The 72089-nt window shown below is 47.0% G+C and overlaps 1 protein-coding gene across 1 annotated transcript; it reads left to right on the top strand.

Moving 5' to 3' along the window:
* The first annotated feature begins 31489 nt into the window (after positions 1–31489).
* On the top strand, positions 31490–53768 carry LOC147725121 (uncharacterized). The gene is made up of 2 exons (XM_086918178.1): positions 31490–31769; positions 52192–53768. Exons 1-2 carry the CDS (start codon positions 31490–31492, stop codon positions 53766–53768), a joined length of 1857 nt encoding a protein of 618 aa, XP_086774304.1.
* The last annotated feature ends 18321 nt before the right edge of the window (positions 53769–72089 follow it).

Here is a 72089-nt window from a genome sequence, read left to right as displayed (position 1 = left end):
AATAAGGACATGTTCACTAAGCATGGACTAGTCGCTATAGCTTATAGTAAGTTATGGCATAAATATACAAATAAGGACCCTGAAAGGCAGTGGCCACTGATAGGTTCCTTTGGTGATCATAAAATAGAAACATTAGAAGCAGCTCTTCGGAAAAATAAGACAACGCCCACCATGCTCGATAGTGTCGGCATGTGGCGCAAAGAAGCAGAGCAACGAAAGAAAAGAGAAGAAGCAAAAATAGGGAAAGAGTTACGAAAGGCAGCCCACCTGGCCGCTAAAAAACTAGATGAAGAAATAAAAGGGAAAGAGGAAGTTAGACAAACGCAAGAATCAGGGTCGGCAGGCCAATGCCCTGTTAGGACCCCCTCTACGCTCTACCCTGAGATGCCCTCCAAACAACGGGCAAACGACGAGTTACTGCTAGGTCCTCCGATTATCTACATGCCCCCTCCTTATGCCCCCTGCCAGCCTCTAGTACAGCACCTGCCAGTTCTGAGTGCGGGCGAGGGTGACCTTAGCGCTAGTGCCCCGGCTCTCGCGGCCTTCGCACCAGCCACATTGGTAACAACATCAGATGAACTCGAGACTAGCAAGCAACCACCAGCCAGACCAAATAGGTTGAGCAAAGATGAGCGGGATGGGATTGACAAGATAGCAAAGACACTGGTAGAACGGAAGGAGAGCGAAGAATATACGATGGATATGCACAATTCACATGCCGGTAGCCACAGGCGGCTTTTCATTTTATGATTCAGCTACCACACCCTGAATGCATATGAGGATAGGTATCAGAACAAGGGTCCTGCTAAACTGACAGCTCTATATAGAAAGGTCGATGTTGGAGATGGGACTGAGCACGATGTGACGGACCTCTTCATGCAAACGCTTGAAGTCTTCCGCCACCTCACGGAACAGAAACCAGAGGTTAAGATTACAGTCCCCGAAACGGCTGGGTCCTCATCAGAAGTAGCCAACACTATGATGCCTATCAGAGAAGCTGCCCCCTACTGGGTTCCCCCAAGAGGTCAGGGAACAAACGACGATATCAATCACGCAGATGCAAAAGGGAGGGTTGTGTACAATTGGGTTTATCAACCATGGGATCGACAGGACATTTTAACTTTTAGGCAAACCCTGCCTGATTTAAGGAAGAACCCGACAGCATTTTACACTGAATTAGGCACAGCCTTGGGTTCAACGATAATGACTCTAGCAGACATTGACTTGTTTTTTGGGTTATGTCTGCCGGCTGACGTGTGGAAGCAAATCCGGAAAGCCGATCGCACAGATCTGTTCAGACATACCTGGAATCAACTCAGTGAGCTAGATAGATGGCGTGAGCCCGGAAAGAAGCCGGTAAAAGACATACTGGAACTTCCGGACAAAATAGTTCAGAAGCTAAAGATGTTGATCCCAGAGAAAAAGGTAGATTGGTCGATAGTCACGGCTTGCCGTCAGAAACCCCAGGAAGACATATCAGAATATTTCTCCCGATTTGAAACAGTGTTCTCCGACTACAGTGACCAAGACATGACCACCGCAACCGGACAACACCTATTCGTGCAAAACTACGTAAAGGGTCTGTCACAAGAGGTCTCCCAAAAGTTACAAACAAGCGAGAGTAGTTGGGGGCCTCCAAACCCGCAGCTATCCTTCAAATGGCTCAGTACTACGAGCACCAAAAGAATGAGAATGATAGGGCAACCGAGAGAAAGAAAAAGGATTTGAAAGAAAGGGTGATGATAGCCCAGATACAAGGGGTGGCGGTCGGGAAAGAACCCCACAGGGGGAACTACCAATCAACCGCCCCTAGAAACCCCCCCCAAAGGACCGCACACCCACTCCCTACTCTGGACGTAGGGACATAGAGGATAATCAGTGTGCATTTTGCAAAGGATTCGGGCATTGGAAGTCTCAATGTCCGGTTCTTCTGGAACTAATTAAAAATAAAGAGACGAGGGATATGACGAATGGCCCCAGGACTAGAGGGCAGGGGAGAGGGTACACAAATGACACCAACAGCGACAGACCAGGAAGATCGAACACGTTTGACCGTCCCCGACAGAACCAGTACGAACTATCTGACAGTGAGAACACCCCCGACTTTGCATAGGACTGCCAGGGGCAAGGGAGGGATCCAGTCGAGCTCTGTGTTGACCAGCAAGGTCCTTACGTCACCACTAAGGTCCTGGGTACAAAGTCTCCATTCTTGGTAGACACTGGAGTGACACGTAGTGTGTTATCAAAACGACTGATTCCAAGGGCACCCTTGTCTGGCTCACACAGTACATCGATAGGTTTCGATGGAACGCCCTCCACTAATCCCCTGTCCGTACCTATCTCCTTTGACCTGGGAAACAACTCCACTGACACAACATTTCTGCTCTCCTCCAACTCCCCTGATGCCATCATGGGTATTGACTTACTAAAACATTTCCGAGCTACCATTAGGTGTTCCCCAGATGGAGTCCGAGTCATCCTGTACGACAACCCGAGCATGTCCAGATCCTGCCCCGCACGACATATGTACTCTATAACTGATGCTGACCTGTCCTTGCTTGACACCCTGCCCCTGTACCTATGGGCCAAAAACAACTCTGATGTAGGACGAATGATGATTGACCCTGTGCACATAACTGTTCGACAAGACGCAACGCTCCCGAAACTACCACAGTACCGGATATCACCCGAAGGCGAGAAGGCATTGGTAGCGATTATTCAGTCCCTGGTAGATGCAGGAGTGGTAGAGGAAGTAGTTAGCAATGTCTGCAACAGCCCTATCCTACCCATTGTTAAGAAGCAAGGTGAGGGAGATGAGAAAGCGTATCGCTTCATCATTGACCTGCGGGAGGTTAACAAAGTGGTTGTGCCCCAGTACCCCGTAGTCTCAGACATCACCACCATTCTGACCCTCATCCCATACACTGCCACCACCTTCACTGTTATAGATCTTAAGAATGTATTTTTCTCTATCCCCATCCACCCAGACAGTCGTTATCTCTTCGGCCTCACCCTAAGAAATCGTTCGTACCGATTTTGTAGAGCTCCCCAGGGCTACACTGAAAGTCCCAGCATTTACAGCCAGGCCCTCAAAAGACAGCTGGACGCCGTCCAGCTACCAGATGGAGTGGTGTTGATCCAATATGTCGATGATATCCTTTTGGCGGCCGACACCACTCCACTTGCAATCACGGCCACTATCCAACTCTTGCACTTTCTTGCGGAGAATGGCCACAAAATCTCCAAAAAGAAACTGCAGTTCTGCCAGCCTCAAGTGACATACCTAGGCCATCTTCTGTCCAAAGAAGGAAGGAAACTTACGCCCGTCCGAATCCAAACCATCCTAGACACCCCCATCCCAAAAACACAGAAGCAAGTCCGCTCTTTGGTGGGTCTTACCTCTTTCTGCAGACAATGGTTACCAAATTTCAGCCTCATTATAAAACCTCTACTTTCCCTGTTGGCCAAAGATGTCCCCTTCCCACTCCCTTGGACCCCCGAATGTCAAGCGTCCTTTAAAGAGTTGCGAGATGCCCTTTGTTCAGCACCTGTCCTGGGAACACCGGATTACTCCAAACCCTTCTCCCTCTTCACTCACAAAAGGGAGGGATGCGCGTTGTCTGTTCTAACTCAACCCATTGCTGCCAAACAGCGCCCTTGTGCCTACTTCTCTGCCACTCTTGACCCCGTAGCCAGAGCTTTGCCTGCCTGCCTTCGAGCAGTAGCCGCCGCTGCTGTCTCTATCAGTCAGAGCGAGGGAATTGTACTTTCGAACTCCCTCACTGTGTTAGTACCCCATGCGGTCGACACCCTTTTGAACCAGACCAAGACTCAACACCTGACTAGTGCACGACTGACGGGGTACGAATTGACACTACTTGCACCCCACATCACTCTGAAGAGATGCACGACTTTGAATCCTGCCACACTGTTGCCCTTGCCTGAAAATGACCCCGATGTGTCTCCCATACACGACTGTGTGACCCTCACGGACGAACAAACTAGGAGTAGAGTTGACCTCCGAGACACTGCTTTTACAGACCCTGATGGAGAGCTATGGGTAGACGGCTCTTGCATCAAACTCCCAGACGGCACCACTTCAGCTGCCTATGCGGTAACGACAGCCCGAACAGTAGTTGAGACAGCCCGCATCACACAACGATCCGCACAGGCGGCAGAGCTAATTGCCCTCACCCGAGCATGTATCATAGCGGCAGGAACCACGGCAAACATTTACACGGACAACCAGTATGCCTTCGGGGTGGTTCACCATTTTGGGCTCTTGTGGAGGGAAAGGGGATTCCTGACGTCTCACGGCACGCCCATCCTTCACGGAGATCTAGTCTCCGCCCTGAGTGAAGCAGTTCTCCTACCAAAACAATTAGCGGTGATTAAATGCCAGGCACACAAGAAGGTGACGGACTTAGTCGGACAGGGAAACGTGCTGGCCGACATCACTGCCCGAACCACAGCTGAGAATAGGACAATGACACGCATGTATGCGACCAGGTCGCAGGCAGAAAAGTGGACTAACGCTAGGGAAACGATTAGGGACATCCAGTCGGCCAGCACCCCTCACGAACTGACCGAGTGGGCACGGGTGGGTTTAAAGGACGATGAAGGCTGCTGGCGGACAAAAGATGCAAACAAATGGTTGCTGCCTGACTCATACCTGATTCCCATACTGACTATGGCACACTCCCCTGTACACATAGGATCTGCCCCCATGACTAAACTCATTTCCAAAGTCTGGCACAACGACAAAATCCCCGACTCAGCCAAACGCCTGGTCCAGCAGTGCCTTATCTGCCTGCAACACAACCCCGGGAAAGGAACTGTGGTACCCCGGGGAGGGTTTGGGATCCCTGACCGCCCCTTTGAGGTCCTCCAGATGGATTACATCCAGCTAGAGAGATGCCAAAGCTTGAAGTATGTATTAGTCATTGTATGTGCCTTCAGCAAATGGGTAGAAGCCTATCCAACCCGTGATAGCACTGCCATGACTACTGCCAAAGTACTACTGAAAGAGTTTTTCCCTCGCTACGGCCTTTGTCGAATTTTATGGAGCGACAACGGCCCCCACTTCATAGCTGAGGTTATCCAACTAATCTTGAAGGGGTTGGGTGTGAAGCAGAGGTTTCATGCCGTCTTCCACCCCCAATCCGCTGGCTTAGTTGAGCGACACAACGCTACATTGAAACTAAAACTGTCAAAAATAGTGGCCACCACAGGACTTAAATGGCCAGATGCTCTCCCACTGGCATTGCTATCGATGCGCTCCACTCCCACTAAGCACCATTTGACCCCCTACGAGGTTGTATTTGGGCGACCGATGAACCTCTGGACTGCCCCCAAACCGACCTCCATTCATGACGTCCCCGACGTCCTGCTGTCAGATTACTTGTGCAAATTAACTAAAACGTTGTCTGTCATTCATCAGCAGGTGCAGCAGGCCATCCCCGATGCTTCCAGGGGTCCAGGTCACGACATCCAACCGGGAGATTATGTGCTAGTCCGGAATTTTCAACGGGCAAAGAATTCTGGAACCCCGGTGGACGGGCCACTGGCAAGTACTGATCACCACCCGGACGGCTCTTCGAGTGGAGGGGAAACGGCACTGGCTACACGCACACCACTGCAAGAAGGTCTCCTCGACCCTGGCCACGACAGAAAACGTCAACACCCAAGAAGAGCTCCTGAACAAAGACCGGCCATCACTGAACTGCTATCCTGATCCCGAGGCACTTGAACTTGCAAAATTCTCTGATCCCACTGTGCCATCCCGGAAGGGTATTTCCTGCATCGAAAGGAGGGAGCTTCGGCTAAGTAGACCACGGACTAAGTTAAAATCTCAGAACGGTGGCCTAAAAACAACCAAGGGTTACCCGGAGAGAAGCTAAACAAAGTCTGTGGTTCTGCCCATTACCGAGCACCTTGAAGATGATGGAAGCGCCAGATAAGAAGATGATGGAAGCGCCAGATAAGAAGATGATGGAAGCAACCGGAAATACCCACTACAGGAACCCAAACACTGACAATATGCACAAATCAAAGAAAATCGCCTTCTTCATTGTCTTCCTCCTTTGCCTCCTCCTCATGACTTCCATCTGGATTTTGGAGGAAAGCACACCTGCTCATCAGATATTGCTGACCACTGCACAGCCAACCACCATGAAAGAGCACCACCTGATCTCCCTTTTGCCTCAGCTCCGAGAAAGGCGTAAGGAGTTCTGGAACAATTCCTTCGTGCAACTGTTGCACCAGCACAACCTTGCTGCAAACGCTACCAACTGCTGGATCTGCGGGTTGCTCCCGCATGCCACCGGACACTCCATCCCCTTCATCCCTTCTCCTTTCTCAGTTCACGGCTCCTGCCTTGCCTGGTTGATCCTCTTGCAAGAAAGCCACAAGGACAACGCCACTTCTGGTCAAACAGTGTCACACTTCTACTATGGGTTCTGGCTGAACAAAACGGGAAGGACATCTGCCCCCTTTTGTCCTGTGGCCTCTGGTTCCACCTTCCATATGGACATCCCTGCCAAAGAACGAGTGGAAATGCAAGTGCTCCATAATCCAGCTAGACCCACCTTCTCCTACCTGCGGAAGCGAGCGGCTGCCACTCTGACTGAGGCTCTGTCTGTTATCAATGTCACGGGACTTGTGTGCATCGAAGGCCTGGGGACACAGCTGGTGGGTCACAGTGCCTGCCACATCACCAGGTCATTGGACTCAATTGATCCTCCCTCTTTTGTCGCCTCTCTGAATATGTACTTTGTTTGCGGCACCAAAGTTTACACTTGGCTCCCGAAAGGTTGGAGGGGTACGTGCTACATCGCCTTCATTCTCCCCCCCACGTATGTGGCCCCAGCCAACCATCACCGGCAGAAGCGCGCCGGAGACATTGGACAAGCCGACTCCACCGGGGCACAGTTCCTGGATGCAGTGAAGGGACTTGTTCCTCTGTGGGGCCCGATTTGCAAACAGCTGCGCTATCCGACACCTGACCCAGGCAGTAGAAATGACCATTAACATCACGGCTGGCATCCTCGCTAACAACACGGCTGAGCTTCAGGCAGTCCGCCTGGTGGCTCTTCAAAACTGCCTTGTTCTAGATGTGGTTCTAGCCGACCGTGGAGGAGCATGCCGCATCATCGGATCCAGCTGTTGCACCTACGTGCCAGATAACTCGCCTTCAGTCTACAAAGCAATTGAACACCTCCACAGACTATCCTCAGAAGTTCACCAGGAGCAAGAAGGATGGTCGCTTGGAAGCTGGTTTTGGGATACTTTGAAGGATTGGGGATGGAGGTTGTTCACATTTATATTGATACCGGTTATGGTACTGTGTGGGTGTTGCCTAGGAATTCAATGCTTGCCACCTTTGTGTTCACTCATTTCTAACTGCATGTGCCCTAAGACTTTGGACTTCAGAACTGAGCACATGAGTCCCCTCTATGAGATAGAAATACGTGGTCTTATGGGGATAGATCCGAATTGACAAGCTGGCAAGACATGTTAAAAGGGAGGACTGTGGAATTTTAGTTTGCGCACTGAACATCATCCGTGCCATCTTGCCCATTCCTCAGACTCACGTACGAATATGCACGGCAGCCATTTTAGGTACCATGGTCTCCCTGTTCACGATCGATCGTTAGCGCACTTCCCTGACCCTGCAAGCATCCCCCACGCACCCTGGCTGCTCCCGCTCTCACATGCACAAGTCATGAACCCTCTCCTTCCGCATGACTCTGTCCCTGGGAGTCACACCCCGCGCCTGACCAACACCTCCTTTCCTTCCATGAATACCCCTCTTTTGATAAACCCTTCCTCTACGCTCGATTGTCCACACCAACCCTTCCTTTCATGAATATCTCTCCTTTGATGACCCCTTCCTCTGAGCCCGATTGTCTGCACGGGTCCCAGACCATCACCTAGCCGGAGGATACAGTTTATTGCCCCCTACCGTATGAAGTCGCCCCTCTTCAAAGGAGCTACTATTGATCGTAGCCACCCCACCCCCTGAGATCCGATCAGGCGCACACATTCCAAAGGAATTGGCAGAACACCCAGCTGCGTGATAGCCCCCTCCTATTGTATGTGGAAGTGAGAACCTCTACTGTAGCCACGTGTTGGAATGAGCCGGAGATGGGGTGGGGGGTTCCGGGGATGTCTTTTTCCTTATTTCACAATGTCTTTATTGTAATAAAGAATGGTCACATGCCATAAACCAGTGTATAAGAGGCCAGGCCTCAGAGAGGCTGTGAGAGAGCACCTCGAAACGATACCTTGTTGTCCGATCTGATGTGTTCTGCTCCGTCGGAATAAAACTTGTTTCCTGTCTTCCTGCCTCCAGCGCCTGCCTCTTTTTTTGATAACCCTTGTATGGTATTAGAGGCGTTTAACGCCGGGCAAAAATTACTTGAGAAGCATCGACTCAATCGGTACACAGACAAAATATTGATTTTTAAATATCGATATGCAAAAATATCGAAGTTTAAATATCGATATACAAAAATATCGAAGGTAAGTAATATCGACAGTCTAAATATCGATATTGGTATAATATCAGTAATATCGAAGTTGTGTAATATCGATGTTAATAATATCGAAATTAATAACTTTGATGTTACTAATATCAATTTTTAAATAAATTTAGTGTATATTATATTGTATTTATTATGTTTTATTATTTATTTTTAATGTTATTTTATTAAATATTGTCTTTTACTACTGTAGCGGGTTGTGGGTTTATAGGGGAATAGGGTGGGAAGTAATTTACTTATGTTAAATTAATTATTATTAGTAGGAATTATTAATTAATTAATTGAGAATTAATTTTTAATTATTTTTAATTAATTTATTAATTGATAAATATGTTCTGTAGCGGGTTATGGGTTTATAGGGGAATAGGGTGGGAAGTAATTTAATAATAATTAATTAATTGATGTCTTTTTCCTTATTTCACAATGTCTTTATTGTAATAAAGAATGGTCACATGCCATAAACCAGTGTATAAGAGGCCAGGCCTCAGAGAGGCTTTGAGAGAGCACCTCGAAACGATACCTTGTTGTCCGATCTGATGTGCTCTGCTCCGTCGGAATAAAACTTGTTTCCTGTCTTCCTGTCTCCAGTGCCTGCCTCTTTGTTTGATTACCCTTGTATGGTATTAGAGGCGTTTATCGCCGGGCAAAAATTACTTGAGAAGCATCGACTCAATCGCCTGACCATTTTTCATTTTCTTCAATTGGCGTCCCAAGCGTGGGGCCCATCAGCGACACATGGATCCAGTGGGAGAGGTCCCGACGACAGAGTGAACGACTGCAACGATCGGAAGTGCACCTGCCCGATAGACCCTCGTCTGGCAGCCGGTCATCTGAACTTCATTGATTCCGAGCAGACCTCTCCCGAGTGATCTACGGTCCTGACTGGGAACCATCAGGAGTGCCGCAGTAACAGCAGAAAATAGAGGACGATCGGGCGCTGGAGACGGAAGACGAGAAACTGTCCATGCGGTCCTGGTAAGGTCGTGAAACACGACAAATTACGAATTGATTGATTGTTTGCTTAATTGAAATACTAGTATTTTGTTTCGGCGCTCATTGAGATATTCGCTACCTTCAAACGGGGAGGAATAGAAATATTCTGTCTCCCTTTGCAGAAAGCGAAGGATAGGTGACGCAGACTTTTGTCCCCTGTTGTAACCTGTCGTGCCTATTTTTCTCCCCACTGATTGATTGTTCGAACATAGATTGTTCGCAGTATAGTGCTTTTGAGATATTCTCTGCTTGCAAATAACGGAGAATAGAAATATTCTGTCTAGTCTTTGCAAGTAGTGAAGGATAGGTAGTGCGGACCTTTGTCCCCTGTTGTAATCTGTCATGCCTGTCTTCTCCCCACTGATTGGTAGTTGGTACAGCCCGGACCGCTTATTAGAGATGAACCATCCAGCTCCACTGGAAGGCACCCCTAATAAGGACATGTTCACTAAGCATGGACTAGTCGCTATAACTTATAGTAAGTTATGGCATAAATATACAAATAAGGACCCCGAAAGGCAGTGGCCACTGATAGGTTCCTTTGATGATCATAAAATAGAAACATTAGAAGCAGCTCTTCGGAAAAATAAGACAACGCCCACCATGCTCGATAGTGTCGGCATGTGGCGCAAAGAAGCAGAGCAACGAAAGAAAAGAGAAGAAGCAAAAATAGGGAAAGAGTTACGAAAGGCAGCCCACCTGGCCGCTAAAAAACTAGATGAAGAAATAAAAGGGAAAGAGGAAGTTAGACAAACGCAAGAATCAGGGTCGGCAGGCCAATGCCCTGTTAGGACCCCCTCTACGCTCTACCCTGAGATGCCCTCCAAACAACGGGCAAACGACGAGTTACTGCTAGGTCCTCCGATTATCTACATGCCCCCTCCTTATGCCCCCTGCCAGCCTCTAGTACAGCACCTGCCAGTTCTGAGTGCGGGCGAGGGTGACCTTAGCGCTAGTGCCCCGGCTCTCGCGGCCTTCGCACCAGCCACATTGGTAACAACATCAGATGAACTCGAGACTAGCAACCAACCACCAGCCAGACCAAATAGGTTGAGCAAAGATGAGCGGGATGGGATTGACAAGATAGCAAAGACACTGGTAGAACGGAAGGAGAGCGAAGAATATACGATGGATATGCACAATTCACATGCCGGTAGCCACAGGCGGCATTTCATTTTACGATTCAGCTACCACACCCTGAATGCATATGAGGATAGGTATCAGAACAAGGGTCCTGCTAAACTGACAGCTCTATATAGAAAGGTCGATGTTGGAGATGGGACTGAGCACGATGTGACGGACCTCTTCATGCAAACGCTTGAAGTCTTCCGCCACCTCACGGAACAGAAACCAGAGGTTAAGATTACAGTCCCCGAAACGGCTGGGTCCTCATCAGAAGTAGCCAACACTATGATGCCTATCAGAGAAGCCGCCCCCTACTGGGTTCCCCCAAGAGGTCAGGGAACAAACGACGATATCAATCACGCAGATGCAAAAGGGAGGGTTGTGTACAATTGGGTTTATCAACCATGGGATCGACAGGACATTTTAACTTTTAGGCAAACCCTGCCTGATTTAAGGAAGAACCCGACAGCATTTTACACCGAATTAGGCACATCCTTGGGTTCAACGATAATGACTCTAGCAGACATTGACTTGTTTTTTGGGTTATGTCTGCCGGCTGACGTGTGGAAGCAAATCCGGAAAGCCGATCGCACAGATCTGTTCGGACATACCTGGAATCAACTCAGTGAGCTAGATAGATGGCGTGAGCCCGGAAAGAAGCCGGTAAAAGACATACTGGAACTTCCGGACAAAATAGTTCAGAAGCTAAATACGTTGATCCCAGAGAAAAAGGTAGATTGGTCGATAGTCACGGCTTGCCGTCAGAAACCCCAGGAAGACATATCAGAATATTTCTCCCGATTTGAAACAGTGTTCTCCGACTACAGTGACCAAGACATGACCACCGCAACCGGACAACACCTATTCGTGCAAAACTACGTAAAGGGTCTGTCACAAGAGGTCTCCCAAAAGTTACAAACGAGCTAGAGTAGTTGGGGGCCTCCAAACCCGCAGCTATCCTTCAAATGGCTCAGTACTACGAGCACCAAAAGAATGAGAATGATAGGGCAACCGAGAGAAAGAAAAAAGATTTGAAAGAAAGGGTGATGATAGCCCAGATACAAGGGGTGGCGGTCGGGAAAGAACCCCACAGGGGGAACTACCAATCAACCGCCCCTAGAAACCCCCCCCAAAGGACCGCACACCCACTCCCTACTCTGGACGTAGGGACATAGAGGATAATCAGTGTGCATTTTGCAAAGGATTCGGGCATTGGAAGTCTCAATGTCCGGTTCTTCTGGAACTAATTAAAAATAAAGAGACGAGGGATATGACGAATGGCCCCGGGACTAGAGGGCAGGGGAGAGGGTACACAAATGACACCAACAGCGACAGACCAGGAAGATCGAACACGTTTGACCGTCCCCGACAGAACCAGTACGAACTATCTGACAGTGAGAACACCCCCGACTTTGCATAGGACTGCCAGGGGCAAGGGAGGGATCCAGTCGAGCTCTCTGTTGACCAGCAAGGTCCTTACGTCACCGCTAAGGTCCTGGGTACAAAGTCTCCATTCTTGGTAGACACTGGAGCGACACGTAGTGTGTTATCAAAACGACTGATTCCAAGGGCACCCTTGTCTGGCTCACACATTACATCGATAGGTTTCGATGGAATGCCCTCCACTAATCCCCTGTCCGTACCTATCTCCTTTGACCTGGGAAACAACTCCACTGACACAACATTTCTGCTCTCCTCCAACTCCCCTGACGCCATCATGGGTATTGACTTACTAAAACATTTCCGAGCTACCATTAGGTGTTCCCCAGATGGAGTCCGAGTCATCCTGTACGACAACCCGAGCATGTCCAGATCCTGCCCCGCACGACATATGTACTCTATAACTGATGCTGACCTGTCCTTGCTTGACACCCTGCCCCTGTACCTATGGGCCAAAAACAACTCTGATGTAGGACGAATGATGATTGACCCTGTGCACATAACTGTTCGACAAGACGCAACGCTCCCGAAACTACCACAGTACCGGATATCACCCGAAGGCGAGAAGGCATTGGTAGCGATTATTCAGTCCCTGGTAGATGCAGGAGTGGTAGAGGAAGTAGTTAGCAATGTCTGCAACAGCCCTATCCTACCCATTGTTAAGAAGCAAGGTGAGGGAGATGAGAAAGCGTATCGCTTCATCATCGACCTGCGGGAGCTTAACAAAGTGGTTGTGCCCCAGTACCCCGTAGTCTCAGACATCACCACCATTCTGACCCTCATCCCGTCCACTGCCACCACCTTCACTGTTATAGATCTTAAGAATGCATTTTTCTCTATCCCCATCCACCCAGACAGTCGTTATCTCTTCGGCCTCACCCTAAGAAATTGTTCGTACCGATTTTGTAGAGCTCCCCAGGGCTACACTGAAAGTCCCAGCATTTACAGCCAGGCCCTCAAAAGACAGCTGGACGCCGTCCAGCTACCAGATGGAGTAGTGTTGATCCAATATGTCGATGATATCCTTTTGGCGGCCGACACCACTCCACTTGCAATCACGGCCACTATCCAACTCTTGCACTTTCTTGCGGAGAATGGCCACAAAATCTCCAAAAAGAAACTGCAGTTCTGCCAGCCTCAAGTGACATACCTAGGCCATCTTCTGTCCAAAGAAGGAAGGAAACTTACGCCCGTCTGAATCCAAACCATCCTAGACACCCCCATCCCAAAAACACAGAAGCAAGTCCGCTCTTTGGTGGGTCTTACCTCTTTCTGCAGACAATGGTTACCAAATTTCAGCCTCATTATAAAACCCCTACTTTCCCTGTTGGCCAAAGATGTCCCCTTCCCACTCCCTTGGACCCCCGAATGTCAAGCGTCCTTTAAAGAGTTGCGAGATGCCCTTTGTTCAGCACCTGTCCTGGGAACACCGGATTACTCCAAACCCTTTTCCCTCTTCACTCACGAAAGGGAGGGATGCGCGTTGTCTGTTCTAACTCAACCCATTGCTGCCAAACAGCGCCCTTGTGCCTACTTCTCTGCCACTCTTGACCCCGTAGCCAGAGCTTTGCCTGCCTGCCTTCGAGCAGTAGCCGCCGCTGCTGTCTCTATCAGTCAGAGCGAGGGAATTGTACTTTCGAACTCCCTCACTGTGTTAGTACCCCATGCGGTCGACACCCTTTTGAACCAGACCAAGACTCAACACCTGACTGACGGGGTACGAATTGACACTACTTGCACCCCACATCACTCTGAAGAGATGCACGACTTTGAATCCTGCCACACTGTTGCCCTTGCCTGAAAATAACCCCGATGTGTCTCCCATACACGACTGTGTGACCCTCACGGACGAACAAACTAGGAGTAGAGTTGACCTCCGAGACACTGCTTTTACAGACCCTGATGGAGAGCTATGGGTAGACGGCTCTTGCATCAAACTCCCAGACGGCACCACTTCAGCTGCCTATGCGGTAACGACAGCCCGAACAGTAGTTGAGACAGCCCGCATCACACAACGATCCGCACAGGCGGCAGAGCTAATTGCCCTCACCCGAGCATGTATCATAGCGGCAGGAACCACGGCAAACATTTACACGGACAACCAGTATGCCTTCGGGGTGGTTCACCATTTTGGGCTCTTGTGGAGGGAAAGGGGATTCCTGACGTCTCACGGCACGCCCATCCTTCACGGAGATCAAGTCTCCGCCCTGATTGAAGCAGTTCTCCTACCAAAACGATTAGCGGTGATTAAATGCCAGGCACACAAGAAGGTGACGGGCTTAGTCGGACAGGGAAACGTGCTGGCCGACATCACTGCCCGAACCACAGCTGAGAATAGGACAATGACACGCATGTATGCGACCAGGTCGCAGGCAGAAAAGTGGACTAACGCTAGGGAAATGATTAGGGACATCCAGTCGGCCAGCACCCCTCACGAACTGACCGAGTGGGCACGGGTGGGTTTAAAGGACGATGAAGGCTGCTGGCGGACAAAAGATGCAAACAAATGGTTGCTGCCTGACTCATACCTGATTCCCATACTGACAATGGCACACTCCCCTGCACACATAGTATCTGCCCCCATGACTGAACTAATTTCCAAAGTCTGGCACAACGACAAAATCCCCGACTCAGCCAAACGCCTGGTCCAGCAGTGCCTTATCTGCCTGCAACACAACCCCGGGAAAGGAACTGTGGTACCCCGGGGAGGGTTTGGGATCCCTGACCACCCCTTTGAGGGCCTTTGTCGAATTTTATGGAGCGACAACGGCCCCCACTTCATAGCTGAGGTTATAAAACTAATCTTGAAGGGGTTGGGTGTGAAGCAGAGGTTTCATGCCGTCTTCCACCCCCAATCCGCTGGCTTAGTTGAGCGACACAACGCTACATTGAAACTAAAACTGTCAAAAATAGTGGCCACCACAGGACTTAAATGGCCAGATGCTCTCCCACTGGCATTGCTATCGATGCGCTCCACTCCCACTAAGCACCATTTGACCCCCTACGAGGTTGTATTTGGGCGACCGATGAACCTCTGGACTGCCCCCAAACCGACCTCCATTCATGACGTCCCCGACGTCCTGCTGTCAGATTACTTGTGCAAATTAACTAAAACGTTGTCTGTAATTCATCAGCAGGTGCAGCAGGCCATCCCCGATGCTTCCAGGGGTCCAGGTCACGACATCCAACCGGGAGATTATGTGCTAGTCCGGAATTTTCAACGGGCAAAGAGTCTGGAACCCCGGTGGACGGGCCACTGGCAAGTACTGATCACCACCCGGACGGCTCTTCGAGTGGAGGGGAAACGGCACTGGCTACACGCACACCACTGCAAGAAGGTCTCCTCGACCCTGGCCACGACAGAAAACGTCAACACCCAAGAAGAGCTCCTGAACAAAGACCGGCCATCACTGAACTGCTATCCTGATCCCGAGGCACTTGAACTTGCAAAATTCTCTGATCCCACTGTGCCATCCCGGGAAGGGTATTTCCTGCGTAGAAAGGAGGGAGCTTCGGCTAAGTAGACCACGGACTAAGTTAAAATCTCAGAACGGTGGCCTAAAAACAACCAAGGGTTACCCGGAGAGAAGCTAAACAAAGTCTGTGGTTCTGCCCATTACCGAGCACCTTGAAGATGATGGAAGCGCCAGATAAGAAGATGATGGAAGCGCCAGATAAGAAGATGATGGAAGCAACCGGAAATACCCACTACAGGAACCAAAACATTGACAATATGCACAAATCAAAGAAAATCGCCTTCGTCATTGTCTTCCTCCTTTGCCTCCTCCTCATGACTTCCATCTGGATTTTGGAGGAAAGCACACCTGCTCATCAGATATTGCTGACCACTGCACAGCCAACCACCATGAAAGAGCACCACCTGATCTCCCTTTCGCCTCAGCTCCGAGAAAGGCGTAAGGAGTTCTGGAACAATTCCTTCGTGCAACTGTTGCACCAGCACAACCTTGCTGCAAACGCTACCAACTGCTGGATCTGCGGGTTGCTCCCGCATGCCACCGGACACTCCATCCCCTTCATCCCTTCTCCTTTCTCAGTTCACGGCTCCTGCCTTGCCTGGTTGATCCTCTTGCAAGAAAGCCACAAGGACAACGCCACTTCTGGTCAAACAGTGTCACACTTCTACTATGGGTTCTGGCTGAACAAAACGGGAAGGACATCTGCCCCCTTTTGTCCTGTGGCCTCTGGTTCCGCCTTCCATATGGACATCCCTGCCAAAGAACGAGTGGAAATGCAAGTGCTCCATAATCCAGCTAGACCCACCTTCTCCTACCTGCGGAAGCGAGCGGCTGCCACTCTGACTGAGGCTCTGTCTGTTATCAATGTCACGGGACTTGTGTGCATCGAAGGCCTGGGGACACAGCTGGTGGGTCACAGTGCCTGCCACATCACCAGGTCATTGGACTCAATTGATCCTCCCTCTTTTGTCACCTCTCTGAATATGTACTTTGTTTGCGGCACCAAAGTTTACACTTGGCTCCCGAAAGGTTGGAGGGGTACGTGCTACATCGCCTTCATTCTCCCCCCCACGTATGTGGCCCCAGCCAACCATCACCGGCAGAAGCGCGCCGGAGACATTGGACAAGCCGACTCCACCGGGGCACAGTTCCTGGATGCAGTGAAGGGACTTGTTCCTCTGTGGGGCCCGATTTGCAAACAGCTGCGCTATCCGACACCTGACCCAGGCAGTAGAAACGACCATTAACATCACGGCTGGCATCCTCGCTAACAACACGGCTGAGCTTCAGGCAGTCCGCCTGGTGGCTCTTCAAAACTGCCTTGTTCTAGATGTGGTTCTAGCCGACCGTGGAGGAGCATGCCGTATCATCGGATCCAGCTGTTGCACCTACGTGCCAGATAACTCGCCTTCAGTCTACAAAGCAATTGAACACCTCCACAGACTATCCTCAGAAGTTCACCAGGAGCAAGAAGGATGGTCGCTTGGAAGCTGGTTTTGGGATACTTTGAAGGATTGGGGATGGAGGTTGTTCACATTTATATTGATACCGGTTATGGTACTGTGTGGGTGTTGCCTAGGAATTCAATGCTTGCCACCTTTGTGTTCACTCATTTCTAACTGCATGTGCCCTAAGACTTTGGACTTCAGAACTGAGCACATGAGTCCCCTCTATGAGATAGAAATACATGGTCTTATGGGGATAGATCCGAATTGACAAGCTGGCAAGACATGTTAAAAGGGAGGACTGTGGAATTTTAGTTTGCGCACTGAACTGAGCTTATAGTAAGTTATGGCATAAATATACAAATAAGGACCCCGAAAGGCAGTGGCCACTGATAGGTTCCTTTGATGATCATAAAATAGAAACATTAGAAGCAGCTCTTCGGAAAAATAAGACAACGCCCACCATGCTCGATAGTGTCGGCATGTGGCGCAAAGAAGCAGAGCAACGAAAGAAAAGAGAAGAAGCAAAAATAGGGAAAGAGTTACGAAAGGCAGCCCACCTGGCCGCTAAAAAACTAGATGAAGAAATAAAAGGGAAAGAGGAAGTTAGACAAACGCAAGAATCAGGGTCGGCAGGCCAATGCCCTGTTAGGACCCCCTCTACGCTCTACCCTGAGATGCCCTCCAAACAACGGGCAAACGACGAGTTACTGCTAGGTCCTCCGATTATCTACATGCCCCCTCCTTATGCCCCCTGCCAGCCTCTAGTACAGCACCTGCCAGTTCTGAGTGCGGGCGAGGGTGACCTTAGCGCTAGTGCCCCGGCTCTCGCGGCCTTCGCACCAACCACATTGGTAACAACATCAGATGAACTCGAGACTAGCAAGCAACCACCAGCCAGACCAAATAGGTTGAGCAAAGATGAGCGGGATGGGATTGACCAGATAGCAAAGACACTGGTAGAACGGAAGGAGAGCGAAGAATATACGATGGATATGCACAATTCACATGCCGGTAGCCACAGGCGGCATTTCATTTTACGATTCAGCTACCACACCCTGAATGCATATGAGGATAGGTATCAGAACAAGGGTCCTGCTAAACTGACAGCTCTATATAGAAAGGTCGATGTTGGAGATGGGACTGAGCACGATGTGACGGACCTCTTCATGCAAACGCTTGAAGTCTTCCGCCACCTCACGGAACAGAAACCAGAGGTTAAGATTACAGTCCCCGAAACGGCTGGGTCCTCATCAGAAGTAGCCAACACTATGATGCCTATCAGAGAAGCCGCCCCCTCCTGGGTTCCCCCAAGAGGTCAGGGAACAAACAACGATATCAATCACGCAGATGCAAAAGGGAGGGTTGTGTACAATTGGGTTTATCAACCATGGGATCGACAGGACATTTTAACTTTTAGGCAAACCCTGCCTGATTTAAGGAAGAACCCGACAGCATTTTACACCGAATTAGGCACAGCCTTGGGTTCAACGATAATGACTCTAGCAGACATTGACTTGTTTTTTGGGTTATGTCTGCCGGCTGACGTGTGGAAGCAAATCCGGAAAGCCGGTCGCACAGATCTGTTCGGACATACCTGGAATCAACTCAGTGAGCTAGATAGATGGCGTGAGCCCGGAAAGAAGCCGGTAAAAGACATACTGGAACTTCCGGACAAAATAGTTCAGAAGCTAAATACGTTGATCCCAGAGAAAAAGGTAGATTGGTCGATAGTCACGGCTTGCCGTCAGAAACCCCAGGAAGACATATCAGAATATTTCTCCCGATTTGAAACAGTGTTCTCCGACTACAGTGACCAAGACATGACCACCGCAACCGGACAACACCTATTCGTGCAAAACTACGTAAAGGGTCTGTCACAAGAGGTCTCCCAAAAGTTACAAACGAGCTAGAGTAGTTGGGGGCCTCCAAACCCGCAGCTATCCTTCAAATGGCTCAGTACTACGAGCACCAAAAGAATGAGAATGATAGGGCAACCGAGAGAAAGAAAAAAGATTTGAAAGAAAGGGTGATGATAGCCCAGATACAAGGGGTGGCGGTCGGGAAAGAACCCCACAGGGGGAACTACCAATCAACCGCCCCTAGAAACCCCCCCCAAAGGACCGCACACCCACTCCCTACTCTGGACGTAGAGACATAGAGGATAATCAGTGTGCATTTTGCAAAGGATTCGGGCATTGGAAGTCTCAATGTCCGGTTCTTCTGGAACTAATTAAAAATAAAGAGACGAGGGATATGACGAATGGCCCCGGGACTAGAGGGCAGGGGAGAGGGTACACAAATGACACCAACAGCGACAGACCAGGAAGATCGAACACGTTTGACCGTCCCCGACAGAACCAGTACGAACTATCTGACAGTGAGAACACCCCCGACTTTGCATAGGACTGCCAGGGGCAAGGGAGGGATCCAGTCGAGCTCTCTGTTGACCAGCAAGGTCCTTACGTCACCGCTAAGGTCCTGGGTACAAAGTCTCCATTCTTGGTAGACACTGGAGCGACACGTAGTGTGTTATCAAAACGACTGATTCCAAGGGCACCCTTGTCTGGCTCACACATTACATCGATAGGTTTCGATGGAATGCCCTCCACTAATCCCCTGTCCGTACCTATCTCCTTTGACCTGGGAAACAACTCCACTGACACAACATTTCTGCTCTCCTCCAACTCCCCTGACGCCATCATGGGTATTGACTTACTAAAACATTTCCGAGCTACCATTAGGTGTTCCCCAGATGGAGTCCGAGTCATCCTGTACGACAACCCGAGCATGTCCAGATCCTGCCCCGCACGACATATGTACTCTATAACTGATGCTGACCTGTCCTTGCTTGACACCCTGCCCCTGTACCTATGGGCCAAAAACAACTCTGATGTAGGACGAATGATGATTGACCCTGTGCACATAACTGTTCGACAAGACGCAACGCTCCCGAAACTACCACAGTACCGGATATCACCCGAAGGCGAGAAGGCATTGGTAGCGATTATTCAGTCCCTGGTAGATGCAGGAGTGGTAGAGGAAGTAGTTAGCAATGTCTGCAACAGCCCTATCCTACCCATTGTTAAGAAGCAAGGTGAGGGAGATGAGAAAGCGTATCGCTTCATCATCGACCTGCGGGAGGTTAACAAAGTGGTTGTGCCCCAGTACCCCGTAGTCTCAGACATCACCACCATTCTGACCCTCATCCCGTCCACTGCCACCACCTTCACTGTTATAGATCTTAAGAATGCATTTTTCTCTATCCCCATCCACCCAGACAGTCGTTATCTCTTCGGCCTCACCCTAAGAAATTGTTCGTACCGATTTTGTAGAGCTCCATAGGGCTACACTGAAAGTCCCAGCATTTACAGCCAGGCCCTCAAAAGACAGCTGGACGCCGTCCAGCTACCAGATGGAGTGGTGTTGATCCAATATGTCGATGATATCCTTTTGGCGGCCGACACCACTCCACTTGCAATCACGGCCACTATCCAACTCTTGCACTTTCTTGCGGAGAATGGCCACAAAATCTCCAAAAAGAAACTGCAGTTCTGCCAGCCTCAAGTGACATACCTAGGCCATCTTCTGTCCAAAGAAGGAAGGAAACTTACGCCCGTCCGAATCCAAACCATCCTAGACACCCCCATCCCAAAAACACAGAAGCAAGTCCGCTCTTTGGTGGGTCTTACCTCTTTCTGCAGACAATGGTTACCAAATTTCAGCCTCATTATAAAACCCCTACTTTCCCTGTTGGCCAAAGATGTCCCCTTCCCACTCCCTTGGACCCCCGAATGTCAAGCGTCCTTTAAAGAGTTGCGAGATGCCCTTTGTTCAGCACCTGTCCTGGGAACACCGGATTACTCCAAACCCTTTTCCCTCTTCACTCACGAAAGGGAGGGATGCGCGTTGTCTGTTCTAACTCAACCCATTGCTGCCAAACAGCGCCCTTGTGCCTACTTCTCTGCCACTCTTGACCCCGTAGCCAGAGCTTTGCCTGCCTGCCTTCGAGCAGTAGCCGCCGCTGCTGTCTCTATCAGTCAGAGCGAGGGAATTGTACTTTCGAACTCCCTCACTGTGTTAGTACCCCATGCGGTCGACACCCTTTTGAACCAGACCAAGACTCAACACCTGACTGACGGGGTACGAATTGACACTACTTGCACCCCACATCACTCTGAAGAGATGCACGACTTTGAATCCTGCCACACTGTTGCCCTTGCCTGAAAATGACCCCGATGTGTCTCCCATACACGACTGTGTGACCCTCACGGACGAACAAACTAGGAGTAGAGTTGACCTCCGAGACACTGCTTTTACAGACCCTGATGGAGAGCTATGGGTAGACGGCTCTTGCATCAAACTCCCAGACGGCACCACTTCAGCTGCCTATGCGGTAACGACAGCCCGAACAGTAGTTGAGACAGCCCGCATCACACAACGATCCGCACAGGCGGCAGAGCTAATTGCCCTCACCCGAGCATGTATCATAGCGGCAGGAACCACGGCAAACATTTACACGGACAACCAGTATGCCTTCGGGGTGGTTCACCATTTTGGGCTCTTGTGGAGGGAAAGGGGATTCCTGACGTCTCACGGCACGCCCATCCTTCACGGAGATCTAGTCTCCGCCCTGATTGAAGCAGTTCTCCTACCAAAACGATTAGCGGTGATTAAATGCCAGGCACACAAGAAGGTGACGGGCTTAGTCGGACAGGGAAACGTGCTGGCCGACATCACTGCCCGAACCACAGCTGAGAATAGGACAATGACACGCATGTATGCGACCAGGTCGCAGGCAGAAAAGTGGACTAACGCTAGGGAAATGATTAGGGACATCCAGTCGGCCAGCACCCCTCACGAACTGACCGAGTGGGCACGGGTGGGTTTAAAGGACGATGAAGGCTGCTGGCGGACAAAAGATGCAAACAAATGGTTGCTGCCTGACTCATACCTGATTCCCATACTGACAATGGATTCAAGCAAGCCGGGCCGAAGAGGCTGAAATGCCAGAAACCGGTCCCCGGTAGCTTGTCTCCTTTCTGGTAAAGAATTGGCTTGGTAGTTTAGTCTGCCCTGTTCCCATGATGCACTGGGCCAGGGACAGACTGATTTGCATATAGCCAGGTTCTGAGCTGGGATGGGGCAGTGAGATAAATAACGGTGATGGATCAAGCCCTGATCTTTGGACTGGGTAAGAGTGGTCTGCTCAATTCAGACACTCTGTTCATCACCACCCCCTTTTGTAAATCGAGAATAGGACAATGACACGCATGTATGCGACCAGGTCGCAGGCAGAAAAGTGGACTAACGCTAGGGAAACGATTAGGGACATCCAGTCGGCCAGCACCCCTCACGAACTGACCGAGTGGGCACGGGTGGGTTTAAAGGACGATGAAGGCTGCTGGCGGACAAAAGATGCAAACAAATGGTTGCTGCCTGACTCATACCTGATTCCCATACTGACAATGGCACACTCCCCTGCACACATAGTATCTGCCCCCATGACTGAACTCATTTCCAAAGTCTGGCACAACGACAAAATCCCCGACTCAGCCAAACGCCTGGTCCAGCAGTGCCTTATCTGCCTGCAACACAACCCCGGGAAAGGAACTGTGGTACCCCGGGGAGGGTTTGGGATCCCTGACCACCCCTTTGAGGTCCTCCAGATGGATTACATCCAGCTAGAGAGATGCCAAAGCTTGAAGTATGTATTAGTCATTGTATGTGCCTTCAGCAAATGGGTAGAAGCCTATCCAACCCGTGATAGCACTGCCATGACTACTGCCAAAGTACTACTGAAAGAGTTTTTCCCTCGCTACGGCCTTTGTCGAATTTTATGGAGCGACAACGGCCCCCACTTCATAGCTGAGGTTATCCAACTAATCTTGAAGGGGTTGGGTGTGAAGCAGAGGTTTCATGCCGTCATCCACCGCCAATCCGCTGGCTTAGTTGAGCGACACAACGCTACATTGAAACTAAAACTGTCAAAAATAGTGGCCACCACAGGACTTAAATGGCCAGATGCTCTCCCACTGGCATTGCTATCGATGCGCTCCACTCCCACTAAGCACCATTTGACCCCCTACGAGGTTGTATTTGGGCGACCGATGAACCTCTGGACTGCCCCCAAACCGACCTCCATTCACGACGTCCCCGACGTCCTGCTGTCAGATTACTTGTGCAAATTAACTAAAACGTTGTCTGTCATTCATCAGCAGGTGCAGCAGGCCATCCCCGATGCTTCCAGGGGTCCAGGTCACGACATCCAACCGGGAGATTATGTGCTAGTCCGGAATTTTCAACGGGCAAAGAGTCTGGAACCCCGGTGGACGGGCCCCTGGCAAGTACTGATCACCACCCGGACGGCTCTTCGAGTGGAGGGGAAACGGCACTGGCTGCACGCACACCACTGCAAGAAGGTCTCCTCGACCCTGGCCACGACAGAAAACGTCAACACCCAAGAAGAGCTCCTAAACAAAGACCGGGCATCACTGAACTGCTATCCTGATCCCGAGGCACTTGAACTTGCAAAATTCTCTGATCCCACTGTGCCATCCCGGGAAGGGTATTTCCTGCGTCGAAAGGAGGGAGCTTCGGCTAAGTAGACCACGGACTAAGTTAAAATCTCAGAACGGTGGCCTAAAAACAACCAAGGTTTACCCGGAGAGAAGCTAAACAAAGTCTGTGGTTCTGCCCATTACCGAGCACCTTGAAGATGATGGAAGCGCCAGATAAGAAGATGATGGAAGCGCCAGATAAGAAAATGATGGAAGCAACCGGAAATACCCACTACAGGAACCCAAAGACTGACAATATGCACAAATCAAAGAAAATCGCCTTCTTCATTGTCTTCCTCCTTTGCCTCCTCCTCATGACTTCCATCTGGATTTTGGAGGAAAGCACACCTGCTCATCAGATATTGCTGACCACTGCACAGCCAACCACCATGAAAGAGCACCACCTGATCTCCCTTTCGCCTCAGCTCCGAGAAAGGCGTAAGGAGTTCTGGAACAATTCCTTTGTGCAACTGTTGCACCAGCACAACCTTGCTGCAAACGCTACCAACTGCTGGATCTGCGGGTTGCTCCCGCATGCCACCGGACACTCCATCCCCTTCATCCCTTCTCCTTTCTCAGTTCACGGCTCCTGCCTTGCCTGGTTGATCCTCTTGCAAGAAAGCCACAAGGACAACGCCACTTCTGGTCAAACAGTGTCACACTTCTACTATGGGTTCTGGCTGAACAAAACGGGAAGGACATCTGCCCCCTTTTGTCCTGTGGCCTCTGGTTCCGCCTTCCATATGGACATCCCTGCCAAAGAACGAGTGGAAATGCAAGTGCTCCATAATCCAGCTAGACCCACCTTCTCCTACCTGCGGAAGCGAGCGGCTGCCACTCTGACTGAGGCTCTGTCTGTTATCAATGTCACGGGACTTGTGTGCATCGAAGGCCTGGGGACACAGCTGGTGGGTCACAGTGCCTGCCACATCACCAGGTCATTGGACTCAATTGATCCTCCCTCTTTTGTCGCCTCTCTGAATATGTACTTTGTTTGCGGCACCAAAGTTTACACTTGGCTCCCGAAAGGTTGGAGGGGTACGTGCTACATCGCCTTCATTCTCCCCCCCACGTATGTGGCCCCAGCCAACCATCACCGGCAGAAGCTCGCCGGAGACATTGGACAAGCCGACTCCACCGGGGCACAGTTCCTGGATGCAGTGAAGGGACTTGTTCCTCTGTGGGGCCCGATGGCAAACAGCTGCGCTATCTGACACCTGACCCAGGCAGTAGAAATGACCATTAACATCACGGCTGGCATCCTCGCTAACAACACGGCTGAGCTTCAGGCAGTCCGCCTGGTGGCTCTTCAAAACTGCCTTGTTCTAGATGTGGTTCTACCCGACCGTGGAGGAGCATGCCGCATCATCGGATCCAGCTGTTGCACCTACGTGCCAGATAACTCGCCTTCAGTCTACAAAGCAATTGAACACCTCCACAGACTATCCTCAGAAGTTCACCAGGAGCAAGAAGGATGGTCGCTTGGAAGCTGGTTTTGGGATACTTTGAAGGATTGGGGATGGAGGTTGTTCACATTTATATTGATACCGGTTATGGTACTGTGTGGGTGTTGCCTAGGAATTCAATGCTTGCCACCTTTGTGTTCACTCATTTCTAACTGCATGTGCCCTAAGACTTTGGACTTCAGAACTGAGCACATGAGTCCCCTCTATGAGATAGAACTACGTGGTCTTATGGGGATAGATCTGAATTGACAAGCTGGCAAGACATGTTAAAAGGGAGGACTGTGGAATTTTAGTTTGCGCACTGAACATCATCCGCGCCATCTTGCCCATTCCTCAGACTCACGTACGAATATGCACGGCAGCCATTTTAGGTACCATGGTCTCCCTGTTCACGATCGATCGTTAGCGCACTTCCTTGACCCTGCAAGCATCCCCCACGCACCCTGGCTGCCCCCGCTCTCACATGCACAAGTCATGAACCCTCTCCTTCCGCATGACTCTGTCCCTGGGAGTCACACCCCGCGCCTGACCAACACCTCCTTTCCTTCCATGAATACCCCTCTTTTGATAAACCCTTCCTCTACGCTCGATGGTCCACACCAACCCTTCCTTTCATGAATATCTCTCCTTTGATGACCCCTTCCTCTGAGCCCGATTGTCTGCACGGGTCCCAGGCCATCACCTAGCCGGAGGATACAGTTTATTGCCCCCTAGCGTATGAAGTCGCCCCTCTTCAAAGGAGCTACTATTGATCGTAGCCACCCCACCCCCTGAGATCCGATCAGGCGCACACATTCCAAAGGAATTGGCGGAACACCCAGCTGCGTGATAGCCCCCTCCTATTGTATGTGGAAGTGAGAACCTCTACTGTAGCCACGTGTTGGAATGAGCCGGAGATGGGGTGGGGGGGTTCCGGGGATGTCTTTTTCCTTATTTCACAATGTCTTTATTGTAATAAAGAATGGTCACATGCCATAAACCAGTGTATAAGAGGCCAGGCCTCAGAGAGGCTGTGAGGGAGCACCTCGAAACGATACCTTGTTGTCCGATCTGATGTGTTCTGCTCCGTCGGGCAAGCTCATTCAGTCTTGCTAGGAGCCAGGTCTGCAGGGTTTCGAGGTCATTGTCCAGGTCGCCGGTATAGGACACGGGATGGTTCACAAGGGCCTGGGCTAACAGGTCTGGAGTCACCCGATGGTATGCCCTAAAAGCACATCCCTGCTGTCTCATAGCGGTGGCTGCTGGTTTCTCAATGCCTAGTATCAGGAAATGAGCTAGTCGATGGTCAGACCATAATACCGGCAACAATGCAGTCACCTCAACCGGAAAGGTGGAAAAGACCTGGTCTAATGTGTGACCTTTGTCGTGGGTCGGGCCAGAAAGATAGGGAAGCAAGCCCAGGGAGGATGTAACATCAAGCATCTTGATAGTATCCGGGTCATAACAATCTTCCATATGGAAGTTGAAATCTCCGGCCAGAACACACTGCTCAGTTCTCAAGACTATTGTGGCAATGACTTGCTGGAGTTGCTCAAAAAAGGATCCCACAGGAGGTCTATACACTAGGAGCCCCTTGACAGATTGTTGGGATGACAGGGATAGGGAGAAGGCAAGGGATTGTCTCTGTGCAAATGACAGAGCAAGTAAATCTTTTTTTCACCACGAGAGCCACTCCTCCCCCTCTACCCTTATCTCTATCTTGCCTGAAGATGTTGTACTCAAGGGGGATAGCGGCAGCAATGTCAGGATGGGAAGACTCATTAAGCCATGTCTCGGTTAGCATCAGACAGGCAGGTTTATCAGTGGTCAGGAGATCAAAGATCTCCTGAGCATGTCTGTGCATTGATCTGGTGTTAAGGAGTAGGCAAAGATGTTTAATATTTCGCTCCTTCGTGTGAGATGTGGAAGGATGTACGCTAGTAAGATGCCAATTACAACCTGGGCATTTATGCTTGCCCCTATGGCGGCCAGGAAAAACTGTATGACAGGACTCCGCAGCTTTGTTCATGGAGTGGAGCTCCTGGGACGAATAAGATAGCATGTTGCTATGGAGAAAAGGAGTGTAGGGGAAGAGAGAGCCTGCCACGCCGTATGCCACCGTGCGCCTCAGGGTCGCGGACGGGCGCAGACGGGCAGGACTCTGGCGCGACTCCGGCGCAGGTCCGGCGCGTCCGCAGTACGCTTCCGCTACGCGGAGGAGGAGGAGAGCTTATATGATGGGTAAATCTGGTATCACATGGACACATGGGTTGCCCATGGGCCCAATGAAAGGTTAAAATTCTGACTTTGTGCTTTTACCTGAAATAATGATTCCCCACTTCCAGGATACCTTGGGGGTCGGCACTGAAGTATAAAAATAATACACAAGTCTTGTTGCTTTTCTTCCTTACTTATGCTAGACTGTATAGCGGCTGGTGCAGAACTCTGCCCCTTTTCTACAATGTGTCTCTTGTGACTGTGCAGCACTGTATTTTTTATATCTTTTTGACACATGGAAAAATATCTACTTCCCCTCACGTGCTTTTGGATTCACAACCAAGGGTCTACCCGTGCTCAGGGTAAAGTCAATTGACATCAGCAGGTTGCTCTGCCTTTGCCTAACTGTCAGGCTCACCAACTGATGCCTCAGCCTTGGCTGTTCCTCTTTGGAGACAAATTCAAGATTTTTTAAATCTGGGGTTACAGGAGCTGGGTGTCTGACTTATTCAAAGTAAGGCTTGCCAGCACTAATCAAAAACTAGGCCAATGCTTGTTTATTTTGAAGAGGGGAGTAATGCAATACCTTTAATTGGAGAGTACCGGCACTTCTCAGAAACAAGCAGGTACTCTGCTACAGAGTACCTGCACTTTTACTTTTCCATTTCAAGCACTGGTTATATGGTACTTTGGTCTGCACAGTACTACACACAACAAGTGCCCAGTTTGTGGGGCCGACTTCCCATTAACGTTACTGTATGATGTACATCAGGTATAAAGCCCGCTTCATACATGCAACAACACATACAGTGGTGTAAGCCACGTACAATAGTGAACTGCGCAGCACTCGGTGCATACATCAGGCAGCACTGGCCACAGTAACAGCGTTTTCTGTAAAAGTGCAATGTGCTATGCAGCTGAGTAAGCCCTAAGTGCAGCACTGCTTGTGTGCATGCACCACACTTAAAACCAATTATAACAATTGTAGTTCTTGGATAAAACTGTGACTTTTTTTTAATAGAGTTTTATATAGCGCGATCTTGACCCGAATCGGGTATCAGAGTGCTTTACATAGCACCATTTGCATTACACGAGGACACGTTCATTTGTGTTGGGCATATACATACATACAGGCATTTGACAAATGTGCAGATGTTCTATTTTTAATCTTAGTTTTTCTTATTCCGTTTTGCTACAGAATATACGTGAAAATGTTTTTGTTTTCCTCAGTCGTGTGCCTGTTGTGGCACAAATGTACCAGTAACCTTAATAAGAGGAAGATGAAGGTAGGGTAGAGAAGGTGCACTCAACTCAGTTTTGCAGGGAGATCATGATAGCTGTCGGACTTGGACAGAATCTAGGCCCAAACACCAAAATAATAGTGGCCACCAATAACTCACATACTTGTGAAGCACGCTGTTTCGGTGTTTTGCAAGGCGTGAGGCACTGCATGCAATGTTTGTGGTCCCATCAGGTAAATCACCAGCAAAAAAACGGTCCAACAGGCCATAAAACTGGCCCACAGACAGCCAAAAACCGGTCCACAGACAGGTCATGTCAGACTAGCCCTTCTGGCACTGCCTGAGTACCCTAGTGTAGTCCAATCCGACCCAGGTTGCGGAATTAACAGGAATAGCACGTGCCCGTTTCTTTTCATTATGGAAAGCAATGCGGGTAGATAAATATAGTGGATAATGCTGCTCCTTGCGTGTGCGTCTATGGGCAGAACGAAGAATATGAATACAAAAGCAATGACAAAACCAGTAGGCCATGGAACGAAGGCATGTACCAATGCGCACAGGTGCATGACTGCGTTTCCATCTATTAGCCTATTACAGCCAGACAAATTGGCGTTGCCAGTGCTTGTTGTTCGTGTTGCTAATTCACTAAATGAAATTAGACAAACTGACTAAAGGGGGTGGGCGGAAACAAAAGGAAGCCGGTGGAGGGGTAGGGGAGTGAGCGGTAACAAAAGGATGCCGGAGTCACACCTAAGGAAGGAAGCTGACACACGGGGAGGGTATCTAATAAGTCACAAAGTGAGGGGCCCCCCCCGGGGTGTGATGTGAGGCAGATCTGCGGGGGAAAGAACAATCGAATTACATAAAGGAGAAAGTAGATCTCCCCCGTATTTAATCAAGTATCGGCTCTATTAGAGTCCAGAATCTTCAATAGTCACCCATTTAAACGCTCACCAATTAGTCAAGGCCAGAAACATTTTAGACAGAAGCACTTTTATAGAAAATATATCATTTTTATTCTTATTTACTTCATATATTTTTATATATCACACAATTATACAAGGTCATTTTTTTGAAAATTTCACAATTATAAGGTAAAAAAATATATATATACATACAACCCATCAACCTTCCAGCATTTAAACTTCAACAGATTCGTACATCGCAACCAATCATACTCATGCAAGACTCATTCGTGCATACTACTCAGATAAGATTTAAGACAGATTGCTCTGAGAACATCCTGAATATTCCTCTCAGCCATAGGCCGGGGATACACGGGGAGGGATCACAAAAGAGAAACCAGGACACAAAGATAAGTAGGAAAGCTCACATGGGGTGGAAAGAGGGTTCAACGGTGGAGGCAGAACCCACAGTGAGGCAGAATAATGCTCAAAAAGTGAGACAGGGAACTGACATACGGGGTGAGGGGTCACAGAAACGAGGGAGGATGGGGTTAAAGGGCAAACAAACGGGGAGAGAGAAAGACAGACACACTTAAGACTAAGTCAGAGACCAGTGCTAAAGAAATATCAGACTCGCACTTTCAGTGCAATTAGGACCACAAGAGGAAGCTCACCAAAAGGAAGCAAATGCAGCCTCTGGGGCCGGTCGGAAGCAAGCTCAATGGCGGTATCAGAGCAAAACCAAGCTCCAACAAGGGAAATACTGTCCCGAACCATCTTTATATGCCCTGAAGAGACCTGATGCTATCAACAAAGAAGGCAGCAGGGGAAGGGCATCAACCATAGGCATCCGCTCCTGGAATATTAACGGCCTAAACTCAAAAATGGAGGATCCAGACTTCCAGCATTATATTACTCACTTTGACATAATAACGCTGCAAGAAACCTGGCTTAAAACTCCACAGCACATCACGGGCTATACTTGCTTTGCCATAGCAGCAGCAAGGACCAGCAGATTTGGCCACCATTCAGGAGATCTGGCCACCTACGTTTCCACTATATCAATATCTTCGGCCATCCTTATGGATCCATCTTCATCTACAACATTAGCAGTAAAGATAAAATTAGCCCTAGGGAATAAAGAAGAAGTGGTATGCATAATCAACGCATATGTCCATCCCAAAAACAGAGCTAAAGACTCCTCCAAAATCTCCAATCAATTGGCTGAATATGTCACCCAGATGGAAAAACCACTCTTCCTTCTGACTGAGGACTTAAATCAAGATCTACTTGGCTCGTCAGCAGGAGAAGAGGCAATGACTCTAAACAGAATTTATACTATACCAACGCAAAGTGCCCCACTAAACAGGAGAAAACATCAAAACAACCACTTTCTCTACGACCTAGAACATCAAAACCTTCGGGCACTAAACAGAAGATTTTTGACAGACTCTCCTCCAGTAGAAACCTTCTATTCGACCACAGCAAGCTCCATTCTGGACTACACTTTTGTTAGTCTTGCGCTATTCCCATACATCTTGGGGTTTAGAATGGGAGATAAGTGTGAAAGTGATCATCGCCCCCAGCAATGCCATATAATAACAAAGACGCCAACCTCAATCAGGCCAGATATAACGCTTGGATTGACTTACTCCATGAACCAAAAAAGGATCAAATGCACGCCAGTTAACTCAACCATTCTGGCTGAAGTTGCACTTCAACTATACAACACCCAAAAATCAATTGCTGTCGGGCACACTACCTATTGGGAGCACTACATGGGAATACTGCTAAGAGAACTGGCAATCAAGGTTGCCCCAAAAGTTAATCCTCACAAAGAGAGCAGTAAAAACAACCTAAAGAAAGAACCGGGAGCACAACTAAAGACACAAAAAAGATCAGTAAACCTGACATTACGGAAGCTGAGATTAGCCCCTAACAACATCTACCTACGAGCAGAGCTGAAATACCAAAGGGCTGTGCTCAATCGAACAAAATGAAATATTAAAAAAGACGTTGAAAACGAGGTTTGGGCAAAATTACTATACAACACCAAAACTAACAACAGTGCCCGCTTCTGGCAATTAGTGAATAGGATCATGCGCCCACAGCACAAAGATTTAGGATCTCACATCACGGAAGAGACTTGGATTAATTACCGCTCCAGTCACTTCAATGACCATTCAGAGTATGCAGGAGCACAAAAAAGGATTAACAAGAGCACAGAGTCAGATTGCGAAATGCACATGTCTGCGATATTGGGTCAGGTTGATCAAGGCTCACTCACCAACAGCCAAGACACCTCTAGAACTCAGCAGATAGCCTCAATTAAAAAGCAGATAACCAAAGGCAGGAAAGAAGGTGCTCCAGGACCAACCGGTATCCCACCAGCCCTTTTTAAAGCAAAAAACTCCGAGTGGGCGGAGATCATGCAAACCCTATTCACGGAAGTTAGGCTTCTAAACAGAATCCCAGAATCCTGGAGGGGGTCGACGATCGTCCCTATTTACAAAAAAGGAGACAAGATGGACCCAAACAACTATCGCTTAGTAGCCCTCCTTGACAACGAGACGAAATACTTCGCGGGCACCATCTTAGAGGAGATCGCACTTTGGGCTGAGTCAAATCTGATCATACCACTGAACCAGACCGGCTTTCGGAAGAAAACCGGCACAGCAACTAATATCCCCGCAATCTCATTAATTATTGATGCAGCAAAAACCAAAAAACTCCTGCTGCATTTGTGCTACATCGACTTCAGTGCTGCATTCAACAACATCGAGAGAGGCAGACTATGGGGGGGAAACTGGCACAATGGGGCATACCACAGCCGATTCTAAACATGTTGAAGCTTCTTCACACTGACACCTGGGTGCAGGTTAAACTAGGAAGCGGCACCCATCTGTCCTCAAAAGTTCGTACCACCAAAGGACTTAAACAATGGTGCGTGCTTGCTCCAATATTGTTCAATCTCTTTATGGCGGATTTACCAAGACTACTCGACACCTGCAATTCCCACTCCCCGAGGATGGGAGGGAAAACTCTGAGTAACCTTCTGTACGCTGATGACATTGTACTACTCAGCCACATCTATATTGGTCTCCAGCAGCTTCTGATGTTAATGCACAGTTATGCAATGGAAAAAACCTTAAAAATAAACCTGAGCAAGACTCGTACAATGTCAATTAACATAAAAAAGAAACAACAGAAGACCTGGTCTCTTGGCGGTTTAAAAATTGAGCCAGCTTAAAGCATAAATACTTGGGAGTTATTTTTGATAGAGAAGGCTCATTTGTGCAGCAGAAGCAGGAAACAAGAAGGAGAGGAGCACTGATTGCCGTGACGTTGAAAAATGTAGCTACCCAACTGATGGGACCGACCCTGACCCCCTATCTGAAAGTCATTCAGGCGAAGCTACTCCCCTTGATTACCTACGGCAACGAGGCCTTGCGGGGAAGAGACTCCAAAAACCTGGACAACATACAGGTTAAAGCTTACAGAACAATGTTTTCGCTCCCGCTCCATACTTCGCCTGCTCAAATAAGACTGGAGTTCGGCCTGCAAAAACAAGATCTAGCCAGGCACGGAGCATACATCATTTGCTGCCACAAACTCAGAACCACCACTACAGACACATTAAACTCTTTGCTATGGCAGCACATACAAGGCAGGGACGCATCTCAGGCAAGAATTTACTTGCAGGCAGCGCTGGGAGCGACTAAACTCTCTGCGCTTTGGGATATGAAACTTGGGCATAACACTTTTAAAAATCTAGTTTGGAAAAATGTCAAATTACTTTCCTTACTAGAGGAGAAGGCTGCTTTTTTCAAAAGATCTCATGCATGGATGACCCTCAACTCGTACAAATCTTTGACACCACAAACACACTTTAGTGAGGGTTACCCAAAAGCCACAAAAATGAGGTTCCTGAAATACAGACTAGGATTCTGCCAAGTACAGAGTATCTCCCACCATGGCTCAGGACAGAGGGCAACGAGGCCTGCCCGCTCTGTAACCCAAAGAAGGGTGACATTTTCCATGTCACCTGTCTTTGTGAAGAACTACAACAAGCCCGCCAACTGCTCCTTAAGGATCAGTTTAAGCAAAAAGGGATTAGCACCAGAAGGCAAGCGGTGCTCGCCTGCCAGAATCCTGCAAATACTAAATTGAACAGCAGATATGTCAAATTTCTCGCGATGGTCGAGCAAAGAATTCCAAGACCGCCAAAACCGGGGAACAACACAGATACAGGCTAACAAGCAGACGGACAGAAGGACGCAAGGGAAACCACTGTTCCGTCTTTGTAAAAAGGCACATGGACAGCCACACTGTACCTTTTAATTGTATGTTTATTTTTTAACGGTTTTAAAGTATGATATTTTACGATCCCTTTGTAACATGCTTTGCACTGGTTTTAATTAACTATGCAAAATAAACGTTACCTTATCGTACCTTACCTTAATTCAGAGACAAGAATTGATGGAGAGTAAAACAATTGAAGTATAAAGACAGGGATTACCTACACATAAAACATATTTATTTTCATTTCCTTGTATCACTTATAGAAAGAAAGCAGCATCAAGATAATCATAAAATAGGTATTTTGCTCAGTCAACTGCAATCATACACTAGAAAACACCTAGAAGTCATCATTGAGGTGTGGAGATAGAACTGCCACTCGATGAGTTTAAGAGTGTGACAGCACCACCTAGTGTGCATTCGAGGCAATTTGAAATGTTAACAAGCATTGGCTGCGTGGCAGTAAAGCTGCAGGGCAGCGAAAGTGGCAGCAGTGGGAGGGGGCATGGCGATTTCCTTTCAGGAGCGCGCTCCCGAAAGGAAATCACCAAGATGTGCACGTATTGCATTGCAAGCAATGCAACACGTGCACTTCTTTGCTGAAAAAGCTCTGCAGATGGCATTAGATCTCCTCCTATGCAACGCATGCGCGTTCCGTAGGACGAGACCCAATGACTGTCTCTTTACCACATCAGGCCACATACACTTGTGACCTGTCCTGTCACTATTCCTGTACAGGTTTTCTGGGGCAGCTAGGATTACCTGCACTAATGCCTGCTAGATCACCCCCTAAAGAGGGTGCCTCTTCCAGGAGCTTCCTTCTGGGTAATGCACTGAAGCCTGATGGAGCACTTCTAACCGGAGTGTCCCTTCCAAGTACTGCCTACTGGGTAATTCATTAAAACCTGGAGGAGCACCTCTGACTGGAATGTCCTTTCCAGGAGCTGTCTACTGGGTAATTTACTACTGCCCGTGAATCAGATCTCCGCCATCCCCAGGAGTGTCCCTTCCTTTCTTTCTCAAAGGAAATTTCACACTAGATAGTCTTCCAGCAAATACTAGGAATCTCCATGCATGTATAATTGTCAAAAAAAATAAAAAGGAAAACATTCATGTTTAAAAAGAAAAAAGACACATTAATGTTTAGAGAGAAAAAAGAAAGACATTCACATTTATCATAGCAAAAGAAAGCAGAAAACACCATGCATGCATTTTACATTTCTGTGCTTGACTGCTAAAACCTCATGTTATTAAACTGCAAGGAACAGGGGGGCATATTACCAAGCAATAGCGATAATTATCGCTATTGCTTGGTTAGAGACAAAAATGTATCGCTGCGCTGCGGCGATTTTTACCGCAAATAAACCTTGGTATTACTAAGGTTTATCGCAAATGCGATAAAAATCGCCGCAAATGAATGAATATCGCTGAAAAGTCAGCGATATTCATGCATTACCGAGCTAATGCTCTTAGCCATGTTATCGACCTCCCATTGGATAACATGGCTAAGAACTGCTCAGGGCAGGTGTTAGCTTTTGGAAATATTCGCGCTTAGCGCGAATATCTCCAAAAGTTGGTAATAGGAGATAGCGATGTTAGCGACTGTTTTCAGTCGCTAACATCTTGGCACGCCCACTTTGCATGTCATTAGTGATAAATATCACTGACATGCAAAGTGGGGCCCAAGATGGTCGCAATCTCCTACTAGCTGTTGCTAACTGGTGTTAGCGACAGCTAGGTAATAGGGAGATAATTTTATCTCTGCTTTCTTGGCTTTTAAAGCCAAAAAAGCGGAGATAAACCTCCTTGATAATATGCCCCAAAGTTCGATCTCCCCCCCCCCCTTTGTGACAGAAACGTCGGATTTTTCTCGCTCGTTTTTTTTTTCAACATGTTTTTCTTACTTTTACATACAACATTAAAAATAAAACATACAGTCATCGTACAATTCTCGTTACAGGGTTTCCAGCCATAGGCCGCTGGTTTGGTGGTGCCACATTTCTGATTTTTTGTGCTAGGCTGACCCCTTATCCAATTGCCCCCTTGAGGGTAGGGGGTGGTGTGAAAAGAAAGGAAGGAAAAAATGAAAAGAAGAATACAAGAAGTTTGTTATTTCTTGATACTGAACAGACAGACTTAGCATAATACTTTGTTAGTTTCTTACCTGATATCGCGCAGACTCTATTCTATCAACGGCAGGCAGCTCTCCGCCGAAGACTATATGGGTGTTTCGAGATGAAGTCCTGGCTGGCTCATTAGAATGTTCTCAAGATGAAAGAAAAAAAAAAACACAACTTTAATTTTAGCAGCAAAGCACAGAGTTTATTTTCTCGATCGAGGAGGAAGAATATAAAAAACTGTTCAGCTGTGACCCAAAGCTTCCTGTGGCACATGAGCACGCCGTGAAATATATACTGGATCAGTTCAAATGTGAATACATCATATGCATAATAATTATTGATGGAAATTTCCAGCAGAAGTTTTTGTTAACAAAGGCAATACTATTCTACAAAAATAACTAATCACATGATTAAAAAGTCTGCACCTGGGGTTTGAAACTAGCTCAGTGCCCTTGGCGTGTCTGGGTCTGAAGCGTGAGATACCACTCCTACATGTCTAGGGTTTTATAAAGCCTAACATCACGGCTGCCTTGCACGTCTATTCTACTCTTATCAACATATTTTATTAAGCATGTGTTCCCTACAAAGCAGGCCTGTGGCCTTCACAGCTATGGTGGCTGCCTAAATATATTTCTCTAGTCTACAAAAACTTGCATTTATTTTCTCTTCTAATGTTAGCCCTATTGGTGCTGTTTTTCATTCTGCTATTGTAGCAAGGCTAGGCTTTTATTGGTCTTTTGCCACATACATTTGTAGACGTTTTCCAGCTGAGGTTTGCATTGAAACATACACACTTTCTCCATTATTTACTCAGAGACCTGAACTGTGTGAAGACTACTGCAAGCCACGCTGTCATCCATTTCAATGTATTGTGTTATTTTTTTCTTTCAGGAATCATGCGAGCCATAAAGCTCAATCCAGCACTGGAACCCATTTTTGAGAAGTTTCAATTTACAGAAAGATCTCAACGCTGAGGAAACACCAGTGCCTAGTACTCCTCGAAGACACAGAGACGACATGACTGTTCACAATTCTTAAATATTTTGAAATATTGCACTTGTCAATCTCACCTCTTTATATATTAGGCTCACAGCATATGTGGTACAATTCTCTACTGGTGTTTACACTGCAGTGCCCCTTAGGTCTTAATACTGTGCGTTTTGGTGTTCTCAATAGTAATTTGTTAATTAAATACTAGTAAGCTTCCCTTAAATAACCCATCCTCCATAAAGAGTAATATCTTTCCCTCAGAGGAGTTTGTAAATACTCTGCCCTGATTGTTTCACAATAAAGGTAGCAACATCATCGAAACATTGTCCTCGCACTGGGAGACAAGAAGAATTCAGGGCGTAAATTAAAACTTTGCAGGGCCAGTTTCTCCACAGGGTGGCAGAGTAAATGACTCCATTGTCTTGACCGAGGTGCTGCTGCCAAAGCACAGGCCACAGCGGCGGTCCCTGCCAATGCTTTGTGAAGTTTGGTCCATCGCTCCTTCAGCGTGAGGAAGCGAGCGTTGACCGCACTGTTTACTTTAGAATTTTAAAAACAATCCTGAAGTGTGATTTTCATACAAAAGAAAGTGGTCACCTCCCCAGGGAGCCCTCTCTCAGCTCATGGTGAGTGCGCATTTATCCACTTGCACTTCCCTTTACCTCCAGGGTTTTCCTGGCAGTGACCGGCAGTGAAAACCGACCTCTAAATCGGGTGGGTGGGATTACAGGTCTGTTCTGGCGGCCCTCACTGGCTGTTGGAGGGGTTTAATCACTGCGGAGACCTTGGGTTCCGCCCGCATCTAAATGGAATAGACCTCCCGCAATCTTGGTTGTCGGGATACTCAATGGACATTAAAGAGAGGACCCTTACTGCCTAGAAAGAAATCAGGCCCATCATTACATCATTGAGAGCCCATCCATGAATAAATCTGTTTTTTCATCCCTCTCAGAGGAGGAATTTATGAAACTAATTATGTCTCACACACCTTCTTACTCTTGCTCTGATGTCCGTCCTTGCCCGTCACTGACCAGAGATGGCTGGGCCGGGCATCCCTCTTGGCCTCCATCCCTGGGAGTAAGGTCATTTTTCATGATGCCTACAACTAATCCTCCTGTTCGTACCCAAAGAAAACGTGCATGCACTGTCAAAGGACCTCGTACCAACCCAAATACTTCTTCAGCAAATTTGCCTACAGCAATTGACTTAATGCTACAGAAGGAGATTGGGGTAGTCACTACAGAAATTGAACTCACGGAAAGACGTTTATCTATTACCCCTGACTTTTCTCCCTTGGTATCATCGACCTCAGATAATGCTGTAAACCTCTCTGAATTATCTGTATATGAATGTCCCCCTTTGCAAGCCTTTGTGCCATCCCCTACGCCTAGAGTAGAATTTACTCGAGAGGGCACTGTTAAAATAACTAAGAGGGACAGGAAGAGAAAGCAGGGCAACACTAGGGGACCCAAGGGGAAAAGGTAGGGGATGGGAATGCAAAAGGTACTTTAAATACCCCTAGATCAGAGAACTGTTTGGGTAATAACCATGCGTCTCTGGTAGCCCAACCATATCCATCTTGGGCCCAAATATTACTATCAGATCTCCTTACTCAATGTAGAATCATTGTGAAGGAAGAGATTGCCCCACTTTTTGATCATATCCAAAACCTAGTAGCTAGTGTCGGTAAAACTCAGGTCACCAGCCAACAGAGCACCAATACCAACACACTACCTAGATGTCAAATAAGAGCTGAGATCCATCAAAATGTTCCTGATACTCGACAAATTCAATCCAACTCAGAAACCATTTTGGTCCCGGTTCCAGCTAATTCTAAAAAGGCAGCTTCTATTACAAAAATGGTAGATAGGTCCATCCCTCAATTGGTTGGGCAAGCACCGATAGAGACCCATCCTCAAGCAGGGAGGAAGGTCCAAAAACAAAACCAATGTACAGGGGCAAACTCAATTCGTAATGTGGAAATGGGTAATACATGCACAGAGGGGAATAGAGGTGGGACCCTCCTATTCAGAGAAACACAAAAAACGTCCCTTCCAACTATTAATCTACCCCCAACAGCAGCTCCATATGTAGTTATTCTGGCTGGAATTTCCGAACTCAGATATGGCCAAAATGAGTCACAATTAGAACTCAGAAATAAGATATTGTTTTGGATGGCTACATACAAACGATTCCCTTATAACAGGGCTGGTGACTGTGGGACTGTGTGATTATTAATTTCAAGCACCCTGAAGTCGTCCGTAGATTGATATTTCCTCCTTCCCGCCTTTTAGGTCAACAAACTGCCATCAGAGCATTTACTCTGGACTCTTTTTACCCTTCTCCCCGAAATACCGGTTAAGTTTATACCCCCCTGGACTGTGGTAGTTGGCGTATGGATTCTCACATAATTCCCCCAAATGTTCCGTCCATATTTAATATTCCGGTGTCACACCAGCTCGCCCCTCTGGAGGATGTAGAGGATGTAGACAGACTGAGAGGCCCGGAAGTTTTTAATAATTGGAATGTGGGCCCCTGAATCTTTGTCTGATTTAATCCAGGTTTATAGACAGCCCATAGTGAATACTGGGGAAGGCACAGAGTTACAGAAGCAGGACACTTCTCCCTGTAAGAGGCTATACAAATCTGGTGGTTCTCATACCACTATTTATGCCGCTCTAGCTCCTGTCCATCTGGACTCTCCGGGAGGGGGAGACTTCCCAGGAGAATTGTGTTTTTTTTTTAATATAGCGCTAGGAATCGACTCCCGGAGGAGTATCTCCGTGCTTCGACCGCTGGGGAACCCGTCCTGGCTCACCCTGAGAGATGGTCCCTAATGGGTATCTCTAAGGTGCGACCAAGCATCCCTGGCGGTCTGGGGGGGCCGTTGTGAAGATGAGGCAAGCTAATGCCCAGAGTTGCCGAGTGTGGTCCCTGACTGGAGTAGGCACCGAGGTGAGAATTATCGAGCCCGCTGACCATGGTCCACGACCCTGCCGCGTCGGGAATCGAACCCTGGTCCCGGGCCGTCCTCTGCTTACGGGTCTGCCGCCTCTAACCAGTGAGCCACACCACTTCACTATAGAATAAACTTAAAATTCTGTCCTGGAATGTGGCAGGCCTATCTAATGAAACTGCCTGCCCTGACTGGGGGTCTTCCATAGACCAATATGATGTATGCCTACTTCAGGAGACGTGGGCAAGAGAGGAGACTGTAAATGTAAATTGAAAATGTAAATTGATACTTGTATAGCGCACTACTCACCCGCAAGGGTATCAAGGCGCTTGTACGAATACCGCTGTAGAACCCATTCTGGCTTTCCCTGTGAGGCGTCCACTCCTGGGCACCCCCAAGGTGGAGGCCAGGCATCCTTAGCGTTGTGGGAGCCGTTGTGGAGATTAAGCAAGCTATTGCCCAGAGTTGCAGAGTGGGACTCCATGATTGGAATAGGCACAGAGGCGAGAATTATCAGGTCCGTGGAATATTGAACCCTGGTCCCGGGCCAGACCTCTGCATCAGGGTCTGCCGCTCTAACCATTGAGCCACATTTCTCCACCAGACTGTAAGATTGGGCTTTGCGTCATTTGATCACTTGGCATCGATAGGGGAAAGGGGTAGACCGTATGGGGGCTTATCTAAATTGGTAGCATCACATTTGGGTTGTATGGTGACACAATTAACTACTCCAACTATAGACCTTCAGTGTGTCACACTCAATTTCCCATCCTATCTCAGGGTGACTTTAACAGCATTTTGTTTCGCCCTGTCAAGATTGGGAAAGAATCTATAACTTTGGCCCTGCTTGATACTTTTATCCCCACCATTTCTGGTGATAGCCTATTGATCATTGCAGGTGATTTTAATTGTCAATATGAGCCCCTACCTGCCATTGGAAATTCTTTAACCATAGACGAAGATGAGCAATGGTCTATACCTGAGCTCCAAATTACTCCAATTAAGGCTTAGTTACCACTGGCTCTCCAATTGAACTCGATAACTATGGCCCACTCTATGAGAGCCTGCAAATGACGCACCCAGTCCGATTGCGAAGGTAAGGCCACGTTCAATCGCGTTAGCCAAACATCTCGGATAGATAGATTATATCCTGTTCGAGACAAGGACATGGCCTATGGTCACCTATTTTGAGATTTTATTCCGACATGACAGTGACCATAACGCTTTGGTTCTAAAACTGAGACTACCTGACACTGGCATTTCCCAAGGTAGTAAACCAACCCAGAACAGCAAACTGAATCTTTCTAATAATAGAAGAAAGCTCAAATGGCCCATGGTAAAATAATCCCTAGATAAAATGAGTGCCTTATATTCAGCTGTCTATAAGACCTTTATGGAGATTAGTGGTTAAATTGAGCTCGGACAAGAAGAGATGGCAAACAAAATCCCTAAACTACATCTGGGGTTGGTGGCAGATGGCAAACAAAATCCCTAAACTACATCTGGGGTTGGTGGCAGCATTGGCTGATCTACTCAATCCGGTAGTGACTACACATAGGCTAAATCAGAAGACCCAGTCATGGTTTGATGAAAACTGTAAAATGGCAAAGTCTCGTTTAATTGAGTCAATTAAAGCCCCAGCTAGGAGCCTAGTAAAACTGAGGAGGCAGGAATACAAACAGGCTATTGCAGTGGCTAAGCAGCAATGAGAAACAATAGATGGGACAGTATAAAAAGTGCCCTGGGTAATAGGAACATGTGGGAATTCTGGGCAATAGTGAGAACTGGCAGCAGCTATGGTTATGTTGCAGATGAGCCGAGTATTCCATCCGAGAGATGGATGGAACACTTTGGGGCTTTGTATTAGACGGTAGTAGGTTCATCTATGAGCCTTGTAACCCCCCAGAATAACCACAATGACTTCCCATTCAGCCTGGAAGACGCTCCCACATTGTCCACTTTTAAACAAGTAGCAGGCACAAAGATCACACTGTTGGAGGTGGAGGGTGCGATAAGGAGATTCTCTGCAGGAAAAACCCCTGGTATTGATAAAATCCCTGGGAATTTTTATAGGGACCAACCTGTGATCTGGACCCTGTACTTCTGTCTGATGTTCAATGCCATACTTCAGGGCTCCCCCATACCTGAAATTGCTCCAGTATTTAAAAAGGGCTCCCCATTAATCCCTGCAAATTACCGCCCGATCAGTTTGATCGGCGTGAGTCAAAAAACTCTTTGCACGAATTATTCACAATCGCCTCCAGACGTGGATGGAGGAATCTGAGATATTGAGCCTCTACCAAGCCGGATTTAGGGAAAAACATCCACCGTAGACCAACTCCTAGGACTGCAACTTCTATATTGGAAAACGGTGAAAGTAGAGGGTGGCAGCCTCTACTTAATTTTTGTCAACCTCAAGATGGCTTTCGATCTGGTACCCTTGGATATTCTGTGAGAAGTTCTGGCGGATATGGGGATTCCAATCTATCTTGTTAATATTCTCAAGAGACTCCATTTAAACACTTTGTGCAGGTCAGAAGTGGTAAAAGGGGTGCCCTGACACCGAGGTTCATGGTCAATAGAGGAGTGCGACAGGGATGCGTCATAGCGTCCACCCTTTTCAGTCTCTTTGTTAATGCCCTAATTGCTCATCTCAAAGGGGTCAAATATTTCGATGCACCCAAGCTACGAAATGAGCAGGTAGTGGCACTTATGTTTGCCGATGACACCCTCCTACTGTCCAAATCCCCGATGGGAAAACAGCGTGCCCTATATAGTTTTACCAGCTTTCACGAGAAAAGGGGGTTTGAGATTAACACCTTAAAGACAAAGAACATGATCTGTAATCCACCTAAGATCACTCGTTCCAATCCTTCTCTAAATGGTATCATCTTGGATAGGGTTACTGTATTCGAATACCTGGGTATTACCCTTACTGACAACATAGAGTGGGGCCCTCAGATAGCCAAGGGTAAACTAAAGCTGGTACAGACAACAGGAGGTGTTTTAAAATTGCACCGGGAATCCACCTCCAAACCAGTTGCCTCCTTTTTGGAAATGTATAAAGCTCAAGCCCGGGGAGCCATTTTATACAGGACAGAACTGTGGGGTCACTGTTCAACTGAATACATCCTCAAGGCAGAAAACTGCTTTATGAGATCTTTGTTGTCTCTCCCAGTCAGTACTCCCCTTATCCCTCTAAGACTGGACCTAGGTATCAGACCCATAGACAAAGAAATTGGTCTACGCCCTGTATCATATTGTCGTAGACTATGGGTAACCCCAGAACTCAGGTATTTTAAAGAGGAAGTTAAAGATCTTATGGGACTCACTGGGACAGAAAAAATCCAATGGTTTGCATACATTAGAAATGAGAGCAAGAGGTCAATCAATTTATGGTTATGGTGCGTGTCGGTGAAAGCAGGGGAAAGAGATCCTAGAAAAATGTGAATGATTGAAAAGGAAAAAGTAAAGCGAAAAATCTTTTGTAATTGGGACCAAACCAAGTGCCAAAAACGTAAAATGTGGGGGCAATCAAATAACATGTGTTTCAAATCAGCTAAGGGGCAAGGACAGGACCAACAAGTGGAGGGAGTGTCTGGGGAGAATGATGACAGAGTCGATGGAGTAAAAAGTGTACGATTATATATAAAAAATAAGGTTTGTGTAGTGTTAGCAGCTCTGGATGTACTGTGAATTTTGGACCATATTTTATCCCACAAAGTGAATGACCAAATTTGAGATAGATCTTTTTCCCAGGCCAACTCAACCTTAGATTTAGTACGGTTTGTAGAAGACTGCAAAGATTTATAGATAAATGAAGCGGAAAGGGATTGATCGAGAGCGTTAGAAATGGAAAGATGAGTGACAGGGATAGAGTTGGTGGATGGGAGCGAAGCAAGGTACTGGGTAAGGGAAGGAATTAGTGTCAAATATTGTTTATGAGAAGAGGAAGGTAGCGAGAATTGTATTTGGAGGTCGTGACACGCACCATAACCATAAATTGATTGACCTCTTAATAGCCATTGCCTTTCATCATATTACCTCTCATTGGAAACAAGCTAATGTTGTTTCCTTTAATGCTTGGTGGAATGCAGTTTGTTTTAACCATCGTCTAGATACTAATTTTGTTTCCCCCATCTCCTTGGCAATTAAGCGTGACCTTTTATGGATTCCCATCACAGATTATTTATCTAAGATTGCCAGACCTCCTCCCAAATCCCCTTTGCGTAATGTTGAAGTTAGTAAACCACCATGAGCACATTTTCTTATTTACTTATAATGTTTCTGCATTACATGTATTGTTTATCATTCTATTTTTATGCTTTTTTACTACAGATACTCCCTTATTCCTTTGCATTACCTGATATTTACTACGATTTTTATTTTTATGTATGACATAGCTTTAATGAGTTGCCATTATTCTGTAAGAGAGATTTTTAGCTTCCTTAACTTATGATTGTTTCTTCATTTCCTGCCTTTGTTTGTTCTTATTTCAATAAACTTCAAACTTAAAAAGAAATGAGAGCAAGAGGTTAGGCTACCCGATTTTTGGAGTAACCCTGAAGTAGCTTGTATGAAGGTATCCCGTGCTGATTTGGTGAAATTCCATCGCAACCATCAGCTGGAGGATATTGTCACTAACTCTATGCTGGATTGCCTAACTCTAGACTTTCTGAGAAATAAAAATGAGTACAAACTTGAGCCATTTATGGATGAGATTGTTTCTAGTGAAACAAGGAAACTCTATGTCCAATTTAGACATGGCGTGAATTCCACTTGCACCACCCTTCTTTCAAGGCTTTGTTTCTTTAGTTGTGGCGTGCTCCAGAGTGTGTATTCCGTCATACACATGTGTTAATTGAAAATAAACTGCGTGCCCTTTAAACCTGGGGTAACGTCCTCTCGTCACTGCTAATTGTCCTATAGCAGGATTTATTTGTTTAATCCAATGTTCATCAAGTTTTGTCAATCATCCAATGACTCGAAATTCCTTTTCAAACTAAAAGTTTATTGCATCTTTCCATTCTCATCATTTGTAAGGCTGTTTTTTGCATTTCTAATTAGTATTCTTAATCATTCCAATGCTTTCTATTGAGCCTTCATCAGGGAATGTGTTCTAAAACAAAAGATGTAAGCCTATATTACACGAGGAATAAGCATGTAAAGTACATTACATTTATTCATGTATAGTGCTGCGTGAACTAATCTATTGGTGGTGCTCACTAAATGGAGTGAATAAAAAGTGATCCATATGTGTTATAAAAATTACTGGAGGTAGATGGAAAACTCACACAGATGTCTTAGGATGCCTCACGGCAGGGGCACTGGGGGAGCTAAATAACAACACACAGGTAGAGGAGATGAGATGCTCACACAGGGCCCTTGGGATGCCACATGGCAGGGCACTGAGGAACAGGCAAGTGGCTAACAAAGTGTCCAGAGAAAGCTGAACAGCACTTACAGCCCGGGCAAGTCCTGACAAATGCCCACAAAATTCGTTAACAAGTTAAAGCCTGGAACGGCAGACATGGAGGCCCAGCAAAAGAAACCTCTTGCAAAACTGTACTGGCTGGGAGCAAAAAACGACAATGAAAGTACAATGAAGGTATACAATAATATGGATGTTTATGAATGACCAACTAAAATTGCAAAATGTGCAGCCATGTTATGTTTGAATAAACAACAACCTTTTAAGGCACCAAATCACGTTGTCAGTGAAATAATTAAATGGTGAAATGGACGGAGTTAAATGGGCAGGGTGGAGAGGAGGAAAGACACCTGGGAGGGGTTTAATGAGTGCGAGTAGCCACTTGTTATTACTCTTCTACCGCATTGTGCGCTGTTTCTTAGCACAAAATGCATCCATTTTGGACAGGACGGTACACTTTGTGCTAACGAAATAGCACTTAATGCCGTGAGGAAATTGGGGAAATCCTGCCCCCAAGAGCCCCATTTGTGTTCTGTTGCATTTGATGTTATTTCTAAGCACAAAACGCTTTCTTGCGTTCATTTTGGATGCTAGGAGGACATTTACGCACTAAAGAAATAGCACTAAATGCAGAATTGATCTTCTCACATAATACTGCATAATCTTGCAGAATTCTTAGATAATTCCTTGTGACTACGCTACAAAGCATTACTTGTAATGTAATTGCATTTATACAGCGCTTACTACCCCTGACGAGGTGTCAAGGTACTTTTTTGGCGAGTAGCACGCTACTCCGGGACCCATAGAGGATTACTGTTGAATTAGTATAGTGAAACATGCAAGTACATTTTAAGTGGTGGATAGGTTAGTCAGTTAATTGGATTTGGAATGATAGCAGAAGGATAGAGGAGGACAAAGGTTTCTATTTATATAGCGCTTAATAGCGCACGCTATTCGGGAAGCATACAAAGGATTAGTGGTGAATTAATATGGTGAAATACGAAGTAATTTCAGTGGTGGATATTAGTCAGTTACTTGGAGTGAGAAGGTTACCAGAGGGATAAAAGGGGAGGAAAGATTTGCATTCATATAGCACTTGTTACCCCTGATGGGTGTTGAATCGCTTTTCTGGCGAGTAGCACGCCACTCCACAACCCATAAAGGATTACTGTTGATAATGAGTATAGTAAAATAAATGAAGTCATTTGAGTAGTGGATATGGAATTTGAGAAGTGAACATGTTAGTCTGTTACTTTCGATTGAAAAGGATAGTGGAGGGATAAAAGAGTGAAGGATTTATTTATTTATTTATAGGTCTTAGCCGTAGGAGGAGGCTTTTGGGTGAGTAAAAAGGAGTTTTGGAGGAGAGGACTCAGAGGGAAGAATTTAGAAAGGTTTGATTTAGGGGATCGGTATAGTAAAAGGTGTCAGATGATGCAAGGAGGGGTAGAGTAAGAGAGAGTCTAGAAAGGGTTATTTGGGCAATCATAGTAGTGGTATGGGGTTTGGGATAAATGAGAGAGTGGATGCAGAGGATATATTGATAGATATATAGGATGAGAGATAGGGGAGTGCATTGGAAGGAGTAGTAGAAGAAGTTTGAGATGAGTCAGAATGTTGGGCTAGAAAATATATAGGCTGGGAAATAGGGTAGTGCATTGGGAATGCTAAATTAGAAGAAAGTGAAAAATATATAGATCCATAATTACATTGAAAGTATATAGATACATAAAGGAGGTAAGTATATGTAAATTAAAGATATTGATAGAGGCACAGGATGAGAAATATGGTAGTGCAGTGGATATGCTTTTTCAGGAGAAAAGTAACAGACACACAGATCCAAGTACATGGAAGGTGCATAGATGCACAATGGAAGTATGTAAATGTAGACCAAAAATGATTTTTATTTATTTATTTTTTTCTCTCAACAACATACTTATTTTACATGTTTATGCAAAGTAATACACAAAGATAGGTACATATCTATAGTGAAAGAAATGCGTGTATACAGAGGGATATGCTGTAAATTTTTGTTTGCCTATGGTGCTTATGTGGGGAAGAGCCAAATCTTGTTTTCTGAAGATAAGGTGGTTATCGGTGGACCTTATTTTGGGTGGTAAAGAGTTCCATAGTTTAGCTGCTTGAAAAAAGAAGGATGTGCCACCCATGGTTTTTTTCTTGTATGGTTAGATTTTGAGGCGAGATTCTCCTTTAGTGCGGAGGTGCCTTTAGTTGAATGTGTTTGGTGATTTTATTCCTGATGAAGAGTGGTCCCATTCCATGTATTGCTTTGTGGGTGATACAAAGCAGCTTGAACGTGGATCTTCTGGCAACCGGTAACCAATGCAGGGATTTCAAGGCAGGGGAGATGTGGTCTCACTTTCTGATATGCTGGAGTAGTCTGGCAGCCAAGTTCTGAATCCGTTATTGTATTTTCATGGTCGTTAAAGGTGATCCGTGGTAGAGGCTATTGGCGTAATCGAGTTAGGACAGAACAAGGGAGATGGTAGCTTGGACCTTGTGTGGAAATCCCAAATGAGGGAAAATTTGTTGCAGCGTTTTTATAGTAGCAAAGCTTGATCTTGCTAGTTTATCCACTTGGGCATTCATCGACAGCTTGGAGTCCATGGTCATTCCGAGTTTTCTTACTTCCTTCGATACTTTAGGCAGTGATCCCAGTTCATCAGGCCATGCGGCAAGCGGGTTGTAATGTTTCCAATCGCCACACATGAGTATTTCAGTTTTTGAAGCATTCAATTTGAGATGGCTCCAGGTCATCCACTGATACAAGGCTCTGAGACAGCTAAAAATTGGTGATGTTCCAATGTCTTTGGGGAATTCCAGTTGAAGGAGTATTTGCGTGTCATCTGCATAGTTATATCACACAAGGTGAAATTTATTGATCAGTACTGGTAATGACTTCATGTAGATGTTGAAAAGCATGGGCGAGATGATAGAACCTTGAGCGACCTCTGCTTTTGTGGAGTACGATTTGGAAGAGAAAGGTGGGGTATGGATGATATTAGTTCTGTTTCGAAGGTAGGACTCAATCCAGTCTAAAGCAGTTTCCTCTATGCCGGCTTCATAGAGTCTTTGTTTCAGAGGGTCATGGTCAACCGTGTCAAAGGCAGCTGAGAGGTCCAAGAGGAGTAGCGCAGCAACCCCGTTGCGGTCAACTGTATTCTTTACGTCATCCCAGATGGCAAGGATGGCAGATTCAGTGCCTCTTCCCAGACGGAACCCTATTGGAAGTCTGAAAGTATGTCATTCTCTTTCTATCAGTTTGCCCAGGAACAGTCCATTTGTAATGGGTCTGTAGTTGTCAGGTTTCAGTGGGTCCAAGTTTGTTTCCTTCAGTAAATGGCATATGTATGACTTTTTGAGCTCTTCTGGAAATATTCCAGTAGTTAAGAAATGATTGATGATTCTTTCTACTGGAGTGGCAGAAGAGGTTGTTAAAAGAATTGTCTTGAAAGTTTGTGGCGGACAGGAGTCAGAAGGGCTGCCTGCAGTCCTGCTTGCTTTGACCAGGTCCATAAATTCATCGTGTGAGATGTGTTGGAAGGAACAGAGAGGCTTGATTCGAGCATTCTAGGATTGTTGTTTTGTACAAGGGTTAATGCTAGTGCTTTGTTTCTGTTTTAAGTATGATTCCAACGTGTCTGCTTTATCCGTGTAATGATTTGCCACTTTGGCTGTGAAATCTTGAGTAACAGGATGAGTTCCTTCTAGGGAATTTGGTTTGCGAAATTCATTTGCGCATTTAGCGTTTTGAATTCTGTCTGAATAGTGGCTTTTCTTAGCAAATAACCTAAAATGTGAGATGTGATAAAAGAATCCTATAAGATGCACCAAATCCAAAATAATCAGGTTAAAAAAGCCTAAACCACTGCTGCCAAACACCTAAATAAACCTGCTGGAAGTGTATGACTGACGGGCAATCAATCAATTCTGTGTTTGAGCAGAGAGACCCCTTGTCAGCAACCAAGGGAGTGGAGTACTATCAATACCAAAAAAAATTGTCCCTTGATTCTCTCAATCAGCAAGAACACCCTATCAACAGTGGATTTCTTAATTCATATACAGCACATAGATAAACTTTAAATCCCGTAAACACTCAAACAATGATCCCACTATAACATACCAGGCAAAAAGGTCAATTAATGTCTTTAGTACATGTGAATATTTTTAAAACACAATTTATATAATAAACCACAATGCAAATCAACATAATTAAAAACAAAACAAAGAAATTCATCACATCAGAATATCACATCTTATAACACTTTTACCACAGAGAAGCCTAAAAAAATAGGGAAAAGAAGAATGATAGACAGTACACTTTTAGCTCGATAGTTCCCGAGGAATTCATTGTTTGTTTCCCTATTTTTTTTAGGGTTCTCTGTGGTAAAAGTGTTATAAGATGTTATGTTTTGTCCTGACAAGATGAATGTTATTGTTTTTAAATATGTTGAACAGATGCATTGTGTTTTATTATAGGTGTTTTATTATATAAATTGTGTTTTAATATTATTCACACATACTAAAGAAATAAATTGACCTTTTTGCACTGTATGTTATAGTGGGATCATTGTTTGAGTGTTTTTTGGGATTATGAGGGATTATAGTTTATCTATGTGCTGTATATGAAAGAAATCCAGTGACAATTTGTTTTTTTGGTATCAATCAATTCTGCCAGTTGCATCTACACCCAATGTAGCTGAGCACGTCCAAGGTGAAAGACAATATCTCTCCTTATACGGAAGCCTCAAGTGGCCACAAAGGCACTTGCCAGCTGTGCACACATGCACAACAAGCATTTGCAATGCAATAGGTTTCACATTTACGCAATTGTGAGCTATTGGCATTGTAAATGACAATACCTTTTATTTATGTTTTGTTTTTTAAAACATAAATAAAAGGCATTGTCATTTACAATGCCAATAGCTTAAACTATCGCAAATGTGAGACCTATTGCATTGAAATGCTTGTTTAAAGTTGAAAACAGACGAATACAGTGACGTTGATTAACTGCAAGTGCTAGGAGTGATATCTCCTTGTGAAGCATATGTGGTGGCATTAAGAAAAATACACACCAGGCAAGAAAACCACTTCGATCTATGCAAGTCAAACCCAGTGCCCAAAACAGCTCAGCAGAAAGGTAAACTTCCGTCTCACGAATGACAAACAGCTGCTTGGTTGTAAACTGTCCTAACTTATTTAACTTATTAAACCCGGAACCAGAAGATTTTCAGGAAAGTATAGACCTTTTTACCTTGAGCACTGAAAACATGGGTTAAAATGCTAAACCTTTTGTGAACTGTGCCATATCCAGAACTTAATACAAATAAAGAGAGCCACCCATGAGCAGGCTTGAACATTCCCCGGACTCTTGGTTTAGTCACGTGGTGGCCGATCGCTGCCACACTCAGCCTGCACACAGGCTGTGACTGCCTGACCTGTGCACGGCCAGGTAGGCAATTCAAAACAAACAATGGCGTCTTTAACCTGTTTACCTCGGCGGCAATTCTGCCGCAGTGCAGAGGCTTTGATGAGTGGGAGGGGCCTCATCGGCCAACGGACATGCGCAGCACTACGGAGTAGTGCTTGCGACGGCTGTTAGCCAATAGAAGCATGCAATGGGTTAAACAATCTGCATGATTCCCCCATCCTACAAAATCACACATGCACACATAGTGAAGATTGTCAGGAACACAGCGTGTTCTGTTGTTTAAATAATGGAGGGTGTGAAGAAACCAAGCAGAAGAAGGAACAGAAACCCGGTACATATACTTACTCTATAAGGAGCTGTGGGTTACAGGAGTCCCCAATGTTCATCGGCCCCAGGGACGATGAGGAGCTTCTGCTTCCGGGGACCTTGATTAATCTGTAATGCTGGTAGCGGTCTAGTTGCCGCACGCACACACGCACCCCTACATCCGCAGGCCAGGCGTGGCCTGCGGGGTTAAATAAAAGGAGGACGGGCGCTCGTGCACGTCACTTTCGACCATGATACCAGTGTCGGTCTGAGTGCTATTGCTGCCGCGCGTACTGCCCCCGCGCCAGAGTGCGAGCCCCACCTAAGCCAAAGGTGGCCCAGAAAGCAGCACACAACATTGGCGACGAGCGGAGGGGGCCCAACCCTCGCCCGTGCACCTGTGCCAGTTCGGAGCGTCCAGCTCCCTTCCGCAGTGCCTACCGCGTGTCTGCCGCATGATACGCTCTTCTGCCCTGGGCCTGCGTGCCTGTCCCTGCCTCCACGCCTGGGCCGTGGAATAATCTCTGGAGCTGCACGAGGGATGCGGCGCTGGAGTGGGCAAAGCCGGACCACTGTTTGCGACTGCATGCCGATCCCCACGCATCTCGCGTGAGTCGCGGACCGGAGCTACACCCTACCAATGCTCACGCATTGCGCGTGAGACGCGGAAAACGCCCTGCGAATGCTCATCCATTGCGCGTGAGTTGTGGAATCGGCTGGGTGTGTGCCCTACTATGCCCTGGAGGAAACACAAGCAGCAACCCAGGTTGGGGAAGCCCTCAGACCAGCTCGCGCCACCCCCACGCCACCTGAGGGTTGCAGAACCCGCGACGGAGCAGAGGCAAGCTGCGCAGCTGCCACGTGGCGTTACAGAGGCCTGTAGAAATCGCGACGGAACTGACGTGAGCCGCTCAGCTGCAACATGGCATCACAGAGCCGGCGCAATAGGGGATAGCAGTTGGCAAGGACACACACACCATCTCTATAAAGACGGGGCAGGAAGAACACACAGACAACCTTATCCAGGCGCACTGTCACTATGGCGGACTAAGAAGCACCTGCGACCACCATCAACATCCCATTTCAACACGCCGCAACAGGGGTGCTACCGCTGTTCAGTGTAGCGGAAGACCCATCCACAGCCTCACCAAGGTGTAAGATATGGCTCGAAAGACTGGAAAACTACTTTGTAGTCACGAGAGATACAGACAAAGCAGTGAAAAGGTCGCTTTTGCTGCACTATGCAGGGGATGAAATTTTCAGACTGTTCAAACACCTGCCTAATACGGGGGCAACGGATGATTATGACGCAGTGGTTGCTGCCCTAAACGGCCATTTTGACCCCCAACTGAATGTAGACTTCGAAGTTTTCAAGTTGGGACAAGCACGCCAGAGGGAAGGTGAGAAGATGGACCAATTCCATGCCCGCGTCAGGGAGCTAGCCAGTTTCACCGACGAAGACCAACCAAAGGCCATAAGGAGGCAGATAATTCAAGGATGTCGAGTCAAGGCGCTGAGAGGGTTGATTCTACGCAAACCAGGGATCTCGCTGGAAGACATCTTAATCCTTGCCAGATCTCACGAACTCTCAAGCGTCAGAGTCACCGCCATGGAACAAGCGTTACACAAACCACAGATCAAGACAGAAACCATCAAGGTGGAACGGGCAGATGCAGTGCGGTCTCAACCACGTGGACCACCACAAAGAGAGTATCGGAGGGATCCTTCCCGAGCACGGTGTGGATATTGTGGGCATGAGCCCCACGTGGCCAAGGACTGCCCGGCCCAAGGAAAGACATGCGCAAATTGTGGAATCCCAAACTATTTTGCATCGGTTTGCCGCAAAAGAAACACGTCAAAGACGTTCAAGAAATCACGGACGCCTACTAAAGCTGTTCGTCAACAGTCGTTGACCGACCCGCCGCCAGCGAAGGCAGAGAAACACCTACCCACGGTGTACGATGACTCGGAATCGGAGGATGAGGAGGCCTACATCGTCTCGTTCGCACGAGAACTCAAGCAACGACGACGGCCACAGCCAACGTGCATTGTGCAGATGGCGGGGAATGAGGTTAAGGCCATAATTGATACTGGCGCCACCGTCAATGTGATGGGTCTGCAACAGTTCAACAAGCTACGCCCACGGCCTCCGGTAATGCCGTCCAAGACAAGGATATTCCCCTACGGAGCGGACACACCACTACCCCTCAAAGGAAAAATCACAATACCAATCCAGGCCGACGAGTCACAGGTAATGGCGACAGTCCACATAATCAACCGAGAGGCCGACACTCTGATAAGTAGTCATACAGCTGAAGACTTGAAACTAATAGCCTTTGCCAATTGCATCAGAGCACATCAAGTAGATGAACTGTTGGGACGATTCCCCGAACTATTCAGAGGCCTGGGCTGCATAAAATGTGAACCCATCAAGCTACATATCGATAGATCGGTCACTACCACCGCCCTGCGTCACCGTCGGATACCCTTTCACCTCCGTCCACTGGTAGAGAAGGAACCTAAAAAACTAGAGACCCTAGGCGTCATAGAAAAGGTCACGGGGCCCACCCCGTGGGTATCACCAATGGTCATTGTAGAGAAGCCTAAGCAACCAGGCGAAATCCGCCTGTGCATCGACATGCGGCTACCAAACGCCGTGATCCGGAGGGAGAGGCATCTGACCCCCACTATGGATGACATCGTTGCTGATGTGAACGGGTTGAAGTGGTTTTTGAAAATAGACCTAAACGCCGGATACCATCAACTGCCACTAGCAGAGGAAAGCCGATTCATTACCACCTTTAGTACCCATCTTGGACTTTAACGCTACAAACGGTTGAACTTCAGCATCTCATCAGCGGCGGAGGTGTTCCAGAACACCATCCGGGAACTCCTCTCTGGACTGCCGGGAGTAATAAACGTCAGCGATGATATCTTGATACACTCCGCCACAGCGTCAGAACATCACACGCACCTTCCGGATGTCCTAAAGAGACTGAGCACCCATGGAGCGACACTCCACAAAGAGAAATGTCAATTCTTTCAACCCTCCATAGAATTCTTCGATTATGTCTTTAACCAGGAGGGCATCCAGATTGACCCGAGGAAGTCCAAGGCCATCAAGGACGCTCTAGCACCGAAGTCCCCGATGGAAGTGAGAAGCTTCCTTGGCATGGCCACTTACTGTGGCCGGTTCATACCGGGCCTGGCCACCCGGAGCGAGCCGCTACGAGCGCTGACCAAGACAGATGCCACATGGCAGTGCGGCCCGAGAGAAAACGAAGCATTCCAGGGAATCAAGGATGCTCTCCTGGAGAAAGCCACTCTCTCCTACTTCGTCGATGCCAGCCCGGTGGGCCTCGGTGCTGTCCTGACCCAAGAACATGAACCCAGCCAGTGGACGGCACTCGATTTTGCCAGCAAGGCTCTAACTCTGACTGAGACCAGGTATGCCCAGATCGAGAGGGAGGCTCTTGCCATTAAATGGGCCTGCAGCCACTTCCACTTATATCTACAAGGCCATCCATTTGTCATGGTCACTGACCACCAACTGCTGGTGTCCCTCTTCAAGGGAACTGCCCCACACCCATCACCTCGCATTGAACGATGGGTGATTCAACTACAATCGTACGAGATGGAAGTTACATACAGCCCAGGGGCCAAGAATCCCGCGGATTACTTGTTGCGCCATACCTCACAACAAGAACCTGAACCAGTGGACGACGACTGTGAGGAATACGCTCAGTGGGTGGCCCTCACCTCATGCCCGCAAAGCATGACAATGGAAGATATAAAGGAAGCAGCGGCCGCCGACAACATCTACTTGAGGTCGCTTCAGGCAGTTCAAGAAGGCTCGTGGGCCAATTACCTACGCCCACCCACTTCCTGGTCCGCGGAAGACAAAGAGTCACTCACAAAAATCTGGCGAATACGGCATGACCTAAGTGCCACGGACGATGGAGTGTTACTAAGAGGGTCACGGATGGTAATACCCCAGAGCCTGAGACACCGGGCGGTACAACTCACCCATGGAGGTCACCAAGGCACGACAAAGATGAAGGCGCGCATGAGGGAGAAAGTATGGTTCCCGGATCTGGAGAACATGGTGGAAGATTATGTGACGAACTGCATGGCCTGCCAGTTGACGAGCGACCCTGAGAGACCTGCACCGGTAATCACAGAAGAAGCCTGCACATCTCCTTGGACCAAGGTCAGCATAGATTTTGGAAGCTTCCCAGGGGAAGGTCATACGTTAGTAGCCATCGATTCCTACTCTAAGTACCCGTTAGTGGAGAGGGTTGTCTCCACTGCATTCACACACGTAGGGCCGGCGCTGGCAAAAATATTTTCCATGTTCAGATACCCATCAGAGATACGGAGTGACAACGGGCCGCCTTTCCAAGGGCCTGAATTTGCCACGTTCCTGAAGACAAGGGGAATACAACACCGTCGTATCACACCTCCGTGGCCCCAGGCAAACGGGGACATTGAGAGGTTTATGCTGACCCTTAATAAAGTATTCCGGATAGCATTGGTGGAAGAAGCCGACCCCAAGCAAAGACTGCACGAGTTCTTGCGGGAGTATCGGGGCACTCCCCACTGCACCACACAAAGGAGCCCATTGAGCCTCATGTTCCAAGGACCACGGAGAGACCTCCTCCCCACTGCCCCGGGCTGGACACCAGCCCTGGATGACAACGAAGAAACACAAGCACGGAGATGACAAGGCAATCAGCGTGCCAGCAGGCACAGGAGAGCTACTCCAAGAAACTTAAGCCAGGGCACCCGAGTGATCATCCGGAATAGACGCCCCGGGGGAAAATTCCAAACCCGGTATGAACCGGGTACCTGGACAGTAACATCAACAAAAGGCACCATGGTCACGGCCCAAAAAGGAGAAGAGGAAGTATCACATAATACCTCTTGGTTCAAGGCCCTCCAACCAGAGTCTAGACAACGCTCGGAGACAGCGGTCACACGTGACAGCGACTCCCGGGGAAGAAGACAATATTCCCCCAGAGAGCCAAGTGGAAGGGCCTGAATCCGCGTCGGTATCCCAAACACCGACGGCTGCAATCAGAGACACTCCTCGAAGTACTGAAGGTGGCAGGGCCAACGCCCGGAGATACAATCTGCGGCCCAACCCACCACCGAGTCAGAAGTTAAAAGATTATGCCTGAAGCTGTCATCAAGGGACACGCAAGTACCCAGGCACTTTTGTTTGTACTGTATTATAAGACAAGACTGATTTCATTTGTTGGAAAAAAATTATATAGTTGGATAGGGATGTAATGCTGGTAGCGGTCTAGTTGCTGCACGCACACACGCACCCCTACATCCGCAGTGTCGGTCTGAGTGCTATTGCTGCTGCGCGTTCGCCCCCGCGCAAGAGTGCGAGCCCCACCTAAGCCAAAGGTGGCCCAGAAAACAGCACACAACAGAATCCAGCAGGGAAACTTGAGAGGCGTGAAAGTTCAGCAGCTACACGGAAGCGACGATTTAAAGGAGCAGGCACTTCAAAATAGTGCTCAACGAAAATAATAATTATAACAACATCGCGCAAAACCGCGCATGTGTGAAGTGTGTGCCAGTAATTATATTGATCTTCCGTATATAACAATCCTCTCTGAATGAGGATCTCTGTCATTGTACCCGATCAATCTGACTGATGAGGCTTTTTCTGAATCTACACGCGGAGCGCTGTCTCGCTTTTCTAATCTTTTACCGAGGTAAAAAATGGCACATCCAGGCCACTTAGCCCTTGCGCTCAGCCCTTATTTTAGCATACTGGCACCTATATCATTAGTATTTGAATTTCCAGAGAAACTCCCAGTGCATTGTCACTGTTAATCCACCAAGGGATTCTACAACGCTACAGCTGTGGCGTAAAATTAATTGAGCCCCTCTGGCCTACCTACATACCCCATTGAATTGACAGCCTATCCTCACATTGAGGTAAGAACCTAAGTGAAACGTGTATTTGATTATACATAGCGCATTGTCTAATTATCAGTAATTGCAACATTCTTCTTTGCTTCTATTCTCACAATCATAGTACCCGGACAGGTGCTCATGTGAATAAACCCTTTTCCTCTATTCTTCACGTGTGCCACATCATTTTCACAAGGCTGCGCAATCATAAATTCAGGTACCTTTAGTCCAACGGCCTTTATTTTCCTTTTTTCGCATTTGTGCCGGTATATATGGGCCTTACGCTCTTTTTATTTAATTCCCATTTAGATGTCCCTTTATCAATAGTCCTGAAGAGACCCCACATTTTTTGGAGGGTTGAAACGCCGTCGACAAACAGAAGTAGCAAACCATTTTCCCAGCACATATCATTGTATATAGCTGCTGTTCAAATGGAATTATTTTGATAATGGTCGAATAGTACAAACTGTGGAAAACGTGTATATAGTATTCACATTGTCACTTAATTTTAGGTTCCCGTTGTCACTATGCAAATGTTTTTTTGATGTATAATGTTTACTCCTAACTTTATGGTTTAAAAAATCAATTAAATATACTACGCTGGAATCGGTGTGTTAGTGGTTCCTTCGCGCTGTGCAATTATCTAACCCTCTATATTACAGATGTGCTTATGTATCATAACCTCATAGTATATTATTCCACAGGAACCACTGTTTTTTGCTATATAACTATTACCCTGGTTCCTTAGTGAGTAGGGTTCCCCTGTTTCTCTTGAACAATTAACTATATTGAAGCAAGGTCGCACAGGCAAAGAAATATATTTAAATTAATTAAAAAATACAACAGAGTGTGTCTAAAAGGAAAACGCAATAACTGAAGCTGACGGGAGAAAACAGGTGATGCGGCAGAATGGACAAATGAGTAAATGCTATCGGCAGTGAAATAAATAGCACCTGCATCAGTAGAGGAGCACTAATCAGGTTAAAAAATTCTGTACTTGAGTGGTGTTGTAAAGCTCGAAATGGAAATAACATATCTTGTGCCTGAGCCAGTTAGGAAACAGTGAAGGGGAGCGACGTGGCTGTCAACTTATGGTAGGTAGGAGGCGGGATCACAGTCCTTTTGGTAAATACAATAGTCCTGCATACAGCGAATGTGCGCTGTTGCTCGACCTAAAAAGGAGCCCCTCTACCAATATCTACCGAGACTAATAATGTCTCCGTCGGAAGCTAAGAAGTGCATGAACAGAAATGAACTTGTGACTCACCAACAAACAGCCACCCAATTAAATAACAGAGATAAAGAGGCGGAAATCAACCCCCAAGACACAAGCACTAAAACGAAACAAGCATTGGCATAGTCAATAGGTCTAGCCTTTGGGACCTTATACGTGTTTAGTTATCCAGCACAATATCCTTGAATGCAACAACATCAACTGTTGCATGGCTAAACACATATACGTTCCCAAATGCGAGACCTATTGGCTATGGCAGTAAGAATTACCCCCCTGAAACTTATATTAGCCCCCAACCCCTGAAATTGGACTCTAGTTGCGCCTCTGCCCTTTGCCAATTTACCCTCTCTGTCACCTCCCTCCAGAAACCTTCCGCCTTAACCCCAGGCTATGGCTCATGTCCCGACGTACCAGGGAATTACATTGAGGCCCCTATGCCCTGTAATGGCAACAGTTCCCAAGGATATTCCTTGACCTGAGGTAATATAAATTTTTATAGTCAATTGTGTCCCCTAACGTGAACCCCACCGTCTCCATGTACGAGCTTAAAGTGCATGTAACTTCCCTCCTCGACCTGCTATGAAGACGCAAATACATTTGCGTCCAACGTTAACATGTCCTCTTTCAGATCCACCATGAATGGATCGATAATTCAGTTCCTAAGTATGCCTTGCCAACGTCTTTTCATGGTGCACTTCCACGTTTTTCCTAGTCCTGCAGAGCTAGGCCCTGATTTCTGCCATCGAGCCCTTTTCTGTTCTCTGCCTCCTGAAAGCTGCAACGTGGGATGCCTCCCTGACCTCTGTCCTACTCCCTGTGTGGCGAGCGGTGCCCGGCTCGGCCTGCTTGCCTGCCAAAGACAGTATTTTGCCTTCAAGTTATCAGTATAGCCGAGTTCAGCTCCTCGAAAACACATTCCAGTCTAGCAGAATAGATAAACATTTCCCGGCTGCAGAGCAAAGGGCCCGGCCTCTCTGTCTCCATGCAAGTAATTCATTGCTCCTGTTACCATGGTAGGCCCATGGCCCCTCGCATTACACGCTGACACGTAGTCACATATGCACGCATTAATAGTCAGTATAGAGTAGCCTCTGCCCAAGAGACCTTTCCTTCTAGATAATATAGTTCCCCAAACACAAGATATCAGATATGATTTAGGAACGAGTTGATCTGACATGCCAGACTTCTGTCTCTTTCCTCTAGTGTTAAATGTCAAGTCCCCTGCACCCTCCAGTCTCAAGTCAGTCACACGTCATGCTGCTGCGCGCGCATCCTTGCTACAGATTTCTGCTGACACTGCAAGATTCCATTATGTATCCACCCACTTGTGACACCTTCATGTGACGTTTCTAGCACACACCTCTGTGTACGCCCTAGTGCACGCCTTCTGATTACGTATTGCTACGCACATGTGTTCTTATCTCGTTTCTCTCAGCTGTTACGCCTTCTGTAATTTATCACCATTCTATGCATTAACTATAAAAGTTGTACTCTGTCAATAAAGTATGCTCTATCCCTTCCTGATCCTTTATGGTGAAAGGAACATGATACCCTGGTTCGAACCATTCCATTTTATGGAATAAAACCCATTTTGAAACTCAGATGCCACGGACTTTGACTCTTATTTTCGATTGAGTTATTTTATTGAACTTTACCGCATAGAAATTCCGACGGTAAATATTTATTTACCACATTATTTTGGCGCCCGAATAGGGACCCCTCCCCCACCCCACGCGCCGGTAGGTGCGTTGCAGGCTTTGCCCCCTGCCCCAGCCAAGACGGACAATTACGCGTACCCGCAGGATTTCCTGTATCTCCCCCAGGCCTACGGAGGTGACGGAGACTGCGATCAGCACCCAGACGAGGCGGTGAGGAGTGCGGAGTATCCCGACCAGAGCCCAGCCAAAGAGAACAAGGTCCGAGGTATCTAGAGGCCCACCAGTTCCGAAGTACCTACGTCACGAGTCGAGTCCAGTCGAGTCCGGTCCAGTCCAGTCGAGTTTCCGAGGCCTTCCGTTCCGTGCTTCCCGGTGAGTACCGTTGCTGGGGACGCATCTAGACGGGTGCATTACTATGTATCCGGTAAAGACGGGTTTGGGTACACAGACCCGGTCTGCACTGTTTTAGCAGTGTATCTGTACTGTTTAGCAGTATATCAAGACATTCAAGGGTTCGATTTTGTTCTCGTTTTAGAGTTCAAGGGTAGACAATATGTGTTCAAAAATGTTTCTATGTGATTAATGTCGTGGTATGAATGACTGTTTGATGTACCTTACTGTGTTTCTGTGTCAAAAGTGTGTTCAGGTTCAAGTAAGTATCAAGTACCGAATATCAAGATGCCATTATTCAGCAAATTAAGACAGATAGGAACTAGGAAAGGGATACTAGAAGAAGCAATTCCTGGCCCACCTAGGGACACCCCCGGAAATTTTATGTACCATAAGCATGGTTTCGAGGCCATACTGTACCTAGATTTATGGGCCGATTATACTAAGAACCTAGAAGAGAAATATAGATGGCCCGTTACAGGGACATGGGATGCAGATTGCATCATGAGAGTAGAAGAAGCGCTATGGAAAAAGAAAGCCAGACAATCTCAGAAAGATGCCATAGAATTGTGGCGTAAAGAATCGCATAAACGAACAGAAAAAGAATTCAGAAAGGCAGAAAAACATAGGGAAGATTCTGAAAAAGCTCGAGAAAATGAATTAGTTGAGGAAGGTATACGAGTCAAAGCAGAACAAGTAGACCGACAGCGAAACACTCTTGCGAATGGAATGTATCCTCTTTTGGCCGAGGGTTTACCTAAAGGCCATCCCGGAAGTACCAAAAGATCTGCCCCCTCCATTGGTTCCGACTAAATTACGCCACAAGACCGCAAAGGACATATTCCTTTCTTCCTATTTAGACGACGTAGCTCCCGCATATACAAATCCACGTGTCCATGCACCACCTGATGATGGCACCCCACCCGAGATAATCTACCACTTCCGCAACAACAAACTCCACCTCGTCCCGCTCCTGCGCTTGTTCCCCCAGCCCTTCCTACACCTATTATTCCTGGCATTCATCCACTAAATCCTTTTGGACCTGGCACCTCAGGGGGTGCGACAGGAGGTTTTCAAACACCGCCACCAACACATCGACTGACTTATAGGGATTTAGCAAAGCAACGTGAGGAAATATAAATTTTATGGTCAAGATATGTTCCCTAACGTGTACCCCACCGTCTCCATGTACGAGCTTAAAGTGCATGTAACTTCCCTCCTGTGCCAGCTATGAAGACGCAAATATATTTGCGTCCAACGTTAACATGTCCTCTTCCAGATCCACCATGAATGGGTCGGATATTCAGTTCCTAAGTATGCCTTGCCACCGTCTTTGTATGGTGCACTTTTTGTATTTCTGGCTCTGTGCGAGCTAGGCCCTGTTTCTGCCATCAAGCCTCTTTTCAAAGTCATCTCTGTCTCCTGAAACTGTAACGTGGGATGCCTCCCCCGTGAACTCTGTCCTACTCCCTGCGAGGCGAGCGGAGCTTGGTCCGGCCTGCTTGCCTGCCAAAGACAGTATTTTACCTTCACCTTCACGTTATCAGCATAGCCAAGCTCAGCTTCCCGAAAACACATTCCAGTCCAGCAGAATAGATAAACAACGCCTCAGCTGCAGAGCAAAGGGCCCGGCCTCTCTGTCTCCATGCAAGTAATTCATAGCTCCGTTACCATGGTAGGCCCATGGCCCCCTCGCTTTACCCACAGACACGTAGGCGCATATACACACACTCATAGTCAGTATAGGATAGCCTCTGCCCAAGAGACCTTTCCTTCCAGATAATATGGTTCCCAAACATCAGATATCAGATACGATATAGGAACGAGTTGATCTGACATGCCAGACTTCTGTCTCTTTCCTCTAGTGTAAATGTCAAGTCCCCTGCACCCTCCAGTTTCACGTCAGTCACACGTCTCACAGCTGCGCGCGCATCCAGACCTTAGTTTTCTGCTGACACGGCAAGATTCTGCTACGCACCCACCCACGTGTGACACTTTTAGTGACGTTTCAGAACACACCTCTGTACACGCCCTAGTTCACGCCTTCTGGTTACGTATTGCTAACACGTGTGTGTTCTTATCTCGTTTCTCTCAGCTGTTACGCCTTCTGCATTAACTTCCATTCTGCACATTATGTATAAAAGTTATGTATTGTCAATAAAATATGCTCTATCCCTTCCTGAACCCCTGTGGTGTCAGGAATCCGATATCCGGTTCTAGAACCATTCCTTTAAGGAATAAAACCCCAAAGAACTCTAACACAACGGACTCTGCGTCTTTCTTTCCGATTGAGTTATTTTCAAGTACTTACCTGCATAGAAATTAGGACGGTAATTAAATATTTACCACATTAATTTGGCGCCCGAACAGGGACCCCTCCCCCACCCCACGCGCCGGTAGGTGCGTTGCAGCCTTGGCCCCCTGCCACAGTCGAGACGGACAATTACGCATACCCGCAGGATTTCCTGTATCTCCCTCAGGCCTACCGAGGTGACGGAGACTGCGATCAGCACCCAGACGAGGCGGTGAGGAGTGCGGAGGATCCCGACCAGAGCCTAGCCGAAAGAAGCAAGGTCCGAGGTGTCAAGAGGCCCACCAGTTCCGAAATATTCACGTGTCGAGTCGAGTCCAGTCCGGTCCAGTCCAGTCGAGTTTTCCGAGGCCTTCTGTTCCGTGCTTCCCGGTGAGTACCGTTGCTGGGGACGCATCTAGACGGGTGCATTATTATGTATCCGGTAAAGACGGGTTTGGGTACACAAACACGGTCTGCACTGTTTTAGACAGTGTATCTGTGCTGTTTAGCAGTACATCAGGCATTCAAGTTCTTGCACTGTTCTTGGCAGTGTATCTGTACTGTTTAGCAGTATATCTAGCATCAAGGGTAGTCCATATGTGTTCTAAATGTTTCATGTGATTGATGTCGTGGTATGAGTGACTGTTTGATGTACATTACTGTGTTTTTGTGTAACTAGCTGTGTTCAGAATAAGTAACAAGTATCGAGTATCCAGAATCAAGTAACAACATGCCGTTTTTCAATAAATTAAGACAGATAGGAACTAGGAAAGGGATACTAGAGGAAGAAATTCCTGTCCCACCTAGGGACACTCCTGGAAATTTTATGTACCACAAGCATGGCTTAGATGCCATACTGTATCTAGATTTATGGGCTGATTATACCAAGCACCTAGAAGAGAGACACAGATGGCCTGTTACAGGAACATGGGATGCCGAGTGCATCATGAGAGTAGAGGAAGCGTTATGGAAAAAGAAAGCCAGACAATCTCAGAAAGATGCCATAGAATTGTGGCGTAAAGAATCGCATAAACGTACCGAAAAAGCATTCCGAAAAGCAGAAAAACATAGAGAAGAATCAGACGAGGTCCGAGAAAACGAATTAGTTGCTGAAGGTATCCGAGTAAAAGCAGAACAAGTAGACCGTATACGAAACACTCTTGCCAATGGCATGTATCTAGTGGCCGAGGGCTCGCCTGAAGCCACTTCAGAAATCCCGAAAGATCTGCCGCCACCATTGGTTCCGACTAAAGTTAGTCACAAGACCACCAAAGACATATTCCTTTCTTCCTATCTAAACTATGTAGCTCCCGCTTATACGAATCCACGTGCCCACGTACCGCCTACTGACGGTGACGGTGGTGGCAACCTACCCCGAGACAATGCCCAGCCCATACCGCAACAAAGTTCACCCGTTCGACATCCTGTACCACCTATTCCCCCACCCCCTCCCGTTCCTACTACGAATCCACTGAATCCTTTCGGGTCCGATCCTGGAAAAAGACAAGTTCAGGTACACATACAGACTCCACAGACAAATAATGCTCAAGCATCCGCTTCAGGAAGTACGACAGCAGATTTCCAGACCCCGCCACAAACACACAGATTAAACCTTAGGGACGTCATGAGGCAACGTACGCCTCGAACACCAAGTTACGACATGCTTAAAGAACCCCTTCCAATTTGCAGATACGATCCAGTACCCGGTAAAGACGATAGAATGTTGTTAGCATCACTACGCTTACGAAAAGTTACAGACTACCTAGTGCTATTTCCAGGAATGACTGAATACCTAGACAGAATATATCATTTTGTCCAGACTGGGGAAGATCCAGACAGTATTAAAGAGGCCCTGGCTCACCAGAAAGTTGACACTCAAGGGTGTATATTACGTTTCTTCATAAATTGTTTAATCAGAGAACGAGATAGGCCTGGAGTAGATAAGGACGAGATGGACGCACTGAACCGGTGGGGTCAAATTATAGCCGATGGAAATCATAATAAACTGAATTGTATAGCAAGCATGTACAAGAAAATCAGAAAAGCAGTAATAGAAATACACGAAAAAGAACAAGAAAAGAAAAAAGATAGCGACAGGGATGACTCCTCCGAGGAGGACGAACCTGAGGAATCTGACACGACTAAAGAAATGATAGCGTATGTAGGTAAGGGAAATTACCTTAGGAAAGGCATTCGTCCAGAAAGCAAGAGAGTTTTTCTCTCTGGCATCACAAAAACAAGTTCTCCTGAATATCTGTTCCAAGCTACCGATAAAAGACTTCAAGAACGAATGGGGTACCATGTACTCAATTCTATGGATGAACAAGAACTAGCCCGGTCAGCAGTACAATGGGCTGACAATCCTAGCACATATAATGATGATACAGTAGCACAGACATTTTTTAATCTCCCCCCCGACGAGCAGAAGTTAGCTGGTGTGTACATGATTCAGCATCTCCTTACACTGTACAGAAATCAGCGTTCTGATCCAGGTCCCCTACCTGATACATTAGAAGCACTACTTATGAATAGATGGAGAGGCCTAAGTACCAAGCTAATTCAAATAATTCTAGAACAACGACATAGATATAACGCCTTCTTAGGCCCACAATATGTTCCAGCTCCGCCCCCAGAAAGAAAAATGTTTCACTTTGACAGGCAGAATCCTTTACGAGAAGTACACCCAGTTATGAATGCCGATAATACCCTGAGACGTGTGTTTGTATACACACCTTTAACAAAGTTGGAATTGTTAGAAATGAAGAAATTAGTACCCTGTCATGATAAAGACCCTGCAGGTTTTCACCGAGAAATTAAGGACATGTTACTAATGGGAGATTACACTTATACAGATATTATGAAATTGTTAAAGGTACTGTTGCCCACGGGCATTTACGAGAAACTCAAGGAAAAAGAATGGGAGGTGGGAGATAAAAAGATTATTTGGACTGAAATAGAGGACGAGGAAAAAACTCGCACCCCAGGGCTAGGCCTTGGGGACAAAGCTAAAGCATTACCAGGTTTAATAGTACAGGTTTTGCCAAGATTATTGACAACTAAAAAGGAAGACTGGGACGCAATCTCAGCCTGTAAACAGAAACACGATGAAGATACTAGCGACTTCTATTCAAGATTCGAGAAATGTTTCATTATTAATAGTGGCCTGAAACCAGGTAGCGAGTCATACCCGCACCTTTTTGTAACAAAGTTAGTCGAGAATTCCCTGACACCAGTTAAGAACCGTGTATATAAAGTTGAAAGTACATGGCAAGCAAATACGCCATCCCAGATGTTGCAAATGTTACAATATCACCAGAACAGAATTAGAGAAGAACAAGATCATGAACAGAGACGTATGAAAGACACAAAAATGAAAATGCTAGTAGCCCAGTCGGTCCCAGCCGACGGTCAGAAAAAGGGTGCGACCCAGACAAGTAATTCAGCAGCTCCTGTTAAAGGGACATGCAACTATTGCAAGCAACCAGGCCACTACATACACGAATGTGCAGTCCTGAAACACAATATAGCAACAGGTAAAACTAAAGAAAGACCACGTCAGCCCAGACAAGACCAGGTCCAGCAACAGACTTCACAGAATATACCGCCTACGCATGCTCCATCACATACAGTACAGACCGTAGCGGTATCACAGCCACAGCCTATTGCCGCGACACAGCAAGTTTCACAACAGATGTACCAGTATGCCCAATCTGATTATCCCGATTACCAGCGATATACATGAAACAGCCTAGAGAGGGAGGTTGGCTTGCCTCTTATTGAGATTCCTGTAGATCAAGAGGGTCCTTATGTACATAGTCAAGTATTGGGAAAAGACAGAACGTTTTTAATTGACACAGGGGCAAGCCGCACAACAATCAGCCATGATGAAGTTCCAGGGGCACCCCTCTCAGGCTCACAGAATGTTTCCCTTGGTTTTTAAGGACAGCCTATTGTAAATGAAGTATCAAAACCTGTCCCCCTAGCAGTAGGTCCATTGTCACGTGTTACAGACTTGTTACTGACGAAATCGTGTCCAGAAAACTTGTTAGGTATCAAGACACTGAAGGCTCTAGGAGCCGTGATATGTTGTTCTCCGGAAGGAGTTAGACTTTTTCTGCGTGACTTTAAGGGTCACTATGTACTACGAGAGTTTGATGTCAGATTGAAAAATGTACCGAAACACCTATGGGCACAAGGCCCAACTGATGTAGGTTGTATGCACATTACACCATACCGTGTTACACTCAAACCAGGAGTTGTTTTACCCCGAATCCGACAATACAAGTTACCACCCGATGCTGTAGTGGCTTTACTGGAAATCATTGAAGAGCTCATTGCCCAAGGAGTAGTCGTAGAAACCGACTCAAATATCTGTAATTCCCCTATCATTCCGATTCTTAAACGTACTGATCCCAATGCACCGCCTGTATATCGGCTGGTGATTGATTTACGAGAACTGAATAAATGCATTGTACCACAGTATCCTGTGGTTCCCGACATCTCATCCTTATTGACTGCTATTGATTCAGAATCGACGTTCTTTACTGTAATTGACCTCAAGAACGCCTTCTTCAGTGTACCCATTGATCCAGAGAGCCAATATCTCTTCGGATTCAGTTTAAATGGCCGAAGCTTCAAATTTTCACGCGCACCTCAAGGATTCACAGAAAGCCCCAGCATCTATAGCCAAGCACTGAAAAGACAACTTGACAGTATCCAAATGCCAGTTAACACGGCCTTACTCCAGTACGTCGATGATCTGCTGATCACCGCACAAAGTGAACCCGAATGTGAACAAGCATCACTGACAGTTTTACATTTCCTGGCTGACAAGGGACACAAGGTGTCTCCTTCGAAGCTGCAATTCTGTGTTCAGCAAGTGGTGTACCTTGGGCACTTGCTGTCCAAAGTTGGGAGACAGCTCACATCTGATCGCATTCAGTTAATTGCACAGTTACCACAACCCAAGACACAAAAAGAAGTGCGGCCTTTATAGGCCTCACCTCGTACTGCAGACAATGGATCCCTCAGTATGCATTTCTAGCTAAACCACTGATACAGTTGACAACACAGGAGGCAGCGTCATCGACTCTCCTCCCTTGGACTCAGGAACATACACAGGCTTTTGAGGAATTAAAGAAAGCTTTATGTAAAGCACCAGTTTTAGCGACACCATGTTACAGCAAACCTTTCACACTTTTTGTTACAGAACGTGATGGTACAGCGTTGTCTGTTCTCACACAAGACCAAGCAGGTTCACATAAGCCTTGCGCTTATTTTTCAAGTACATTAGATCCAGTGGCCCAGGCTCTGCCTGCGTGCTTAAAATCAGTTGCAGCGACAGCTCTAGCAATCAGACAAAGCGATTCAATAGTATTAGGACACCAATTGACAGTACAAGTTCCACATTCTGTAGAAGTCCTTCTAAACCGAACACAGACTCAACACTTGACTATAGCACGACTGACAGGTTATGAATTGACGCTATTCCAGCCACACATAGAAATCAGACGCTGTAACATTCTAAATCCTGCAACATTATTACCCTCAGTTATGCCAGATTTAGCCCCGCATGATTGTATAGAGATCATCAATACAGTAACAAAGCCCCGACGAGACTTAACAGACGTTCCATTGACAAATCCAGACCTGACACTTTACGTGGATGGGTCATGTATGAGAACAAGCACAGGAGAATTAGTGGCCGCGTATGCAGTGACCACTGAAACTGAAGTCAAAGAAACACACCGTATCGACACACTGTCTGCTCAAGCAGCAGAGCTTATCGCTCTGACCCGAGCCTGCATACTAGCAAAGAACAGGAATGTCAACATATACACAGATTCACGTTATGCCTTCGGAGTTGTGCACAACTTCGGAGTGTTATGGCAAGAACGAGGTTTCTTGACCTCTCACGGTGCCAAGATCCAACACGGTCCGCTCATTCAAGCACTACTAGAAGCAATACATTTGCCTTCAGGCATATCCATCATGAAGTGTAAAGCACATACTAAAGTTACAGATTCTATTTCCCAGGGTAACGACCTGGCAGACCAAACAGCAAAACATACAGCATTGACTCACACGCAGACAACTGATGTGACAAAGACAATAGTACCGACACATTGTATGACAGTCAGGGATCCCACACATGCGACTCCAGACGAAATCAAGAAATGGATTGAACTAGGAGGGGTCCAGACAGATCAGGGATGGATGACGAAGGGAAAATCTACATGGTTTCTCCCCGACTCTATGGTTCAAGTCATAATAAATACAGCACATAGCCCAGCACACCTGGGAGAAAAAGCCATGCTAGACAGTTTACAGAATCTCTGGTACAACAAACATTTACGAGCAGCAGCAAAACAGAAAGTGCGTACTTGCATGATCTGTTGTCAGTTCAATCCAGGTAAAAGCGTCCCTGTAGAGCAAGGTGGATTTCATCCTCCCGATCACCCTTTTGAAGTCCTCCAGATGGATTATATCCAGATGGAACGTTGTCGAGGATTCAAGTACGTCCTCGTAGTTGTTTGTGCACTTTCCCGTTGGACAGAAGCATACCCAGTCTCAGATTACACTGCCCCGACCACTGCCAAGCAGCTGGTTCGAGAATTCTTCCCACGGTACGGTTTGCCTCGTATCGGGTACTCAGATAACGGACAACCGTTCTCATCCGAGCTTATGAAGCAGGTTTCACTCCTGCTAGGATACCAGTGGAAATTCCATTGCGTCCGACATCCTGAGGCAGCTGGCCTCGTAGAAAGGCACAATCAGACACTGAAAATCCGTCTTGCAAAGATATGTAAAGAGAAAGGGGTCGACTGGATAGTCGCCCTGCCAGTTGCGTTGTTCTATATGAGAATGGTCCCACATTCGAGATCAGGGCTATCCCCGTATGAGGTGGTCTTTGGCCGGCCACCAAATATGTGGGGGACGCCCATGCCTAAGAAAATAACTGATATTGATTGTAACATGTTGACAGATTACCTTGCCTCCTTGATGTCTGCACTCCAATCATGTCGTTCACAGGTTGCCGCAGCCTTTCCCGACAACACTGATGTAAAGCCACACGATGTCCGTCCAGGCGACACTGTCCTGATTCGCAACTTTGACAGGAGGAGCCCGCTGGAGCCCCGCTGGCAGGAGCCGAAGCTCGTCCTTCTCACCACGAGGACCGCAATCAAGGTGGAAGGCCGGAAAGGGTGGATACATACGAGTCACATTAAGAAATGTAATGAACTGTTGCCAGAGACTGACTCGTCCACCCCCTCGAAGGACTGCCCAAATTCTAGTGACTTTAAACCTCCCATGGTAGAGAAAACTCCGCAAGAAGAGTACAAATTAAAGTTGCGGTCTAGCAAGTCAGACAGTTTAATTGTTTAAGTCCTCCCCTAGGTGAATCGGTTAAATAGTTTCTGACATGTATCCCCTAGACCCCAATAGAGAGAGAGATAGAGAGAAACAGATCAAGAAGCAACGATATTGCAAATCTCTCAAAAGTTACTGTATTGTTACCTTATGGATTATGTTTTCCTTAAGTCTCATGATTATTGTCACAAGTGTAATTTTACATGTATATTTTCCTATTGCTACACGTGCATATTCTTCTTCTAATAACACTGCCGAGCATTCTTTTAGTGAGTTACCCCCTCAAGAATTGTCATACAGACTTGCGCTGCGCAACAATACATTCATCCGTATGTTACACCATTCCCAACAGACCAGTAATGCTACAAATTGTTGGATATGTGGCCGACTCCCTCCCTATCAGAATTTCAAGGGAGTTCTGCCCCTTTTCCCGTACCGTTCACACACAATGGATCATGTGGCGCATGGTTTAGTTTAATTAATTCCTTAGATTCTGATTCTGTAATCTACCAAGGCAACTGGATATGGGGAAACCTGAACGTAGTTCTGCATAAAGTATGTTATCCTGACAAGGAGGGCCTTCCCAAAAGGACAGGGACTGATCTAGAAAATGAAGTATATGGATTAGGTAATTATACACTTAACCTCATGATTCTGAATGTTGAATCCGAAACCAAGCCAGACTTGCCCACTATGTCAGTACTACCAGTCAAAGGTGAATTATGTGTTAGAAAGAGTGGTTCTGTACACCTGGGTCATAGTAAATGTACTACAGTAGTCGAATTTAGTGATAAGGGCAAGTCCACATTCAAAGCTACACGTCATTCCTATTTCATATGTGGTCAGACAGCATACATACGTTTGCCACTAGATTGGGATGGTACCTGTTACATTGGATTCTTACTACCACCTGTTTTCCTAGCTCCACCTGATTATCATAGAAATTCCCGTCTAGTTCACAGACCCAAAAGAGATCTCCCAATTGTCGACTATACTGAGACAGCATGGGAAAAGTATACAGATTTCAATAAAGGTCTCTTTCCCTATTTAGAAGCTGTTTTTAATAGTAAGTCTATCCGCCACTTGACCAGAACTCTCGAAGCAGTAGTAAGAGAGACTACTTCCGCCCTAGGTAACTTGACTGAGGAACAGTCTGCTATGAGACTTGTCGTTCTTCAAAATCGTCTTGTTATTGACGTCATACTAGCCGACCGAGGAGGAGCCTGTAAGGTCCACGGGTCAGCTTGCTGTATTTTCATTCCAGATAATGCTCCGTCCGTATATAAGGCTATTACCCGTCTCCATAAGATAGCGAGTCAGATACACCAGAATCCAGGCACTTGGACTTGGTCCGGTTGGCTCTGGACTACTATTTCAGCGTGGGGATGGAAAATACTGTCACTCCTTGGAACAATACTACTAATAGTATTCAGTTGCTGTCTATGTTTACAATGTGGGCCAGCGATTTGCGGCTTGTGCGCCACATCCTGCACTCCCCATTCAAGTCAACGTCCTAAATCCCGTTTAAAACAGGATGAGCAGATGATGATAACTACACAAATAAATGGATTAATGAAGATTGATGTATCATGAAGGGTCCGTAGGGAACAAGGAGGGAATGAGGAAATATAAATTTTATGGTCAAGATATGTTCCCTAACGTGTACCCCACCGTCTCCATGTACGAGCTTAAAGTGCATATAACTTCCCTCCTGTGCCAGCTATGAAGACGCAAATACATTTGCGTCCAACGTTAACATGTCCTCTTCCAGATCCACCATGAATGGGTCGGATATTCAGTTCCTAAGTATGCCTTGCCACCGTCTTTGTATGGTGCACTTTTTGTATTTCTGGCTCTGTGCGAGCTAGGCCCTGTTTTCTGCCATCAAGCCTCTTTTCAAAGTCATCTCTGTCTCCTGAAACTGTAACGTGGGATGCCTCCCCCCGTGAACTCTGTCCTACTCCCTGCGAGGCGAGCGGAGCCTGGCTCGGCCTGCTTGCCTGCCAAAGACAGTATTTTACCTTCACCTTCACGTTATCAGCATAGCCAAGCTCAGCTTCCCGAAAACACATTCCAGTCCAGCAGAATAGATAAACAACGCCTCAGCTGCAGAGCAAAGGGCCCGGCCTCTCTGTCTCCATGCAAGTAATTCATAGCTCCGTTACCATGGTAGGCCCATGGCCCCCTCGCTTTACCCACAGACACGTAGGTGCATATATACACACTCATAGTCAGTATAGGATAGCCTCTGCCCAAGAGACCTTTCCT

Source organism: Lissotriton vulgaris, chromosome 4_1, assembly GCF_964263255.1.
Source record: "Lissotriton vulgaris chromosome 4_1, aLisVul1.2, whole genome shotgun sequence".
NCBI lineage: Eukaryota > Metazoa > Chordata > Amphibia > Caudata > Salamandridae > Lissotriton > Lissotriton vulgaris.
Note: the sequence above shows the minus strand (reverse complement) of the source record. Positions and strands in the feature narration are given on the sequence as shown.

Coding starts and splice junctions, on each gene's coding strand:
- LOC147725121 (XM_086918178.1), top strand. CDS start 31,490: ATGCGCCCACAGCACAAAGATTTAGGATCTCACATCACGGAAGAGACT. Junction 31,770..52,191: donor AGGTGCTCCAGGACCAACCG/GTATCCCACCAG, acceptor TGCACTATGCAG/GGGATGAAATTTTCAGACTG.